Below are 72,089 nucleotides of genomic sequence, written 5' to 3'. Positions count from 1 at the left end.
CAGTATTCAAAAAACAGAATTATTGCCAATCTTAACCCGAAATAAGAAAAAATGTGTCCTATTAGTGTTTATATGAGATCAGTTTGCGCCCTACAGGGCAGATTGTTTGATCTAGAATTACGAGATTTGGCACAAGTATTTTTTGGTGGGCGAGAATGCGTATCTGAGAACAATTTTTAAAATTATTAATTATTTAAAATATAAAATTTAACGTTCTTCGACATTAGTTTCCAAAAATACTATGAAACAAAAATTATTTTCTAGATTTAAGATTTCCAAAAATGTCTTTTCTAATATTAATTTTGCGGTCGGGGAGTTATTTTTTGAGTGGTAAAGAGTTTTGGAAAATAATTTTTTTGTTTGAATTTTCATACTTTTTATTGTCACAATTAAATTTAAAGTTGACATTGCTTTATCAAATAATTAATCGGGTGTTTATTAACCATTATTAAGTGCCAATGAATATTCGACTTCCGGTGTGAAGATATAATCTAACATGAGGAATTACGTAGAAAGTTTCATAATTTAACAATACTGCCAGTTAAATTTCTTTTAGTTTCAGCATTGAATTTTGAAGGTAAAACAGACATATTTGCTGAAATGGATGTCCGAGATTTACAATTTTTAATTATAATATTTTCAAAGATATTCCAAATAAAAATATAAAGCAATTTAATTATTTTCTTATTCTTAAAATCACTTAACAGTACTATGAATGTGGAAAAAAGGAACGTGATGATTCAAAAACACAATAAGTTAGATCAACGAATTTTAGATGCGATTCTTACATCAAAACTGTGGCCTAGTTTCAGATTTTGGAATAAATCAGAAAGGATGCAGCTCCGTTTTGGCTCAATATGAAAGCGGTAAATTCAAAATGCAATGAACTAAAAAGGAAATTCTTATATTATTTTGTCGCTAAAATTGCATATTTACAAGTCAAAATTTGAACCCGGTTTGTGAATGTGAGAGAGAATTATTCCAATCATCCAAAAAATTTTCTTCTTTTTGCGAGGAAGCTAGGCAAATATTGTGGAAGAATAAGAGAAAATCGGAATAAAAGTCCTAACGCTAGTTCATCATGACCGTTGTTACAAGAGATATGAAGAGCCAATTGCTTTTCCAAATATAACACATTTAATCGTCTTATAAGATATTATCTCCTTTCTTAGATACATCAAAACAATGTTATAGGTGGAATGCCAAAATATCATAATACACAAAAGGAGGTGCTATATTTGCACGGAATAGGGATTTTTATGGCACGTGGCACATAGAAATCATTCTTATAGAAGAGGGGTAGTGAACCTTTATGGATCAACGAGCCATTTTTTCTAAAGAAATGTTTAATGAGGTATAGAGGTGCCGTCAAATAATTTTGACTTGTGATTATTGGAAAAAAAATAAAACTAAATACTAACAACTCTTTATTTACTACGAAAAAATACATTTTGCATTGTATTGTAGTAAAGGTTTCAGTTTTACACGTAATTCAAATTAAAGTAGCATTAGCATGACTTCTTTTGTTGCAGATTAGATAACAACTTATAATTTATATTAGGATTGCAAGATGTTACTTTACGCAGAATGCATGCTGAATTTGAGTGCCAAATGGGTTTCTAAGCGAGTATTTAATGTTATTCATCTCTGAAAATAATGACTCCCAGGCATAAGTAGATGAAAATATGGTTGAAATTGCATGCGCCAGCTTCTCCAAACCGTTAAATGCTTCTGGAATCCAATTCCATGTTTCCAAAATTTTATTAATGGCATTTTTGCTTATATTGCTTGTTAATCTGTTTAAAAACTCGAATCTTAATACAGGTCACCCGCATGTTGAAAAAACATAACTTTTGTTTCTTGATTTCTTGTCTTTCAAAACGAGTCGCTTGTTTGGTTATTGTACTGTTTTTTTCTTCATGTTCCTACCATATGTCTTGATGAAGATTTTAAGACCATATCGCATTTTTGCAAACTGTGGGAAAATAAATAGATATTTAATACCCTATTAGGATCCCCAGTCTGGGAACCAGATAGATCCTATTATATATATATATTTTCCTTAGATTTGGATTAATTTGCCCTATTTGAGAAGCCTGAAGATTAAACTTGTGTAAAATGAAAAGTATGGCAATTTTTCATTTTTCTCAAGGAATAAGTGGTTTCCACGGAATCTTGAATTATACTTCAACCGATGAAAACAAATTTTCTTTTCATTTTTGTTACTAAATCATTTTGTTTCTTTTGCTTTTTGTTAATTTGTATCTGTATGGCATTGGATACCTTTAAACTATTGATTTAATTGTTTTATTTAAAAATATTAAGTAATTTATTATTTTTCTTTTACTTATTGAAACATTATTAATTTTTTGCTCATTATGTTTTGCATTGAAATTATAAGAATCTACTTGTTTCTTAGTTAAATAAATTGTGTTGAAAAGCGCTTTCATAAAATACCCTGAAGAAAGGACTTTACCTTAAACAAAAAGCTCTCTTGGTACATAAAGTAGAGGATGTGGGATTTTATAACGATGGCTTACCGAATAGAGGGCTCCCATTGCGGAAATTGCTATCCCCTTCAATGTCCGTGGTAGGGGAAAACTGAAGCAAAGGTATCATTTGTAGTTAAGTAATTTATGAATCATCATTGAGTGAGAAAGCATTTTTTACAATGATGTATGGTATCCGCATCTCCAGTTGTTTTAAATATATTAATGTATTGCAGTATTGTAATATTGCAACAATTTTAAAAGTAAATTATTTTATTTGCACTTTAAAATTTTTGCTTTTGTTCTACGTGATAAAGCAAAAATGAAAATGTTCGAATAAAGCAACTTCAATATAGGCAAAAATGTGCGAATAGTAAATTAGATTAAGCAGTGAAATAGGTTTAACCATTCGACCAAAAAATGTATACAATTTTTATTTGAATTATCTTTGAAAAATTATATGGAAACGAACTTGATATCACTGTAAGGCGAATTTTTTGAATTTTAAGATAATGTAAAAATAATTTTAATGGCTTGATTTGTTCCAAAATTATTGCGGGAAAAGATTATAGTAGAATTTTTTATATGGGAACTTTTTAAAAATCAATTTAATCTTTCTAAGTGTTACGAAACTAATTTGACAAATTTCTTTTCGATTTCGTTTAGGAGTGTGGAATCGTATAAGGTTCAAATAAACAAGCGGACAGGCATTCATTTTTATAAATGCCGATGAAGTAATTGTCGTTTGATATGTTTTGATTATTTGTGCAATTGAAATGTTAACTTTCTAAAAATAATGTAATTATTTATCATTTCCATTATTATTCCTCAAGTCCTATTACTCGAATTATGGCAATGTATTAAATAACAAAGTGGAGTAAGTTAGAATTATAAAGAATGAAGATATTTTGAAAGAAGTTCGAAGCTAAAGTTTTTTAGAACGAAATGGAATAAATTAAAAATGTCTGACAAACCATTGGATTTCCCTTCATTCATGAGATTAGCCATTAAAGTTAATTAAATTTGAAATTTCTTCAAATTTCACGCAAAAAAATTCTTTTTTAAGTCGTCGTACATTATGAGCAAATGTATGACTACCCATCAAAATGCAAAAAAAAAAAAAAAAAAAAAAAAAAAAAAAAAACAGAGTGGGCGAGAGAAAGATAGAGAGAAATTGGAATTGTAAAATGAATGGCTGAAGCCTGTAAAAAGAGATTAACTTATATCTTTTCTAACTGGAAAAACTGCTTTTAAGAGCAGTGAATTATATTTTCTATAGTGGCATTAAAAAGATAATGGCAAATATTCTAATTGTTTTAAGCCACTTTTATGAATATGTTTCTGTATTTACTTCTTTCTTTTGACCTAACACTTCTAAAATAGGCTCTTTATATTATCAAACTGCTTGCAAATAACTCGTCTTTATTCCCTGTCTCACAATTCGAGTTATATTTACTTTTTATTAAGTTTTATATATTTTCTGATCCGACATTCCTCTAATTATCTTATCGAGCTAATTCTTAAAGTTGATTGATATTCTTTTATTTCGAATCATCTTATATTTGAGTTTTATATATTTTCTGATCCGACATTCCTCTAATTATCTTATCGAGCTGATTCTTAAAGTTGATTGATATTCTTTTATTTCGAATCATCTTATATTTGAGTTTTTTTAATGAATTAATTGAAAAAAAATATTTAATTTTTTCCACTTTACATTTACATTACTTTCAATTCGTTCTTCACATGTTTGTTGTTTCCCAGAAACTAATCTCAGCCCTTCTTTAATTAAAATTTTCCTTCAAAGATTCTGATTACTGTCAGAAATCTTTAGAAACAAATTGCAACTTCGACAAATCTCTGTAAAATTTATTTTATTTTTGTCTTTTTGCCCTGGTTTCTTTTAAAGAATAGTTGCTGAGCAAGTTACTATGGCTACTGGTAAATCTGTAGAAGAATAAAAGTAACTTAGTTATGCAGGTAAAATCGCCATTGGGATGAGTAATTAAGACAATTTCTTTTCTTTTTTTTAAAACTAAGATAGCGAGTTTTTTTATTTCTATTTTGTTTTCTTCCAATTTAGTTCTTATTTCCTTTCTAATTTCGTCTGATTCGGGCATTTTTCAAAGTATTTTGCCAGATCTTTTATGCTTATTATTTGAAATCACACAAGTGCAGCTATTATTTTCTCTTAAATGTTTAGAGTAAAAACTATTTTCCTTGCTGATTTTGGAGTTGGATTTAGTATTAATTACTAAGAATAAAGTTCATGAATGTTAATCTACATTTTATTAAAAAGTGATCTTTTTCCAATTGTTTCATATTATAACATTAAAGAAATATATAAGATAAATACTCGCTTTTAGAACGGCGGGATGCACTTTAATGTTCACTAGTCTTATATCATACTAACCGCTTTTGCTAAGCAGCTAAAATTAATAAATTTAAATAAAATTAAACACATACATGTGTTTAATTTAAATTAAATGCTTTCTGCTTAAGCGTATATTTTTAGCATCGAATTCTAACAGGCATTAAAGTCTTTATAATTTAATAGTTTGACTCCTATATTGTTTGTTGTGTATCTTCCCAATAAAATCAAGTCACATGACGTCGTAAGGCCATAAAAATAAGTGTCCACTTGAAATTGCTCCTTGCTTTTAGGGGTAATGCAATAAACAAAATCTTTTTTCCTTATCTTTCACTGTTGAGAGAAAATGACGCGATAAAATATTTGATGAAATAATAAAAATGGTTAAATTTCTATTTCATTGTACAAAAATAAATAGAATAAAATAACTATAAAAATTCTGGTAAAATTCGCAGAATAATTAAATTGGCGCAATTAAAAAACGTTTTTCTGTACAAATCAGTTGAGTGCATATCAAATCCAATAATTCTGTATGATTTGAAAGAAGCCATCCAATGAGAGATACAACACTTTTCACATAATTACATACATGGTGCCTACAAAATTATGCATCACTGAGATCTGGATTATTAATTATCACATTATTCTTAGACGCTATAGCAGGGGTGGCGAACCTTTATGGATCAAAGTGCCATTTTTTCTAAAGAAATGTTTCATAAGGTATAGACGTGCCATCAAATTATTTTGACGTGATTTATTAGGAAAATAATAAATCTAAATGCTAACAACTGAAAACTCTTTTTTTATCACGAAAAAATACATTTTGCACTGTATAGTAGTAAAGGTTTTAGTTGTACATGTAATTCAAATTAAAGTAACATTAGTATGACTTCTATTGTTGCAGTACCCGTACCAGCGGATCAACCAGCAAACATTATTATACATTAGTAAGCCATTATACGTACATTGAGTTGACTTCATCCAACAAAGCCTCAAACTTTCGCTTATTTAAAGCCTCCGACGATATGAGGTTGATTATTTTTGTGACTAACGCCATTACATTATCAAGAGATGTTAAACCAATCTTAGATGTTAAATCACTCTAGAGCACAAGGCTTGTTGGTGAGTAATGCAGCAGAATTCAAGAATGAAATGTTCTACGTCTATTTGAAATAACTAATGAAACCATTTATTTTTTGCCGACCATATTTGAAGCACTATCAGGTACTGAAACAATTATTTTCAAATCAATTTCTTTCTCAGAAAGCGAAATCTGAACAGCGGTACAAATATGCGGGCCCTTTTTTAAATGCGATGGAAACATTTGCGTTTGTTCGTAATAATTCATAGTAACTTTGTTATTTTGAAGTAAAATGCAAACCGTTTTGATCGTTGAAATGTATGAATGTTTGCAGTTGTACAAGTCTGGGTCATGTGATGCCAAATTTTACGAAATCGATGAAATAAAAGAATTCATAAAACAAACATATATACGTTAAGGTAATGAAACAAAGAAATATGTGCTAGTAAGCATGCATCATTTGTGTTATGAAGAAACGAAATGTAATTCTTACAGTATCATCTTCTAATATTATGAGTAAACGGCAAGAACGATAGGCATCATTATCAGAACGCATATTTAAAGCATCAAACTGGCTAATATTGCTAATAGTAGAAGAATAATGAGGATAATAACATTAATTCTCATTATTTGGTAATTTTTCTGATTTTCCCTTGATAATAAGTCGAATATTTCATGAGTATGTTAATCAATAATTGCTTCTTTGATTTTATACTTTTATATAAAAGAAAAATCGACAAAACATTCGATAGAATACTGTCAGATATGATTTCTAAAGGAAATGTAGACCAGAAGTATATCTAGATATAGATAAATAGTTATTAAATGCATACAAACAACATGGGATTTGGAGAGAATATTACGATATATATGAAAATCCTATCTATTCAATAGATGTGAAGCACAACGCTCAGTATTTCATAGTGTTTAAAAATGTTTGTTCGATTTCCAAGATTCGGATGAATATAATCTTATTTTAATGCTATGCAGCAAACATATTAACTATTTTTCTTTTTAAATGTAGTGGGTTTGTTTGTGATGCAGTAAAAATTACTATTTAAATTAAAATTTCTTTATGATGTACAGAATAATCAGATAATGAATCTTGAATAAAATTCTAAATGAGCAAATCCTTACAAATCTGGAGCAGAATTAATATTTTGGAATTCTGTTATTAGAATGTGAATAGCGAGGACTATCCGATGTTAACTTATTGTGATCCGCAATGAAATTCGACATCGTTGTGATCGAGTGTTCATTTGATAGCCACCTAGGTTATCAGACACAACATTAGAAAATTCGTTCTAGTAGGAGCCTCTTGTATCCGGTAGCATATTAATTGATTAAAAAAATTCTGCTAAAAATTAATTTTTTTAAAAATATAAAATTTGATCTTAATGAATATATATTCCAATTTATTTACTATTTTAGGGGTACTTTGTTTATAAATTTCACATAGGAATTGATGAAATAGAAAAGTATGTTATCTTAACTTTCAACGATGGTACAGACGCATTTAATTAAGTACTTGTATAAATAACGTAAACGATTCAAATTTCATTACATCTAAGAAAAAGTATTCTTGAAAATAACATTTAAGATTTTAATCAGTTTTCTTCAATGAAAAATAATTCCTAACAATAACTGATATTTTGTTGAAATTTTCAATTATTTCCTAAAATAAGTGTTTACATCTTATTTTCCTGAGTTAGTAATTGGAATTAGACGGATTAAAAAATTATGGAATTCTGTTTGAGTAATTATTGCAACCGTGTCACGTAAGTCGTATCTTCAGAGGATGATAAGGTACAGAAGCTTTCTCGTACTTGATATTCTCTTTATGTCTCATTCATATTTTCTTTTGATTAATCTGCAATTTCCGGGTTTTATTTCTTTATAATTACTTGCAGAAGGTCTAGACAAAATATTATAAGTCGCTTCTAGAATTCAATTAATTTTTATTTTATAAATAATTAGGCATATATGTTCAATATATCCTTCGGAAATATCATGATATATAACTTTTCTAGCTACCTTTATTTATATAACCAGGAAGTCATACGATTTGACTTTATAATGAAAATAATTTGAAATATAAAATAAATTTTTAAGAGCCATAAAGTCATACGATTTGACTTTATAATGAAAATAATTTAAAATATAAAATAAATTTTTAAGAGCCATAATTTTTCCTCTCAGAGAAAAGATCTATGCATCAGAATATTTTATTAGCTAGAAAATTTTACATATATTATTTGATAAATAATCAAAATAGTGTTTTTATATCTTGAAATAATTACTTGAAGTTAAAAAACAGTGCAATTACGAACATTTTATCTTCACATTTAACAATCGGTACTAATATCAGATGTTGCTTTAATTTAAACAAACAACAATAAGTGATAACCCCCCCCCGCCAATTTCTACAAACGCATGCGCAGTAAGAAAAAAAATGCAATATAGATTCTTGTAGTTGTCCTGTCGAGACAATTACTCGCCATCGACAGAACAGCAATTTTCAGCCTTTCTGCGCATGCGCTATCTACTTGCCGTCTTATAATTGGCCGAGTGTAAACCCGGCAATATATAGCAACGATCATAAAATATTGACAAACGCACTTAAAAATTGACGTACCTAAAAATTTGACAATATCGATAAATCAGTTGTTTATTTAAGAAAATTATCAGCTGCATTATCAGTAGCTGAATTATCGATGCTTATGAAAAATTATTAAATATATCTGATGCTAAGCGATAACATTTACACAGTTATATTAATATTAATAGAATTAACTTTTCTTTCCGTATTAACTAATTTCCATTCGATATTTAAAATTATAATAGTAATTCGTATCTGCTTCTCTCCACTTCATAAAAAAATCGTCTGCGTACTTGATTTTCGCTCATCATTTCCAAAAACTCTTAAACTCTTTCATACTGTGATGGCAACAAAAATATAAGTTAATGTTTTATTTTTGTTAGAATATTCTTCGTATAATTTTTGAATCTTATAAAGTAAGATAAACAATGCAGTTGATTCTGGTGAATAATTTTTCACAAATTTAATACGTGCTTTCAACAAAACAGAAAAATGTGTAAAATAATACAAAAAAATATCAATTTGAGAAACTTTATTCTTGAATGAAACGAAATGTGGGTCTGAAAATTCAATATATTTAAATATTCCTATATTCTTTCTGTTGTTTATACACTAATCATTTTCAAAAGAAAGACTATGAGTATTTCTATTTTCTGCTTTGATTACCCTTTTGCTTCAACTTGATCTAAATTCCCATAATCGATCATAAATAGTTATCAGATATAAAAATTTATATCCGTAGTTTCAGTTATTTAATATTATCTAAAATTTTAATTGCACTTAATTTCAGAATATCATTTATTTAATGTTTTTTAAAATATTCCATCCTTATTAATACATAATTGAAAAGACAGTTTTATCTTAATTTTTTCTCTATAAATGAAGTTAAACAGTGGTGAAAGGTTGGACGAGGATTTACTTGTTTAAAAGTGAAGGAGTTGTCTTATCTTGTAGGAACAGGTTGTGAGTAACGCAACTCATCATCGCAAGTTATTGTGGTTCACACGTAACTAAATATTATAAATAATTATTAATGTTTTGTATTTGTTTAATTGTTATAATTGTTCATGTTTGTTTTTGAAGTAATTGCATCAAAAATATTTTATATATTATTTTTGTGTTAAATGAAATTATTTTTCTGCTGTTGCATCTGGCAACGAGATTGATATTGTAAAAAATAAATAGAACGAGTGAGATGCTCGCCGTTACTTGGACTTGACGTAGTTTGTGTTTTTATTTTAATTTCTTTAAAATACTTTAAATCGTTGGTCGTAATATCCTAAAATAAGAAATGTTTATTTTATGTATCGAGCGTTTACAATCTGCACATTAAAACGCAGAGTCATACGCCGATAAAGTGGTGACCCGGAAACAGAACTGCAATGGCGACCAGCGAAAAACACGAACCGAAACTAAGTGCAACGGAAACTGCAGCTAATGGTGAAGTAGCCAAGGTTAGTATAAAAATACCTCCATTTTGGACAGAAAAGCCAGAAATTTGGTTTTACCAAGTGGAGGCGCAATTTTCCATTAGTGGTATTAAATCGGAGGAAACAAAATTTCATTATTTAATTGCGCAGATGGAACCAAAATTTGTTGAAAATTTATGGGATATAGTCACTGATGCTAATGAAAATAAATATACCGCTGCGAAGGAGAGATTGCTGAATACCTTTAAAGAAAGCGAAAATAGACGTATTCAGCGTTTCGTGTCAGAAATGGAGTTAGGCGATTTACGGCCAACTCAACTACTTCAAAAAATGCGTAGTTTGGCGACAGATGGGATTTCGGATAATGTGTTGAAAACTCTATTTCTTCAAAAAATGCCGGATTCCATCCGAAATATCCTAATCGCCAGCAATGAAGATATCCGGAAACTTGCCGAAATGGCTGACCGTATTGTAGAAATGCATCCGAATCGGGAAATATATGCTACATCTAGAGGTGATATACAGCAGGATAGTGAAATAAATAGTTTACGTTCACAAATTGTTTCTTTGGAGCATAAAATCAACCGCTTACAACTTGAACGCAGTCGTTCAAGGAGCAGAGCTGCTAATAAAAACAATCGGGGACGCAGCGCGTCTCGTAAACGATTTAATCCTGCTGGCAAGTACTGTTTTTTTCATTATAAATTTGGAGCAAAATGTTACCCTGATAAATGTAAACAACCTTGCGAGTGGAAAAATGCAAATTCGGAAAACTAGCATCAGCAGCAGACTTAACGGCGAGTTCTGCTGCGGAAGTAAATGAGGATAGCCGTAAATACCGTCTATTTGTCTTTGACAAAACAACGGGTTTGCGTTTTCTTGTGGACAGTGGAGCTGATGTTAGCATTATTCCCAATACCGCAAAACAAATTTCAACTAGTGATTATAAATTATATGCTGCAAATGGAACTGAAATTGAAACATATGGAACGAAAGTATTAACCCTTGATTTGGGATTACGTCGTGAATTCCAATGGCCTTTTGTCATAGCAAATATCAAACAGCCAATTTTAGGAGCAGATTTCCTAAATCGTTTCCATTTGTTAGTTGACGTTAAGAATAAAAAATTAATTGATGGAATAACTAACCTCTCTACTGAAGGTAAAGTTGCACCTGCCTTAAACGTCAGTGTAAATACAATGTACAGTGCCTGTAAATATTCAGATTTATTGTATTTGTACCCATCTATTACAAAACCTAATTTTTTTATTTCTGATGTAAAGCATACTATAAAACACCACATAGAAACTAGGGGACCACCAGTGTACTCTAAGGCAAGACGATTAGATCCGAAGAAATTAGAAACTGCCAAACAGGAATTTAAGTTTATGCTGGACAATAATATTATTCGTCCATCTAAATCAGAGTGGGCCAGTCCACTGCATATGGTCTCGAAGAAAGATGGATCTTTCCGACCATGCGGGGACTACAGAAGGTTGAATAACCAAACACTCCCAGATAGATATCCAATTCCTAGACTCGAAGATTTTCAGCACATTTTGCCAAACAAAGTCATATTTTCTAAAATTGATCTTTTTAAGGCCTATTTTCATATTCCTGTTGCAGAGGAGGACAAGAAAAAATCAGCTATTATTACTCCGTTTGGACTTTACGAATTTAACAGAATGAGTTTTGGTTTGCGGAATGCTCCGGCAACATTCCAAAGATTTATTCACGAAGTATTTCGAAATTTAGACTTTGTGTTTCCTTATTTAGATGATGTATTGATTGCCTCTTCTAGTCCAGAAGAACATCGTTCACATCTCAAAATAGTTTTTCAACGCTTAAATGATTACGGGCTTCGCATAAATGTCAGCAAATCAGTTTTCGGAGTTGATTCACTAGAATTTTTGGGCTATAAAATTTCGGCTAAAGGATCAAGGCCTCTGCCTGAAAAAGTAAAGGCCATATTAGAGTATCCATTGCCAAATACCCTTCAAAAATTGCGTACATTTTTAGGTATGCTAAACTTCTATCGTCCATACATAAAAAATGCTGCGGCAACTCAAGCCCCTCTTCATGAATTTTTAAAAGGTGCCAAAAAGAAAGATCAGAGAAAAGTGCCTTGGAGTGAGGCAACTGTAAAATTATTTGAAAAATGCAAAATGGATATAGCAGAAGTTGCAATGTTGACATATCCAAATTCCGATTATCCTCTGTCTCTTCACACAGACGCATCGGATTTGGCTATAGGAGCAGTTTTGCAACAACACGAACCTGATGGGTTGAAACCTATCGCATTTTTTTCAAAAAAGTTAAATGAGGCACAAACCAATTATTCGACGTACGATCGTGAACTTTTGGCTATTTATTTGTCCGTAAAACATTTTAAGCATTATTTGGAAGGTAGAGATTTCCAAATCTTCACTGATCATAAACCTTTAGTTTTTGCTTTTAAGCAAAAGAACGACAAAGCGTCGCCAAGACAGTTGAGACATTTACAGTATATTTCTCAATTTACCACAAATATATGTCATGTAAATGGTCAGGAAAATATTGTCGCAGATACATTATCGAGAATTGCTAATGTTAACCTGCCATCTATAGACTATGATCAAATTGCTGATGCCCAAATTGATGATGACGAACTGAAACAACTGCGACTTTACAGTAAATCCTTGAAATTTAAGCAGTGTCAACTTCCATCCGTAAAATCTTTATGGTGCGACACATCTACATCAAAGGTTAGACCTTTTATTCCAAAGCCTTTCCGTATGCGGATGTTTCAACAAATCCATTGTTTATCTCACCCTGGAATTCGTACAACAGTTAAAGAAATGTCATCACGATTCATTTGGTCTTCACTGAAACAGGAAGTTCGTAACTGGACACGAGCATGTCTCCATTGCCAAAAAAATAAAATTTCGCGGCATACAAAATCCGAATTTGGAACTTTTAAACCGCCAGATGATCGTTTTAGTGTAATTCATATTGATTTGATTGGGCCGTATTCTCCATCGGATGGATACATCTATTGTTTGACATGCATCGATAGACACACATCTTGGATGGAAGTGGTTCCTTTACGACAGATCACTGCTGAAGTTGTTGCACAAGCTTTTTACGAATGCTGGATAACACGATTTGGAGCACCTTCTCTCGTGGTTACGGATCGAGGAACTCAGTTTACTTCAGAATTATTCAAAAAATTAGCAATCATTTGTGGTGTAAAATTACGGCATACGACGTCTTATCATCCCCAAAGCAATGGAAAGATAGAACGCCTACATCGCACGCTAAAAGCAGCCATTAGATGCCACAACTGTATTCGATGGACTGAGTCGTTGCCTACGGTTCTCATGGGTTTACGAGCTTCTCTTCGAGACGATTGTAGTTTTACAATAGCCGAAATGGTATTTGGTAAATCTATCAAATTACCTGGTGAGTTTTTTGAAGATTCGAAAACTGTGTCCATTACAGATTCTTTTGTTGATAATCTGCGAAAACAGATGCAGTTAGTAAAACCAAGAATACCCAAGCAAAAATGCAAACAACACATTTTTGTCCCACAAGATTTAAATACAGCTACTCACGTATTTCTTAGGATTGATCGCGTAAAAAACCCTTAGAACCGCCATATGAAGGACCATTTTTAGTATTACAACGAACGCAAAAATTTTTCACGTTATTAATCAAAGGTGAACATGTAAATATTTCTATTGATCGAATTAAACCAGCCTATAAGTTAACACATTTTGACACTTCTGATGCTCCATTGCCATCAACTGTTAACAGTCCTGCATCTTGTGAACCCAAAAGAAGTGGCTCAACTGAAAGGATGCAACATAAGAATGCATTAAGTGATTCAATAAAGGACGAGAAACTGCCTGCTTTAACCACACAAACACGTTGTGGAAGGAAAATAAAACGACCTGTGCGTTTTACAGACGATGCATAAAATGTTGTTCTAGTGCATTCTATTCATATTAAATTTAAATGTCATTTTCAATTTTTTTTCTAATTAACGTAACTTCGTTACTGGCAAGGGAGTGATGTAGGAACAGGTTGTGAGTAACGCAACTCATCATCGCAAGTTATTGTGGTTCACACGTAACTAAATATTATAAATAATTATTAATGTTTTGTATTTGTTTAATTGTTATAATTGTTCATGTTTGTTTTTGAAGTAATTGCATCAAAAATATTTTATATATTATTTTTGTGTTAAATGAAACTATTTTTCTGCTGTTGCATCTGGCAACGAGATTGATATTGTAAAAAATAAATAGAACGAATGAGATGCTCGCCGTTACTTGGATTTGACGTAGTTTGTGTTTTTATTTTAATTTCTTTAAAATACTTTAAATCGTTGGTCGTAATATCCTAAAATAAGAAATGTTTATTTTATGTATCGAGCGTTTACAATCTGCACATTAAAACGTAGAGTCATACGCCGATAATCTCATGACTTAGTTTATGATTGTTTTTAATGACGTAAATGCTTGAGAGCAAAGTTTTGAGAATCAGTTTGATATCAACAGAGAAAACATATCGCTATCGATAGTGCATTGTCTTATAAAATGATTAAATGCAAAGATAACACCAGATATTTTCAAATATCGTATATATAAAGTGAAAGAAAGAGTTGGATTTATATGCCATAGGCTTAAATCATCACAATGAAGTATCTTGCAGGACTTTTACTGGCAGTATGTCTTTTATCCTCGGTTCAAAGCAAATATACACCAGACTGGGAATCATTAGATTCTAGACCATTGCCAGCATGGTTTGACGAAGCTAAAGTTGGCATATTTCTTCACTGGGGAGTTTTTTCTGTACCTAGCTTTGGATCTGAATGGTTTTGGTCGTACTGGAACTCAAAATCCACGGATTATGTGAATTTCATGAAAAAGAATTTTAAACCAGGATTTTCTTATCCCGAATTCGCACCTAAGTTCACAGCTGAGTTTTACAATCCAGAGCAATGGGCGGAAATATTTGAAGCAGCTGGCGCGAAGTAAGTGAAGCTTGCTTTTATAATAAATTCAAAACTTTATTGTCAAGAAAACTTATTATTTACCATTGTTTTTATTAACTTTTATGTTCTAATAAATTTTATATGAATTGTAAGAAAATAATATTTTAGTCTTGTTTCTACAATCTTTATTTTTAGAATTCATTCTTTATATAACGGTGATAACATGCTTCCAAAAAGTGTGTTTAGTATCCTCGCAATGCCCATTTGTATAAATCCAATAATAAAAAAGGAAAAAATGTTGAAATAAAATATATTTAGAAATATTTAAAGAATTATTAAAATAAGGAGAAAATTGTACTGAAATAAAAATGATAAGATTATTTTTGAATTTTTGAAGAGGTGTAAAATGATTTTTGTGAAATAATATGTTTCGAAATTATGGAACAAACACAAGAAAATTTTGATAAATTTTTCATTAAAGTTGTATTTTATATTTCAAAACCCTTTCATAGTGAACACATACTATCCAAGCTGAAATAACATGCCAAATTCGATCACTGTAGGTCCAACCGTTAGTCGTGTAGAACGTGGAATGATTTTTTCATCACACAATTCACAACTAAGTGATAATATGCCAGGTCATAAATATTATCATGATAAAAATCTTTATTTGTCAAGATTTAGTAGATTTAATTTTTTCTGTCTTTTGGATTTATTTATTATGTAGTTGTGAATTTTTCTACAAACTGAAGTTTGATGACGCTTTTCCAAATTTTCAATACAATTTCAGAATTTTATATTATTGCCGATATATGAAGCGAGAAATAAAATAGTAAACAGGTACCAATTTATAAAAGAAGAAGCAAAATACCAATTTGCTGACTTTCTAATGAGATGCAATATTATATAAATCTAAAGCCAAAATAAATTGTTCAGATTTTTCAAAGTTAAAGTAGCAAGCGATATTTTCACCGAAAGACTAAAAAAAGTATCGCCTGACTTTATGTCTTTAGTTTTCGTTGATAAAATAGGAATTATAAATTCAGAGATTTGATTAATAGCTTTTGAATTCGGAAGACACCATTTTAAATGAATCGATATCATAGCTTCTCTTTTCTTTTAGAAGGATGACATAGCATTTTTATCTTGAAATGTTTTAGTAATAAAACAAATAATAAATATAGACTAGTTATTTAATAATTTGATCCAGAAAAAGGTTTCAACGGAATTTAATTATTTTTAACTCAAGGGAAAGTAATGGGACAGACATATTAAGTTATGAAACGAAAAATCTGATTATAAAATGCATATCATCTGAAGTACGAGAAAATAAATTAAATATAATTTTGCGTTTGGATTAAAAAAATGTTTGTTTATGCGCTAGTTTTTAAAAAATAAGAGCAAAGGAAGGAAAGCATTTGAGCTAACGAACGAGAAAAGAAAATTCTATTTTTTAAGTTCTTGTCGGTTGTAATAGCAAACAAAAAGCGCCAAGAAAAAATTTCGCCAATTTGGCGATTTCAATCTTTAAACTATTCCATAGAGCTTATATATAAAGTATCTCAGCTCTATAAACTATTCGCACATTCAAAATTTTTCATAATAAATAATATTGAACTTGGGTATATTTTTAAAATCTGGCGAAAGATTTTCTTGGCGCTTTTTGTTGTTTCTTAAAATCGAACTCTACCATTTTTTATTCTACTAATTTACTTTTTTTTTGGGTACTTTTCCGTTAACTGGGCGCAAATGTCGCCAATTGTGAACCGAACGCGAGCCAAGTCGCCAAACGACCGTAAAAAGTGGCCGTAAGAAATTTGGCGGAATTTTACATTATTTGGCGATTTTCCGCTTGGGCCCGGCTAACGGAAAAGTACCACTTTTTCCTATATTTTCTAGTTTATTTTTAGTTTAAATTCGTAATGTAATGAAGAAAATTGATTGTGCATTTTGGAAAAGTATCTCTTCCTGTTCTCTGTTTAGATCAAATTTTGATACCAATCAATAATTTTTGAGAAAAACATATGCTTAAATCAAACATCTGGAGTTTTGCGTTTTTGAGTTAGCATGTTCACACAGACTTTAATATTCGAAGGATTGAATCCAAAGTGAGATGCATCCACTAATTTAGCAAGAAGGCTGCATACTAAGTTTGACTCGATCAATTATGCACATGAAATATATTAAATTTCATTCAAGCATTTAAATTTTTCAGTGAAGATCGGATCAAAAACAGATAGACATAATTTCGAAATGACCTGGAAAGGTTGAAACGAGGAGACTCATCAAAACTCCGTGATAAAGTTTCTTGATGTTTCTTTCCGCAGCATTTGTTCTTTGTTTACAAAACTTTTTTGAATGTAACGTAGATTTTTTAAAAAAATTTTTACTATGTAAAAAATTGAAAAATTACGGTGCATAAAAAAATTGGATTTATGAGTTACTTATTATTAATGAGTCTATTGTTTAAAAGTAATTGATTTTTAAATTGAAATTTAATGACTTGTTTTGGCATCCCATTTGGATGATATTGGATGAAAAGTTTTAGAATGCAAACTACTGGAAAATTTCATTAAAATTTTGATATTATTTTTATTTGATGATAAGAAATTAAAATAGCTTAAAAAGAATTTAACAATTGTCCATCAATACATGCGTTCTGTTTCACCCTCGATGGATTTTTTTAAAATTGTTTGAAAAGGAAGAAAAATTGTCAGAGATCTACCAAGTTAATAATGAGACACTGCTTCTGTTGACTTAATAAATTGTGATGTAAATATAATTAATATTTACCAACAAATTTATTGATTAGAACACTCGTTGAGGTTTTTTTATTAGTTTAACTTAGTAAATGTTCTTGCACAAAGCATTTAAATTTTCAGAATGTGATTATCATCCAACTCACATCCTTGTTAGGATACTTCGATTGACGAATATAATTATTTTTAGTTGCGGAAGAGCCTATTAATGTTAAATCTTAGACTTCTCTTTGACATGCGGTTAATATATAAATACTATTAAAAGAAATCTTGTTGATGTTACTTCTTGAGTCGATATTCCTCTTTAATTAAAAATTTTTTATGCATTAAAAATATTGCATTAATTTTAAGTGCATTTTAAACTGGAGCAATTTTTTAAACGTCACTAGATAGCTAGCTCCATGTGTCCACTAGTATTTAAATAATTATAATTTGTTATCCTGGCCTTCAGTTCGCTCATATTCAGCCTGACCTTGGTATTTCACTCATCAGTTGTTTTTTTTTGGGGGGGGAGAGTAAGAGTAATGTAAATAAACAGAGCTGGGTTGTGTAATTTTCCACTTGATAGAATCATTTGCGTTTCTGATCTTCGAATTATTTTCTTCTTCTTTTTTTGTTATTATTGTATAACAATAATGAGTTTGTTTGGGTTTTACCATCAGTTTTGTTGTATTTTGCGTAGCTTTCCGATACATTTCGCGCACTTCTCTTTTTATTACGGAAAGCCTTGGTTTTGGTTTATTATAGCAAGAAAACGCTATTTGTCAGAGAAAGGATGTGCTCATATTATGAATGAACTAATAATTTAATAAGGTAGCAAAAATGACGACATAGGACTTGAACTTTATTTTTTGTGATTTTTTTTCGGCTTAGCTACCCAAAACCCCCATCCTGCGGGATCATTCCTTTCGCGCATGCTCCGTCTCGTGCGTGAGTCTAGGATAGAGGCTTCCCGTCTCGAAAGGAGTAATGGTGGGGCCAAATGGTCATTTTTGACGTACTAAGAATCGTAAGTATTAACATAAAATTAAAAAAAAAATGGAAAAAGTCAATCTAGTGGTAAGAGAGGGAGGAAAGGATCCTTAATATTGCTAATGATGAAAACAGTAAAGATAACATAAATAGTAGATATTACGAGTACATTCCTTTGATATGATTTTGAAAAGATTAATTTAATAACTGTTCTATTAAGTCATATTTCTTATTTATTACACAATATTTCGAAAGTGAAACTGGATTTTTCAATTAACCTCGACCCATGACTGAAATGATAATCTTTTCGTCGATATCAGTTATTATTTCTTTCATGGGTTTGCATTACGTAATGCCTTATCTGAAGACCAGTTCTGTGTATTTACTGGAATGAACGAAAATAATCTAAAGGCAAAGGTTTGATAGCAGATTGTTAACTTGGATTGCGATTATCCTTCTACAATGTCACAGCTGATAATTCGTCGTTTATTTATTTGAATTAATTCGAAAACAACCCTTAATTTTCAAGAGAAATTATTTATATAAATTTCAAAAGAAAATAGCTATATTTGTGTGCACTTTCGAAGGACAAACAATGAAAAGCTTTGTAGGTTTTGCAGTGATATTATTTTCGTTATCGTTTGTGAAAAGTAACTACACTCCAGACTGGAAATCTCTAGATTCTAGACCATTACCTTCATGGTATGATGATGTAAAAGTTGGAATTTTTATTCATTGGGGTGTGTTTTCTGTTCCTGGCTTTGGATCTGAATGGTTTTGGAAAGACTGGTCGACAAACGAAACGGGTTTTGTGGATTTTATGGACAATAATTTTAAGCCTAATTTTACGTATCCTGAATTTGCACCTCAATTTACTGCCGAATTTTACGATCCTGAAAAATGGGCGGAAATATTTGAAGCATCTGGCGCCAAGTAAGTAGATAATTTATTAAATGTAACGCAAATATTTTAATTCGGACGTCTTAAAATATTTACTGTAATTATCATGAATTATATGAAGAATTTAAATCTTAAAATGAGATTTGATGATGTTTTTTGTTAGAGTTTCCACCAAGAAATGCAGAAAATAATGTTCAAACAATTTACAAATGAATGCTAAAGCAATATTGATAGATATTAAAGATAATGTTCAACTAATTTACAAATGCATGCTAAAGCAGTATTACTAGATATAAAATTTTATGGTTTAAAAATTTAAAATAATACAATATTCTATAATAACGAATTTAAAGCTGTTAATTTATCAGGTTCAGTTTAAACACTGATATGCAGTTATGCATTGAGTACTGTTATTTGAGCAAAGGTAGCGTAAACAAACAGTGTAGTGGTACTTGACCTTTTTAAAATATAAAGGGGTAGCATTCTCTGTTAGTGCAAATATAGAATGTTGGAAATGAGTGGAACTCAATTATTGACAGAAAATGTAGTTCGTATATAATATGCCTTTTGAAATGTTTTGCAAGCCTTTCTACTTTAATTTTACTTTTAAGGAAAATTTATTTTCTTAATTAGAAATAGCTGTTGTCAAGAAGTATTGAGTTTCTTTAGTTTGAGATTTAGATTCAGTATCCTATCATATTCAAAAAAAGAAAGAAAAAAAAAATGCATTTTAAATATTGTATTTGCAAAAGATTTTTTTCCCATTTCCATCAATTAATATTTGTATACAGTTCCTGGTCCTTTGAATATATATTTGACAAAAGTGTGGAATTTTCCTATATATTTGTTATTCTATCGCATCAATTCAGTTTTATATAAGAATGACATGATGATTGCAATTGCACTTTCAGAAGCAGGGCCAAGATCTAATTTAGTGATTTGCAATAATTTGGGGAAAGCATGGCGTGAAAATAAAATGATATTGGTTCCTTCTATCATATAATTTCGCTAAAATTTGATTATATAACTTGTTTTCGAATAATGTAAAATAATTTTATAAGGGATGCCATTGATTGATTTATTGTCAAGGGATTAAAAAGAAGATATGAAGCAAAAATTATCACGCAAATAAAATTCTCTTAAAGGAATATAATCCAAAAATGGATAAGATTACACGAGAAAGTTAAACTTCACTTATTTAAGATTTCATACAAACATTCAAAGTATAGCTCCTTCAAAAAAATTCTTCATGAATAACTTAACTATTAATGATTACATTTATTATTTAGGGAGGCAATAGAAACAACATCCAGATAGAAATCATTAGCTATATAGATATGTGATGGATAGGCTTTGAAATTTATTCAAACACTGATTATTTCAGAATTTAATTCATATGTGATCATACATACGAATTTCTTTTAAATAATCGATGATTGCAGGTTCTAATATGATAATGTAGCTAAATCGGTATAGTTTCTGTTAATTTTATAAGAAAAATACTGTAGAAACAGAAACAGGATGTAACGTTTTACAAAACAAATTTAGAATAGCCAATAAACCAAAAATTTAGATATTTTACCTTAAGTTTTCATTGGTTTACCAGTAAGTTAAAATGTTATAATCGCATTAAAATCATTTACATATGATTTGAATTTTAGCAATACCAATCTTATTACCATGCAATTTCTATCTTTATTTGCAATAAACTTTAAAAAAAAAAATTAAACTCAGTTTTTAATAATATTAATTTTTGTAATGATTTTCAGACCAATGTTATTATTTAATCAAATTTTTTGATCACATAATTTTTTTACTATTAACTTAACAGATAAATTTCAAAATTTTACCTGAGTTTCAACCGTTTTACCAGATAAATTTCAAAGATGATTTTTCAAGTTTCCTTTTATTAATATGATAAAGTTTCTATGACATAAAAATCATTTTCACATGACTTGATTCCCTTTTTCTGTAAATTGTGTTGAACGGTTGATGAAATAGAGCCAGACGAGAATAAATCTGAAATATTTTCATTCTATTATTTTTCTAACTAAAAGTTGCTTAGTTTGTTTTTCTAATTCCTGAGTTACCTTGAAAATTTGATGAGTCCAATGTCAAAAAGTCATCAATCTTGATTCTATGTGTCAAGACATTTAATAATCTTGTGGTTTCCTTGAAGTAAAACAATAGAATAAAACAGCAAATATAATTAACCTTTAACAGCAATTTCATTTCAATGTCATCTTACGTTCCAAGCATTTACTCAAAAGAAACCAACAGATATTAATATAATTTTATGAGCATAACGATTAAAAATGAAAGAATTTATTTATGTCAAGCAAATATTCAAAGGTAAGAAACTATCTAATGCTTGATAGCTCTTTTGTGCCATTAGATGCATTCATTCCTTTTTGGAATAACTGTGATGAGAATGAATTAGTGTAAATGTTAAATTAAAACTTCTTTATCTTCTATTTCTAATGAATTATAGAAGTTCTATCATTATTAGTGGGTTTTATTATTGTTATAAACCGTTCAAAACCAGGCAGAGAAATCTTCCTTTGATTTCTACGAAAAGTATATTCTCCACAGTATGAAGTTTTGAACGGTTGTTCAAAACTTCATACTGTGGAGACTTCATACTTCATACTGTGGTTCTTGTGATTATCTTTGTAATATATTGTAGAGATTTAAGTATTGGATAAATTCCAATATTTGGATGTGTAATGTAAAGACTTGTATTAAAATTAATAAATTTTGCGATAAACGCATGTTGCAGTTTTCATCTTCCTTTCTATGGTTTTCAGTTGCATAAAAATGAATATATAAACTTCACTTAATACATTTTGGCCAAAAATTTGATATAAAACCACAATTTTGCTATAAAGACTGCATACTGAATCTCATTTATCTAACTCACTCCCTTTTTTGGAGTTATCATTTGCACCGACAGACAAACTAATTCCATAAATTAACTATAAGGACTCGGAGATGTTAAAATTGTAGGGTTGTCATAATTAATGCTAGCGGTTCGCATGGTTCAGTTTTTGGCGATCAAAACATATTTTTACTTATCTATATATGCATAGAAAGACAAATGTTTATATGCCTTTTACACGAATTCACAATTTTTGCCCAACCTTCATGATACTGCTGCTCAAGGTCAATGGTTTCTCCCCAAAATCAAAATTCAATTAAAATATTAGTTAAAAATCTAAGATTTTGGTGTTTGTTAGCTATATCTTTGGAAGGCATTATTTCTAATGATACTAATTTTATATTCGTGTATATTTTCTTTAATTTTAATAATCTTAAAAAATTTTAATTCAGGCAACTTTTAGGGTTTCAATAAACAATTAAATGACTTGATTTTGCCAGTATTAAAATAAAGATGAAAAATTATCTTCTTTGAACAATAATTCCTATGTAAGATTTGCACTTGTTCTGTTATGTTCTTATCAATAATTTTTAATTTGTGCGAGCAATAATATATGATAAACTGATTCTATCAAATTCATAGTTTTCAATTTTATTACATCACATGGTGAAATTTTTAAAATGCATCCCTTATGAAAAGTTTAACAGCCAGGAAAGCCACTTTTACGCATAAAAAATTATCTACAAAAAGGTAATTAGTTACTTGTAAATGGAAAATTAGAAACTGCTCAAAATGTTTAAATTATTACATAGCTAGTTGAGAGAAAGATATATAGCCCTTTTAATTTTCAGGTCAATTAATTTTTCATATTCATTTTATTCTTAATTTAATCTATATTTATATTATATATTATCCTTAAACGTAAGTTCCAAATCAATATTTTAATATTTTTTAGTCCTTAATTTATGAGAAAAAAATGTCAACGTAAGAAATGCAACAAGATTGTTGTTTATAGACGTTGGAAGAAAGCGAAATATATCGGTATTAAACTTGCAAGGTGCTCAGAAATTTAAAAAAAAAATTGAGAAATTTAAATAAAATAATTTTTTTACATTGCATAAAAAATCCCAAAGGATTTATTTAATATTAACTAGTTTATGAACTTCAATAGTTTTTAAAAATTTTTTTCACATAAAAATCTCATATAGAAATTAAGAATGCATGTATGCGTTTATTTTAAGGTGTGTTTCAAATTTTTAGGGACACCATATAAAAACATAAAATTGGAATAATTTTTACCTAATATCTGTAAAAACTTCTTTGAAAAACATGAAAAATTAAATATAATAAAAAATCTAAAATAATTAAATAAATATCAATATTAATAAAAGAAGAAAATAGAAAAATCATGCCAAATTTGTGTTTCAAATTTTTAGGGACAGCTAGATGAGATGGTATATAAATTCAAGTTAAATTTTTATTATTGCTCATTTTCATTTACTACTAGTTGTTTTAATAACTTAAAAAGCTTATATTGAAAACGTCCACGTTAGTACCTTATTTTTTGCCGAAAAAATATGGCTAAAGGTAAATGGTTATCAGATCTTGAAAAAGGCCAAATAAAAGCTTATTACAACGAATAAAGTCTTTGAGAAATATTGCAGCCCTCATAAAACGTTCAAAATGTGCTGTGGAAAATTACGTGAAGCAGTTAAATGGGAAATCAACTGCCATTCAAAAGCGAGGACCTAAGCCAAAGCTCGATTCACGTACCCGCAGGAGAATTATTCAGAAATGTGTAAATGGAAAATCATCAGTACGAAAAGTTACAAAAGAATCGAAACTGGGATGTTCTTACACTACTGTTTGGAGGTCAATAAAGAGCAATAAAAACATGAAATATGCGAAAAAGGCTTGCAAACCCCCACTTGCCAAACAACACAAATTACAACGTTTATCCTGGGCAAAGGAATACTTGCATTTCAAAGATGAGTGGATAGAAGTCATGTTCAGCGATGAGAAGAAGTTTAATCTAGATGGGCCAGACGGTTGGAGATATTACTGGCATGATCTAAGAAAAGAACCAGAGATTTTCTCCAAAAGGCAAATGGGCAGTGGATCTGTTATGATTTGGCGAGCTTTTAGCTTCAATAGTACATGCGAACTGGCATTTGTGAATGGAAGAATGGATTCTGATCGATACCAAGAAATGTTACCAACACATTTACTTAATGCAAGACCTGAAATATGTGGTCCAAATTGGACTTTTCAACAGGATACTGCATCTATCCACAGCTCAAAATCAACAAAAAAGTGGTTTAGAGATAACAATGTGAAAGTTATGGATTGCCCAGCTAGAAGCCCCGATCTAAACCCCATTGAAAATCTATGGGGTCTTTTGGTAAGAACAGTTTATGAATGAGGGCGCCGATTTTATTCGAAAATGCAACTTCAACAAGCAATAATGGATGCTTAGTATTCTCTGGATCCAACACTTCTTCAGAACCTAATATATTCCATGCCAAACAGAATATATGATGTCATCAGAAAAAAAATGGTGCTAATATTGAACGGTAAAAAAGTTTAATTTGAAGATTTGAAGCTTTTAATTCCACTGTCCCTAAAAATTTGAAACACAAAATTTGTGCTACTCTTTTGTTTAGTTATTTCAAAGTTGAAATTTATTTGTTTAATCTTTATTTGTTTAATCTAAATTATCTTACAATATTTATTTTTGTTATTTATCTAACTTGTTTCAGAAATAAATGTCAACTATTTATTATTTACGCTTTTATTTTCATTTTTACTGGTGTCCCTAAAAAATTGAAACACACCTTATGATGCTTGACTCGACTTAAGATGTGAAATAGTTTATTATTAAACTTGAATAAAAATGTGAAGAAACAACAAGGGTTTAAAAGATTATGCAGATTTTGGAAGGAAACTGTCTGAAGATAAAGATGTGGATGTAATTAAGAAGAAAAACAAAATTCTCGAAATAATTTTTGATATATAAAAAATAAGAACAGATTGCTTTTGAAACTAAAGAATGAAGGTTCATTGACGTTTTAATAAAAAAAAAAGGAAGATAGATAAAAATGTGAGATTACGAAGGTCATTATACTTAAGAGAAAGGAGGTATTCAATCTGATCAACCTAATGATATGTTTGAATTTCTTAGATTATTATAAATTTTAATGAATAATTTTTTGCGAATTATAGCTATTTTTCTCAACTTTATTTACAAAATTAGTTATTTTACGATTATGAAATCTAATGTCAGTTGAAGTGGGAAATCTTGTGTCATTACAATACGTGAAAACAAAATTTGTGAATAAAATGCGCGACTAAGTTCGAGATAAACTTTTTGAAAAAGGCTCTAAATGGTCATATTTTAAATTTTTGCTTTAAAACTATTTATGAAGCCAAAATATGCCTGTTAAATGACAAAATTGTTTTAAAAATTGGAAATAAAGCTTTCTTTGGTTGAAAAGAGATACAGAGCACAACTGTTTTAGCTTCGAAGTTTATTAAATTAATTGTTTAACATTTTGTAGAGAGCTTAAGAAATATGTACCTAGTTCCTGAATATAAAATAAGCTGCATTTCTGTCCTTTCTTTAAATACTGGAATTAAATTGAAAGTTTCGATTTTAACATGGAATGTTCAATTTTTTCTTAAAAAATTATAAAATAAATAATTCTAAAAATTCTGCTATAGTTTAGATTTTGAGAAAATAGCATTGATAGATAAGAAATAACTTTGAAATGAACTGCTATGAATATGGGCTTAGTGAGCTTAAATCTGATACCAAGAGCCAAAATGTCCCTCCCAGGTGTATACTTTTGAGAGTAATGTCCCTATTTAGGAATCCTCCTCATCATTTTGTCAAGATCAAAATTAGAGTGGCCTCTCCCAAAATAATATACTAAACTAAAGTAAAAGCCATCTGACAAAGAGATTTCTGCAATCATAGTCTATAAGAAGCAATTTTTTAAAACTTCTCCTTGAATTTTAAAAAATGAAATAATCTGCTTTTTCATAATGTTTTGAGTGCTTTTTTTCGCACATGATGCATATTCTCGCATATTTCAAAATAAGGGTGCTATTTACCTTCTGACTCCTGAATAAAATTTAGACTTTGTTCCAGTCCATGGAAGTCACGAATGCTCTGATTTTTATTTTCAAACACAAGTTGTTTGCTTCAATGTATAGTAAATGAAACCAGTACTTGTGTTTTAACTGCAAACAACTGGTGAATAATATTGTTGACGTATATCTAGCATTTTCAACGAATCTGGCTTGCGTGTGGCAATTAGTCGTTGACATGTGTTTTATACACAAGTATACGGAAATAGAATATGCATTATGGGTGCCTTTTTACCGACTATTTAAAACCAAAATTTCACATAGAAATATGATTGGAGTCAGAGGATCATATTCTAAATTTCATTTCTTTAAGTTACTGCATTTTCAAGTAATCAATCACATTTACATACATGAGAAAGTACAGAATGGCAGACGGACAAGCATTGGATAGATTTAGTTCAAAATTTATTAAGAATTTAAACTTTAGTGTCTTAATTTGTGAACCAAGTTTCCTTTATCTAGCTCTTCAAATTTTTTATTTATCGTGGTCATCTGTACTCGGATGACTGATTGAATAGACTTTTTCTGAATACATTTTATCTAAAATTTGATAGAAGAATACAAATTTGAGGCAAATATAGCAAATTCCCTCCATTTATCTTAAATTGTTTTTCAAGCAATTGCGTTCATACACGGACAGACAGATATAATTCGAAATATGTTTTTCGGAAATCTCACATTTGAATTGTTTGGTTATTATGATATTTTTTCTTCGATATGATATTTTAATGCAATGATATATGATATTTTTAATGTAAATTTTTTATTTTGCTGTATTTGTTTAGCTATCGGAATAAACAATGAAGAATAATGCATGAAAGTAGATAATTTCTTTTGTTTAATATCTCACATGATTTGCTTAGTTTAATCTAATCGAACATTTTTAATCAATGGTTTTTATTTCATTTTGAATGTATATTGTGTTTTGGAGAATTTGATTTGCCTTATTCATGTGAATGAACACAAACAGAAGTTCAGTAAAAATGTTTTTTTTTTTCAAAAGGACAATTTTATTTTAAAAGGATTTTAATTTATTCTACAATAGCCGCCTTCAATGACAACCTCAAATATGCATTTTTCATGCATAAGTTGAAAGTCATGGTTTTTTAACCTTGTATTTTTAAATTTCAAATTGCGATAAACATTTAAAACTTACAATTGTACCTTGCATTTATTCTGTTCATGTATGTTCCTAATAACAGTAAGTTACATCTCTTAGCGTCATCTGGCATCTAATTGCACATTGTGAGTTCGAACTTCACTCTCTTATTCCTTAAGTAAAATATGCATTTGATTCTGGTATTAAAATGTTACAGCGCATTTTACTCCTATTACCCTTTTACTATTACCAATTTTGTAATAAGGAAAAAGATTTGATTACCATTCATTAATAGATTTATTTTGTATTCCTATACATAAGTAATGCTAAAATTTAACTCAATCTCTGTTTTGATAAACCGAGAAAGATATGGCTGCCATATACGATATTCTCATGAAATAATAAAAAGTGCTTGCAATATTTGTGAAATGTTTTAATGAAATATTTAACTTTCAAATTTGCCAGTAAAGCAAAAGGAATTTGCGAATAATTTTATAGACTTACAAAACAGTAATTATTCATATAAGAATTTTTGTAAATTTTGATTCTGGGAAAATTTTTAAAATTGTTTTCCATTACTTTTCGTTTCAAACTGGTTCTTTGCATAATGTATATAAGGAAAACATAATTTAATAAAAAATGAATCTCAAATGCAGCCGTAAATTTCATTTTCAGAAGGTTGAATTAAAAGCTCAAATTATAAAGCCAAAATAATGGATTTTTAATTGTTTTAATTTTATTTGCAGCCGACAAATTCATTTTTAGAAGGTTTAAGTGAAAGTTCCAATTATGAAACGAAAAATAATAGATTTTTAACTTTATTTCCGGAGGGTTGAATGGGAAGTTAAAATACAAAAAATAAATCATGGATTTCTATATAAATAGCAATGCACTTGTAAGATTATCAGACTGAACTCATGATTTATCACCTTACTGAGATTTCATGACTTTACTTAACAAGGTTTTTCATAAAAAATACATGACAGGTTTTATGCCACGAATATTTACATTCTTCAAATAGAATCTGTTTGCATTTTTTTCCTTTTATGTTTCTAAATTTAGGATTTTCACTGTAAAGTAGAAAAGTGTTTATCTTCAATGTAAAGTAGACAAGTGTTATTCAAATTTCAACAAAGAGCTTTACATCTTGTTTTTTCTTGTAAACACAATTTTCTCGCGATGCAATGCTATAAGTCCTTGGAATTTAGTGCAGAATATATATAAAAAGCACTTGGAATGCGACAGCATAAGCGTTAGTGATAGAATTCTGATTGAAACTTTCTTTCTTCTTGAGAAACCTGTTTGGGTTTAAAGACAAAAGAAAAAAGTGTTCAACTGAAATAGAAATCGTTTCTGAAACTAAAATTTTGCATCATATGAAACATACAGTTTAAAAAAGATTTTCAGATAAGAAGAAGAAGGGAAGAAAGTAAACTAAAGAATTTTTTTAAAAGTCTGTTGTAAGAATCATTCAGATTAATTCTGCCTCTATCAATGCACTACACACATTATAGCGAAATTATTGTTAATTCTAAACTGCAAAATATATCAATTTATGACAAAAAGCCCTGTGAAATTTAAGAATAAATTTTTGTCAAAACAATTGTATATTAAATAAGGAAGTTTCTTTAGTAATGGATTTAATCCTTTCCAAAAATTATTAGAATATAATATTTTTGAAAGACAGATAGTGCCTCCAAATTTCGTACAGAATTTAAAATAATTTTACGTTATAAATATATGTGATTGAAAAAATTATGAAAGGGATTCGAAAACTTCACGTTCCTAGAACGCATTATCTTTAGAATATAGCTTAAAAATGTTTCATAATCACTTAATTAAAAGTTAAAGAATATAATTTTCATATGTTGCTAAATAAAAAAACTACTAGTGTTGTTGACAAAAGACTCAGAAATTCATATAAGTTAGATTGATTTTAAAATACAAGCTTCTAATCCCTTACATTGGAATTCCAAAATAAAAGTGAAAATTTAAAAAAAAAAAAAATCAACAAAAGAATTCAACTGACTTTCTCTTTTTTAAGGAAACCAAAGAACAATGTTCATTCTGCAGATTAAATTGTTTCAAAATTTAAATTTCTTTAGATAAATTTCTAAAATCACAAACAACTGAATAACAGGAAAAACAATTATTCAGTAACACTAGATGCATTGTCTTTGCAGTCTTTTTTTACAAAGACAATATTATTGATTTCAAACTGCATGCGAACTTAGTTTTGTATTATTGCTTTAGATATAAAAATATATTTTTAAAAAAGTAGTAGATAGTGAAAATTATTGCGAACTACGTTACCTTATTTCAATTGCAGTGCTTTCATTGCTCATTAATAATACTTATCTTTGTTTTGCTGAAATCAATTTTAAAAAAATATAATAGTCCTACTATCTACGAGAAAGAGTAGAAAGAATGCAAATATTTTTAAGTGGGAAGTAATGAACAGTTTGCTTTTGTTTGAATCGAAACACTTCATTTCGAAACCATTGCAATTGAATACGATTACTTTAAATACATTGCGTTTAATCTAAAAACCGTTTTTATTCAATTAAACTGCGACTTATATATTATTAAATAATATCTAATGCTTAGTTGCATTCTTTTTATATATTTTATATCTACTTTATACTTGATAAAATTTTTTTTATCCATTTATTAAAATATGTTTTTCATGATTTTTTTTTCTCAAAACCGACTTATTTTTTTAAAAATCCTATGTTTGTTTCAAAATATTAGAATTCACATTTTTCAATTTTATAAAATTGTGAAATTTTAACTATGTCAATTTAATATAACAGAATAATTGATTTATTTACCTTAGCCAAATACAATTTTATTAAATTTCCGAATGAATGCCCTGAAATTATCAAAATAATTATCTGCCATCACAATGCCTATTTTTCTTCACAGAAATGTTACAAGAATTAATTCTTCCTTTGTACAGTGGCTGCTGGTCTTCTCAAAAATTAACAGTTTTATAAAAATGCTTATCAAGAATTTAAAGAACTTTTTACTTTAACCATAAATAGCTAAAATTTTTAAATTTAGAAATCAAATCTGAAATTTGTTACTACTTAGCATCACTATTTTTTATATTTCTTAAATGCCTCTCAGTATTTTCGAATTCTTTTCAAGAAAATGATATAAATCCTTAAATCCTTACTCTACCATCAGTCCATGCCCCATTCTCTTCATAAAGTAAATATAAAATACAAAATAATGAATTTTTCATCTCAATTAGAATTAAGATGAAAGAATTAGCAATGAAATTTTCACTCCATCTGGGATTTTAAGTTTAAAGATAATTGAACAATATTTAAAATCCAGCACAGAGTAACTTGTTAATAAATTTCAGCTGAGGATTAGAAAAGATAGTTTTACTAATAAAACATAAAACATATATGCAAGTGAAAGAAATTGTCCGTAATAATACTTAATAACTAATAAATGTATTCTTGGAAACAAAATTTTTAATTCTTATTTCGAAATGAATGCAATAAAGAAGTGGGGAGGTTTTAAAATAATTCACTATTTCCACGGATGCAATTAAAAGAGTTTCACAATTAGCGAAAATTTAGCAGACTAGATGACGACTCTCTTTAAAAATAATAAAAAGGAAAGATCATTGTAATAACAAAAAGAATTAAAATTATTGGTAGTTTCGGATGAAATAGTCGGTCTGAAATAAGGATCAGACGACATTTTTCTGCTATTAGAAAGCTGATTTTGAGGTTTGAGGATTATTTTAATGAACATTATTGTAAAATAATTTAATGAAGAAATTATCCGTCCAATTAATTATTTCAAGAAATTTCTTTGGTTTCATTTATTAATAGAAATTTTTTTTACTTGCATTGTTTTCTTGATCTGTGAAAAGTTGTCTTGATATAATCTCCTAAGAATTTTAAATTTATTGATAAAAATAAGAAATTCATATCCATTTTATTATTTTTTCTTTTCAAATGCTAGTAGTACGTACGTGCACACGCAAGTACACAGCATACACACGTGTAAACTTTTTTTTCTCTGTCCGCTTGAATCAGGTGATGTGGAGTCAATGGTATGATTAAAAAGAAAACAACTACTAAAACTCCACCTGCTATTGGATTTGAGAAAAAAATGATTAAAAGATTCCACAATATATATATATATAATATTGAGTTATGAAATCTGTTAGTCAACAAATGTATAAGCGAATAAAAATAAAACAGCACGTTTTTATTGATGCACTAAAAGTAATTAAAAAAATCTGAGTGTCAAAACAAAGGTATGAAGTCTTGAAGTATTGAAAATGTTATAATAAGTAATCAGAAAGGAGTTCGCAACTTACGCATCTGGGGTACTTTGAATCACCGTTTTCAAACAAGCAGAGATGTGATATCAAAAGATAAAACGCAAAAAAGGCACAACCTACAAAGGTACAACCCAACCCGTAGGAGGTACGCTTCGTATTGGAATGGAGGTAACTGAGCTCTTTATCATTATTTCACCTTTAGGGTATACAGCCTGTTTTCTTATAAATTAACCTCTTATCCTCGAACTCGGGTTTTCTTCATCCCCTCTCATTCTGTGGAGGAATTCAATAAGTAAAGTCAAAATGAAGGTCATAAGAAGGAAAATATCTCAAAATCTATTAAAAATTTAAATGTATAATTCTATTAGTACTACATGATTTTATGATTCTTTTTACCACCGGAGTTTTGATTTTACAATTATTTTCGACTTTTTAATGCAATAATGACTGTGTATTTATAAAATATAATTTTAAAATGTATTTTTATTCAAATTTTGGAGGAATTTATTGTGACCTTACTTCACTTTCTATAGGTGAGAATTCAGAAATTAAAATTGCTATCTAATTTGATGATTAAAGCTCAAAATGCGGCATTTTAAATCTAATAAAAATGAAATGTCTATAATTTGCACAGATGCTGTTATCTCTTTAACATTACATTTTTCAAATAATAATGCATTTATTGTGGCAATTCTTCTACACTAAAGCATCCTTTCAACACTGTTTTAATATAACAGGACCAAAAATGATAATTTCATATTATCAAAAATATCGATAGCCGTTTATCAGTATAGTTTTAATATAATATTTAAAGAATTTATCATGTTACAAGAAGATTAATTGTTGATGCTAAATGATTTTTTATAGCAAATTAGCGCCCAAATTTCTTTTTTAGCATCATAGTAAATAATACTTTTATAACCTTTTATTACTTTTTGCCATTATTATCTAATTTTTTCAATTAAAACTTTGCATTTTTGAAAGTTAAAAAATATAAGGAAAACTTAGTTTTGATGGTACCAGTTTAAAAATGTTTAATCGACGATGTATCTTGAAATAATTTAAAACTAAAAGTAAATAAATTTATGCAAACTTACAACAATTCTTCTATGAGTAAAAAATAAACTACATTTGTGCGTTTCAATATTTTTAAATTAATCCATTATTTACTCCGAACCTCAGTAAAAAGAGTTGAAAGTTGGAATTGTTTAGTAAAGATGTTTACGAAGAGAAAACTGATACATTCATTTCTCACAAGGCAAAACTGTCCAAATGATATACGGCTTGTGGGTGAATGTCAGTGCTACGTGTTTTGCTCTGCATGTAAAATCAGCAAACCTTATTACTTATTTGTATTCCAATATTTTATATGTTGGAGTTTTTTAAAGTTGCTGTTTGCTGCAAGAAAAGTTTGCTAAGGCTGCTTGTTTTTGACTTATCTTTATTAATTTTGAGGGACTTGGTAGATGAGAAATAACACCGAAATATTTTTTAAAACGTAACTTTTAAATAATAACGTAAATAACTTTTAAAACGTATCTGCACTTTGTTTTTTAAATTGTATTTGGCTGTTTATCATGTTGTTTCTGTCTTTTTTCCCATTATTTAAATCATTGCTTTCGTTTTCATATATTACTTAGATTTTAAGCCAATAATTTATTGTTAGTTAATTACATTTGAAAAACTTATACATTAATCGTTGTTTTCATCGAGTTTTATTTTTATCATGATTTTCATGCTTTGTTACTTTTAATACGTGTGTTTTCATAATTATCTTTCACCTTTTGCTTGGTGCAGTATAGCCAAATATGGTCGTAAACCCCAAAATCAACCTAAGAAGCCCCCTAGTTTATATAAATAAATAAATATATATATATATATAAGATCCAGGATGATAATTGATTATTTATTAAGCGTTTAATTTGTCATATTAGAGCAATTAAATACTGCTTTGCTTCCAAATTGTGATCTATGACTAAAAGTATCGGCACTTTAATTTTTTATGCTCAACAATATACAAAGAAGGTCCTAGCTACTCACAGTACTTTTTAAATATTTTTTTTGTAGCATAAATCCATTTTGACCTCAGGTACTTAACTTTAGTAATTATTATATTTCTTCTGCACTTCTTTCTCAGAAGTTCACAATATTGCCTGACTGTGTAAACGAAGACGGAATATTTTCCCTTGCTTCCGCAGAAATTCAATAAAAATTGTAAATTTTTTTTTATAGAAGCTGTTAATTAAAAAAAAATCAAAAAGAGAAATTACTTTGGCAATTCACGGTTGAAAATAGAAATGCAACAATAATAACCTAAAAGAATCGGAAAAAGATTATGTCGGAATTTTAGTTTTAGTTCTTAACATTTTTCGAGAAACAGATTATCCTTAAAAAAATTCCCAAAATGCAGAAAATTACATTAGAACTTTTAAACAAATTCCATTAGAATGATGCAATGGTGAATAGCAGCTCATTAGTTGGTCAATTAGTTAATGCATTAGCTGCGTTTTTAGATTTTTCATTGGCATTAGCTCGGCGATTGCGTAAACACAATTAATACTTAAGGGAAGATGCACAAGAGTTCTTTTAATATTTGGCGCGGATTTGGCGAAAATCTTTTACGTAACACTTAAATCTTATCACTTAATAGCATTAAATACGAAATAAAATGTTCTAGATTAAATTTTAAAATTCGGTCTTCGGGTTGCATTGAAACACCATGAACGTTTACTGTGAGCCAAATTTCAAAGATGTAAGTCCGATAGATTAATATAGACTGCTGACTCAGAAATATTTCTTTTTATAAATTTATATTTTTCTATATCATTTTTATTTTCTCGGAAACGAAGTATACAAGGAGAAAACATTATAATCGTTAAAACTGTTGCCTGGTGATTTGACGAATCTCCACGTTTCAGTCTTTGCTGAATCAAAAATACACATTTTTGAAATTAAGTTTATCTGTTACTTTGTTTTTCTGTCCGAGAACGCTATAACTGTAAAACGCTTTGAACTACAGAAGAAAAAAAAATTGACTTATACTTTTTGCACAAAATGTGTGGATTTCTATGAAATTTTGAATGAAATCTCTCTGTCCGGCTGTCCAAGTAAACACGAGAACTGAAAATGTAAAGAGATAGATAGATAACATTTAGGATACAGGTTTATAGTTTAAAACATGAATTCATATTAAGTGTCTAACCAACTTGGCCGAAGTTGTTAAATGTCTGTCGGTCTCTACTTTCACATGCATGTAAGCATAATGATATATAAAATGAAATTTCATATGTAATCTTTTGAATATTATGTAATATTATGGTTCAAATCAGGCGGAAACCAGCGGAAGTGGTTCCCCAAAATTTTCTCGCATAATAAAGCTGAATTTGTGTTTTGGACGGGTGTTTTCCCAAGCGACTGAAGCCAAACTTTGATACTGCTTTTCTAACTACAAATGCAGTTAGAACCACATTTGATATTTAAATCGTTTACATGATTCTGAAAACACAGACCGACAGACATTCAACTCATAGATGAATTTGGCTCAAAATTTAATAGATATCTACAATATAGATGTTAAATTTGCACGCCAGATTTTATTTCTCTAGATCTCTTTGTTTTGTAGTTATCGTGTTAACGTATATTTCAACAATTGGACACAGATTTCCTCTAAATAGTTTTACTCAAAAGGTGATTGAAATCTTGAAATTTGGTGTAAAAACCGTAATATTATTACAAAAAATCCTCCCCGTAGATGTAGGGTGAGAAGTTCAACTAACCCGAATATGAATAACGAAGCCTTATTTCACAAAGTAACAGGGGGCCTAGGCAGCAATGTGCAGCCAAAGCGAACATAGAAGTACCACTTGTAGAAATCAATAATGCAAACGCAAATAAAATGAAACCAATAGCACATTAATAAATAGCAATAACGGCACAGTAAAGCCTTTAGCTTGTTTGAAATCTGAAAGTGAATTCACATTCATGTACATGCTTTCACTTATATAGTCATTGTACAGATTTCTTCGGATATAATATCTGCATCATAATTCTTCTATTTTCGAGAATCTAAATTTTCATCACCAAATGATAGCCAGTGTCAACCATCATTGACACAGCATCCATTAAAATATTTGTAAATCTATTTTCTTTTACTATGGAAATAATTACGCAAGGAATAATATTTACAGTTTTGCCACAATATTGTGAAACCCAATTGAAATTACATTTGAAACTAAACTCAGTTTTAGTGGAATGTTTACATTCTAGTAACAAAAGGATATTAATGAGAAAAAATTGTAGGTATTTATTTTGGATCTTGACGCATTTATAAAATTATAAACCATGTAAAACTTCGAATAAATTATTATTACACAAATTTACCATTATTTTGTTGTCAACCTATGTTACGGAATTATTCTCAAAATGCAATTTCCATCCATGAAAAACAAATGTCAATTTTTTTTATTATATTTCTATTTTTGTCTGAAAATTATTCTTAGTAGCTAAAAATATAATTCTAAATAAATCATTGAGTGGGAGTGATTCATCAGATTAATATTCAGAGCAGATATTTTGCATATGAAACTCATCGGCTTTTCAGTAATTGAACTATTTTAATATTTTGAATTTAACAAAAGCAAGATAATAATTTCTATGAAGAGCGAATTTGCATTGAACAGAATATTTGATAAATATAACTTAACTTGGTTTGAGACATAATTTTTAAAAGATTTTTTTTTTTAAATTTCCGAGAATTTCTTTTTATTAAGAGGTTTTTTTAATTCATGTTTTCCGTTCAAACATCATTTTAGATTAAATTGCTAATTTTTCATTTATTACCTAAATTTTTCACTCAGATTTTGTAGATTTTTATAAATGAGAACAGAACAAATATTAAGTATTTATCGGAGAATAATTTGTAAAATGTAAAATTCTCAGATTTCATTATTATTTTATAAATATGTCTAGTGGTTACTATCATGCAATGTATGCATTGAATTAATATTGAAAAGCTTTATACTAAATATACATTCTAAATTGAATTTTAATCTTTGTTTTCAGCAACATAATTGTCAGCATAAGTTACTTATTTTTCGTATTATATTTGATCAGCTATTGATAGAATTTTTTAGTTAGATAACTTTTGAATTCATTGAGTCAATTTATGAGTTGTGAAAATTTTCTTATTACGTTAATTTAATCTATTGTTTTGAATACAGGGTAGTTTTTCGTAAGTGGTAAAAGAAAGTTCTTTATATTTCTGCGATATGGAATAGAATTTGAATTCGTCATTACTTACTTATAATCATCTACATTCCTTATTAACTGCCTTTGGCGACCTGCTGGTTTGCTAGATATATTGATAACGAAAAGTTTCAGTTGAATCTTTTGTAAATATTCTAAGCTTAATAACATCCTCAGCAAAGTAATTTTTAGATTTTTTTATAGTCATGTAACTAGCACTATTTTAGGAACATCATAGCACTATGTGACTCCTTAATTTTCTGCCATTTCGGACAAAATTTTATTTTGATGTTGATAAAAAGTGATTAAGCTTCATGTACCCTGTAATAAGCTAATGTAAAACGCCAAAAAGTGTTTAGCTTCTAATTAATTAAAAAAATTAATAAGAAAAAATAGCTTTGAGGTGCCACTTTTCATATTCTAAAGTTTTAGTATCAAATCCGGTAGCTCTGGATCTAATGATCTGGATAAACATACACAATCCTTTTTATTATTATAAATGTCTTTATTCGAATTATTTGAACAGTTAATGAATATATGAGACTCTCAATAAGAAAGAGAGATTTCAAAATGCCTACCATATAATTTAAGTTGTCAATATTTAGGAAATAATTTATTAATTTCTTTTTTTTTCTTCTTTTCAGATATGTGGTTCTGACAAGCAAGCATCACGAAGGATTCACCCTTTGGCCTTCAAAAGTGTCATGGAACTGGAATGCAAAAGATATCGGACCAAAGAGGGATCTCTTAGGTTATTTAATTCAAATAATTTATTAATTATAACTGAAAATCTAAATAATAACAAAAAACATAAATAATCAATAAATCTAGAATATTAAAATAATTAACATTACCTGATCCTATCTGATATATAAATGTGAATATCAAAAATTAAATTATATTATCAAACAGAATAAAACTGCTCAATGCAAATAAACAAAATTAAAATAAATAACGCTTTGTCCCTGTTTTCTTATGAAATCAACGAATGAATAATTTTGACTGAATTTGTGAGTCAAGTGAAATTTGTTGGTAGGATGAACATTTTTGCCATTCGTAGATGAACCATTAAGATTAAAGAGAAGGGATACGTTATACGGTTTTTATATATATATGTCTGCGTTTATGTTACAGGCCACTGACGATAGTAAAGAGAAGCGAAATCAAAAATGAAATATTGATACATTACTATAAACAATTTTCTCAATTATTTTTTATTTATATGAACTGGAATGAATATAAATGAATTGATATACATGTAATGAAAAGAAATCTGTATCAAAACCAAAGAGCGAGAGAAATTATTTATTGGCATTTGCGTTCGGTACTTAAACAAGTATCGTATTCTCAACGACTATAATTGAATAATGTTTGTGGCGAATTGTGATGAGCGAGGATAGAACCTTGGACCTTATGGATCGCAGCCGAGTAACATGACCACAATATAAAAGCAATTGCTCGTGTGGTGTAGCTGTTAACTGGCTTATAAGCTATCACTACATGTTCTAGGACCCTTTATTTATTAGGGAATCGTACTGTTTTACTCAGTTTAAAAGTTTCTCACTTTTTAAAAATATTCAACATGCTACCTCTGAACTGTATTATTGATTATAAGGAGAATTGCTTTACAATTTTTGCATTTTAAGTCCTATATGATATTAAAAATAATTTATATAGTATTGTACGATTTTAAATACTAATGATATAATTATGCTATTTACTTAATTTATTATTTTTAAAGCTATAAAAATATTTTATCATAGTGATAATTTTTCATAATTACATTTTTAATATTACTCAATGTTACTTATTAATTTTGAATTAATTACTATCTTATATTTATTTACTATTTTATATCTCAAACCGTGAAACGCTTATAAAAGGCCCGAGAAGAAAAAATTATTTAACAAAATATATTTTATTAGTATAATAAATATATTTATTTAAATTGAAGTAGTTATTAAATCTTTTAAACATTAATTATATTACTGTTTATTACAATTTTTCATATTAAAAAGAATTTTTAGCGCCAAATTTATTTTAAAAATTGTCATTTTCTTTAGTAGATATAGTTTCCTTCATATTCAATTTTTGGATAAATCGTACTTCTGCTGTTTCCTTTCATTTGAATGAGTCGAATTACACTGTATGACTAAGAAAATAATCTTCATTAAACATTCATTAACTGAAAATTAATATTAATGCCTTATTTTCTTATTTATTGTACATTCATTCACCTTAATTAAATTTACATGACATGAAAAAGATAGAAAATTATTATTAATGCTTTATTTTCTTATTTATTGTACAATTTTTAGTGTTACAATAAGCATTACTAGATGACAAATTTTGCTCTTAAAAAGGCTTAGAATAATAATAAAAAAAACCTTTAAAAATTTAAATTTTTTTTTAATTACTGGTTGGAATTATTTTTTATACTTGATAGAAATGTGGATTTTCTTCTAATTAAAGCATGCTTATATTACTGCAAATATCTTTGATTTCTAGTTTCATTAGAAATTTAAATCATTTTATTTCTTAAATTATTATAATTTAATTCATTAAAAAAGTAATAGCCCTTCCGAGTGGGTTTATTTCCATTAAAATCACCAAGATAGTACTTGAGTGCCCATTTTGTCGATGTCTGAGTGGAATTGCTGTAACTATTTTACGGTAATTTCACAAAAACCAGACAAACATGAGAAGTCTCAAATAAATTTTGAGACTGAATGTCAACATTAAGGAGAAACAATTAATCCACGAATGAGACAGCACTTTAGTGCAGTGACAGAGTTTTCCCAAAATAAAACAGACATCTGAATGTTTACTTTCTGATTGTCGCGCCAAAACTATTATTGATGAGTCGATAACTAGTATTTCAATTTCGAAATTAATGGTTCACTTTATGAAACCTAGACTTATCCAGATAAACTTGTTTTCAGTTACATGTTTGAAACTATCTTCCGAAAATATTTTGAGTCATCAAGCATTTGCAATCAATATTTATAATAGTTTTTTAAAAAAAATTTTACTGAACAGATACTCTAAGTTTAATTCTTTTATCATAGTATACATTAAAATCAAAAGAAATGGAAAAATGCCACATCATTTGGTTTTACAATTGAAAATATGCTTTAAATGACTTGAACACATATTTGATGATATTTGAATCAATACATGTAATTTCTAGGATACAAGATTTTATATAGCCTTCCAGACTTACGTTTAACAGCCACATTAATATTTTAAGCAAAAAATTGTTATCATCTCTTCTACGGTTAAAGCTAAATCAATTATGAACCTTTGATTGCCATTATTTTAGATGATTTCAGACCATTTCAACGGTTTTTTCAAAGAAACTCCACGAAAAAATCCATCTCGCTTCCTAAAGACAGCTGTTGATTGACTTAAAATGATAAAATTCGAAACTTCACAAAATGTGGATTTTTGTTTTGTTTCATATGTTATTGTTCCATAAGTATTTCATTAAATATTGTAACAAAACTTGTTCTAACTGGGTGCGGATTGAATGGCTCAGTCGTGGAATACTAAGGACTGAAAGCGGCAATTCGCAAGTCCGTATCTGACTGCAGGCAAACTGCCTAAAAATTGTTTTGTTATTAATTTACTTTCTGTTATTTCTCGTTTGTTCTAGAATGCTCTTATAATTTCTGTATCTTTTTAAATCTGGAAGATTAGAGTCTTTTCGTCTTATGGATAAAAACAGATGTAAGATGAATGAATAAAGACTCGAGTTGAGATTAGCGAGTGTTATCTTTGACTTCAGTAAATACACGGTTCATCTATGCGTCAATATGAATAATATATTCCCTGGAAACAGTAAAAAAATTTTGATTTCGTAAATATTTTCAGCAGTACATTTATTGACTAAAACAACTTAAAAAATAATACTGTTTACGACATTTAGATCACATTTCCAGATGAAAATTTATGGTTATATCTAACTGTTTATAAATTAGCTATAGTGTTATGATTAGAAAATGACATCTTATATGTATATGTGAACTTTGAGATAAATGTTATTTACGACAAGAATCAAATAAAACGTACGAATTACTTTTATCTCTCTAGACTCTTTTTCTCATGTTTACCAAATATTACTGGATTTTGAAATTATTTACGACATCGATTTATTTAAGTTGCAGTCATTTCTAATTAACATTTGTCTTTTTAGTGCAGAGAATATTGAATAAAAATAATTAAAAAGGAGAGCAAAATTATCAACATATAAAAAAAGTAAAAATAAGTTTTATTTAAACTCTAGACTACAAAACCTAAGTTACAAAGGCCTGAGACTCTGACTGATGAGTTTTGATTAAGTTAGAATCGTTATCCGATTCATAATATTTCATCTGCAATGATTGTAAAATAATTGTTAGTGTTAAGCTATGTTATTCTCTTGGGTTTTTTAAGCTTTAAAGGTTTAAGTTTTCCTGATCGATTACAAATGAGTTGTCTGAATTTATGAATTTTTTATTAATTTTCCTTTTTTTAATTAATTTTGAATAAAGTATTGTTATCTATTCAACAATATGTGGTAGAGCCATTTGTTTTCATATATTTGTGCAACTAGCTTTATGTCACAAACCCATAAGTAAATGGGCTATTTTGTGTATATTTTTAAAATTACGCCATTCTGTTTCCAGTGAACTCAGTTTTTTGGGTTAAAAATCTTTTTGTGGAGAAAAGAATAAAGAAGTTTCTTGCATAGTATGTCAAAGAAGACGGAATTTTTGGATATTATAGAGCACCGTCTAGCTACAGATTGTTTTTGATGTACTATCATTGCATAATATATTAAGCATCTATTGGTGAAAATTGTTTCTTATTAGTATACTCGAAGACATGTCTGTATAGACAGGTTGCTATCTTGTTAACAACATCTCGGATCTGATTGAATGTCAATTGGCATTGTCTCTACTTACGTCGCAAGATTCTTTCTCTCGTTAGCCTTTGTTTACAATGAAGATTTTCTCTGTACATAATGTTCAGCAATACTGAAATCAAAACTAATCACAAAAATCAAATTAAAACAAGTGGTTATCGACAAACAGAAAAAAAAATGGATTTCCAAATAAAAATTAAAAGAAACACCGCAGGAAAATATTAACAGTAACTTCTAACTGGACTTGAAATGGGAACTTAATGAATCAGCATAAATCACATACAGACTTTAGATGATTGATTCTTGCTAATGTTAGGCTTAAAAATGAATGGGTAGTGTACTATTTCATAAAATTTGTTTATTCAAGCTTAGAATTATTCGCACATTATCTATAGTCATTTTAACAATAGAAAAACATCTCCGATTTTCTTGACACTAAAACACAAATTTTTTGATCTGCTATTTCGATAATGACGCAGAAAAAATGAGAGGGGTCATTTTTTTTCAGCATTACTGATAATTATATATACTGAAATCTCCTCTAAGGATTTCAGTGCGCTGTCATTGAGTATTGTATAGTCAGTGATAGTCCAGTTTTTTTAGCCTGTTTAAATATGCCCACAAATTAGTAATCCTTCAGTACCATTTTACTTTTAACTTTTCTCTATGGCAAGTATCTGCATACTAAAGACTAAAAGATGATTAAAATAAAAAAAAATATTTCTATAAAAGAAGATGATTTATTATATTTAATTTGTGTTTTATATTAATCATATGACATTCATTTTCAATATAGCTATATAATGAAGATACCCTACCAACAGAACAATTCTGAGAAGGTATCAATAAAACCTAAGAGAAGTAGGATAAGAAATTACTGATAGCGAAAAATTTGCTGATAGTGTTGATAAAGTTGCACAGTATTTTTTAAAATGGTTTTTGGAATCATGTTAAATAAAATGCTCTAAAAACATTAATCAAAGATTTATGATTTAAGAAGTCAAGAAAGATTTTTAAGTATTACCACTTTCGAGGCATAAGATTGTATTGACTTTAAATTTCATATTTAATATTAATGAAAATAAATTAAATTTAAACATATAATAATAGTGATACGAAATTCTATATGTTTATGTCTTAATGTTAGAAAAGTGTTTATATAATATTTTTTGAAGGATTATATCTCAGTTCTTATAAAAACTAGATATTTATTCTACCTTGCATAGTTTCATTTAGTTAAAATTTATACTTATACCTGTGAAGACAAATTCCTGTGTTTGAATTTTTAGGAGACCTGGCAAAAGCTATAAGGAGTAAAACAGATTTGCATTTTGGAGTTTATCATTCAATGTTTGATTGGTTTCACCCATTGTATCTTTTGGATAAGCAGAATAAATACTCAACTCAGTATTTTGTCGACGTGAGTAAATTTTTTATTGTTCAGTTTTAGGTCTTATGATTATTTCTTCTTATTTCAGAGTTCTGTTATCGTTTTATATGTCATTGTGAAATAAATAATAGATAATGGCTCAGATAAATTCACAGAAGCAGCAGAAGTGTCGAATAAACAAAAACTTGTTAAAAGTTTCCATGGAGATAATAACATTTTAAGAAATCTTCAGTATCGCAATATTTGCTGAATTTGTTTTGGAAACTTATTTCCAATATTACTATCAATATTGGAAATTATTATAAATTCAATATGAAATCTGATAAGGAAAGAAAGCACAAAAATAAGCCGGAATCCCATATGAATGTGTGCTTGGAAAGTCTCTTGGAGGGGTTAAGGATATGAGGTTGAGGATCACTTGAGTTTGAGGATATACGAAGATGAAGAGTTAATAAGCCTTTAATGAGAGAAAACGTTTTTATTTGATGATATTTTAAACTTTTATATACAATATGACCACTAAGGTCCTATTACTCCTCCTTAACTTGAGAATGGCGACAACTGTTGCTACCAACTTGGTGTCTAGATACAGTACAAACGCCATGCACTACGATATCAAGTAGAGCGCCAACTTGTGCCATACAGTGTCCATCAGGGACTCACCTACTCTAGGTGAGTATGGTGTCCCAGTTCTGAGATAATCAGGGATGTTTTCTTCTTTTGGATAGTATTTGAACAGGAGCCATCTACTCACGTGAATTTAAGCCCCGTAATTGATTGGGGAAAGACTTTCGACTTCCACTATAGTGGAACGTTATTTTTGGTTGTGGATTCAGCAATTTGTTATTTTTAGTTGTGGATGCAGAAAATTCAGCATTTTGCTGTGGAAATAGCGAGAGGGTGGTGACTGCCGGTGTGAATTTAGAGTTCTTCATAAGGTTGAATTAGTGATTTTCGGACTGCTCGTGCAGTGTATGATGTTTGGTAGTCTGATATGATATTAGGTGACTTTTTGCAATTTATCGCACTGGTTTAGCAGAACAAGATAACTTTATATACAGAATATCCAGACTGGGATTCTGGATTAGCGTGTCACTGAACGACAAATCAATTAGTAATTGTTTCTGAGCTTGCTACTCAGGTAGGAATAGAGATTGTAACATCTAGGAAAATAGGATTTGTAGATGAATAGTCAGGCATGTGTGTCTGAAAATGGTGATTATAGTGGTGGTGTATGAAGCTTTGTTAGTAAAGTGAGATACCTAGATGATTGTATGTAGTCAACTGCAACAACAGAACGCAGACTACTTTTAGTAAGATACAGAACATCCAGAATGGAGACCGGATTAGTATGTTTCTGAATGATAGTTCAATTCATATTTTTTTCCACAGTTTGTCGCTCAGATAAGAGATTATAACATTTGAAAAATTGGTATTCTGTAGAAAAGAATTTGGTGAATTTGATCAGTAAGCATCACAATTTTAGAGGGAGGGGAAGGGAAAACGTCTTTATTAAAGAGTATACGAGAAAGTTTCATGGAGACCACTCTCTCTGGTTTAAAATTATATTTTTGCAATTTGTACATTATTAAAAACGTTTATATAATTTTTTTAAATTCATATTTTTTATAGACGCATTTCTGTTTTTAAAGATTATTCAATCTCTTTGTTTCCTCACTTACAGTTGTGACGCCATTTCTAAATTTTATATACTTGTATGTTCTAGATTACGCAACGCATAAAGATCACTTGACCATACGGATAAATGTATGTCCGTAACGACGTATCATTATTTTAACATTTGCAAAACTTACTTTTCAATCAATTAATTAAATTTTAAATCTGTAGAAATGGCGGCATCAGGTAGCAAGCTTCAGAAAAATAATTATTCTAAAAAGTAAAAGTAGAAAATAATTATAATATTAAACAATTTAAACTCTTCAAAACATGAATAAAAGTTTGCTTTAGAAACTGATTTTAATTAAATTTATTGTAGCTAATAATAGGTAACACGACGATATTCATTAGGATATGAATACTCTAAGCGAATTTTTATAAGCGCAGTGTTAACGAAAACTGTAGAGGATTTCTTTTTCCTTTCGAAATTCTCGCATGTTACCGAACAATATTTTATTTATTTAACTATGCATTTATAATGATTAATTGTGCAATAATGTAACTGACTACAATATACGAAAATTAAATTATGCTTATATAATTTGTGACTGAAAAATATGCTTTATAGTCTAATTGCTACGTTTTGAAAGTAAAAGACTTGGTAATTAAGTTAATTTAATATAATTTGTATTCTATATGAACTCATTTAATTATGTAGAGAATTAACAGAAGTAGCAATTTGCACATATATAAATAAAATGACTAAAAATCTAAATATCCTTTTTGATGTAAGAATTAATGAGTTGACTATTGAAAAATAAAATCACTTCAAACAAATATTTAAAGCATATTTATTAATATTAGATGAAATAATTTTTTAAAGAAATTTAATAGTTCTCATCTTTTTAGTCTATTTTTTAATTCAATATTATACATATTGGAGAATTTTAAAAACATTATTTTCAAATTCATGACTTTTGTATGTGACGTGTTCTATTTTTTGAAATTTAATAAAATTCACGAATTAATGGAGAGCTAAAATATGATAATATTAAAATATTGTCTACTCATCTAGGAAACAAACAGTCTATAGTCTACAAACACCTACAGTCGGAAATATTGCAGACCACCAAAAGCATATTTTGAACATTTTTGAAAATTTTCAGATTTAGAACTATTTGCGTAGTAATTTGGACAAATTTTTTTAAATAAATACCAATTGCTCTTGTTCAGTTTCTATACAAAATGCCCTAAAACTTTTAAAATAGTCTCATTAGTCAATATAGGTCAATTGATTCAGTGCTTGGTTAAAGGCTGCAGCGATGACATTTCTAACCTACAGAATTTAAATTATTTGATAAATTTGTGAAAATTCAATCGACAGCTTACTCAATTGAGTTATATTCTCTTGTTGCGTGAACTAATCCATTGGAAAAACTGTCGTTAATTACTGAATAATTAGCATTTCTGTCAGAATTAACATTAAGTAATGAATAATTGTTATGTCAGTAAAATCATATTTTGAGAATGAATTAATACAAGTAGAAAAATTTAAAATGTTCAGAAAAAAATTCTTCATTTACGTATAATTCTCTCACAAAAAACAGAATGTTGAACCGCAATACTTGCATCACTCTCTAGTCTCTTCGTTTTTAAGTTTCTTTGCATACAGTGTAAAACACACACACACACACACATTTTAAAGTGAAAAATTTCAGCTGATGGTTTATTTTCAGAACAAAGCATTACCTGAACTGTTTGAACTTGTGAATAATTATCGACCAGAAGTAATATGGTCTGATGGAGACTGGGAAGCTTCAGATACATACTGGAAAAGTAAAGAATTCTTGGCATGGTTGTACAATGAAAGGTGTGTGTTTTTATGCATCAGAATATTTCTTTTTATTACATGCAATTGCATTGCGAAATAATAAAACACTGATTTCAAATAAACCAATCTTTGAATCGATTTTAACGTCTTATAAATTATTTGATTTTCTAGAAAGTGAGAAATAAAAGATTAAAACATGCAGGGTTGTATTGAATTCTAACTATCCGAAGGAATTATTGCTTTCAAAATTAAATTAAAAGAGAAAAAGATAATTTTCTATTGTGCATTTACATATTATATGATCAGTCTTTAAATAATACACACACGAATGCACATACAAAACAATTATATAAAGTAATGTTCACCCCCTTGATTACCTTCAAAATGATTACAGCTATAGTAGCAAGAGAGTGATACATATGTATATTAAAAGTGACTATGTGCGATGTGATGGGATCGTTTGCGAGTTCTACCTTGAAGTTAAATTTAGATTTAGCTTTTCTTATTATAAAAGGCGTAAGATATGGGAAAATTTCCGTGTCTACAAAATGGAAGAGCATCATTAAGTTAATATCAATACAGCATTCGACTATGTTATTAAGAACAAAATGCACAAAACATGCCTGTTTCTTTCATATTTCGAGCATTATGACGTCCTTCCTATACACAGAAGAATGTAGCATTTACTTATTATTTGGCTCATGCATTATTTTTTTGGACGCAATGAACTTTAAAAATCTCTGTACATGTATGTGGTAAGTGACAACTTGGCTCAAGCATCAGTCACATGGAATCGTAGATATTGCATTTTGATGCAAGTGTCGCATGCATTCTGTCTGAGATACCTGCTCAGGAAAAAGTCAAAGGATACCAGATAAGATAAACGTAGAGACAACTTTCTATAACCGCTTTTTCAATAACTTGTCACTGGAATGTCTGGAACAAATACTATTTTACATTTTGTTGGATGTGGGGAAAGACAACGTCTTTCGAATGTGGGAAAAGCAACGCCTTGAAACCATATTCTTTTGAACTGGAGCAGCCACAGGTCCTTAACACAATTGACTATTACATTTTGAATGAACCCCAAGTATCATCCTTTTAATAACTTACTTTCTTAAAATACTAGACTTTTGTACTGCAAATTCCCTCCCAAACGTTAATTGACTATCATAATACTGAATATCATCCGCATGCCTAGTATATTTTTCAATGACTATTAATTGCACGTACTTTTCATTACATGAAAAGCATACCAAATGACTGACTTAGGTATTTCGCACCCTTAGGCATAGCACATTATGAAGATCCTACTTTAGTAAGATGTTCCATTTGATTTCACAATCCAGAGCATTTTTAATATGTTAATGTTTTATTTTATTTTAACATTTTTTTTATTTCTTGAATTGTATATGACCTTGATTTTATTTATTTATTATGACTCCAGGCTACCCAGTATCCCGATTCGTGCATAATATTGTTGAAACAGATGTTCGGTTTTATAAATATTTTAAAAATTAAGTAAATGCAAGGAAACATATAGGAACTGAACCAATACATTATAAACTATTAATATTATTTTAATATCTTAGAATTCCTAGAATTATCTTTTTAAAAACATTTATAATATATGGGAGATAAGGGACTATAACGGCAATAAGGGAAATAAAGTTCCTTAACCAACCCTTCACACTAAAAGCCTTATGCTTCTACTTTGTCTGCCTAGTTGGAAATTCGTCCATTCATGCCGGTTAAGAACACAATCTCTAAAATTCATGATAAAACTGTAATATAAGCCATTTCTCCCAGTATACAAGGTCGATATTACTTGCAAATGTATTAGTCGAAATGGATGAAAATATTTTTCTCCATTTTCTGAATGTGTATTACTCGTGATGTGATGTCGAAACATTGTACTCAGCTACTCGTCTATGCAGTTAAAATAGATTAAAGCACATGTGTGTCACAACAGCAACAAATAAATCGAAAATACAGCGAATAAAGAAGGCACAGCAGCACAAGTGAAAGAAATATTTATCAAATCAACCTCAAAGTTTTCCTTAACCCAGCACTATGGAACAGGCAAGGTATAATCTCTGTAAACAGTCCTGGTCCATTCCCTTCATGCTTCAAGATATTCCATATAAAAGAATCTGACCACTGTGGCTGCCAGGAAATATGGCATCCACTTCATTATATCACTAACTGTCCTCTCACCAAGTCTTTTAACCTTAGCAAATCCTCCTACGAACTTGAACAATTCTTGTGGAACAACATGATGATAAACAAAATTTCCAGAATCAAAACCAGGAATCTTGTGCAGTTTCTTCAGGATAACGCAGATCTGACTTTCCCAGACACAATCCCGGAATAATCTGTTTCATCGATTTCCTCAATCACACCTACTTCAATTTTGAATTTTCAACAAAATCCAAGAACTCATAAAACATTGCATTTTTTCATAGTTGTATTGTATTGCATATATTTATTGTAATGTTAATTTGTGTACAGTATGGAAATTTGAACATGTTTTTTTTTAACTTAATAAATCTTTCGAAGTATATACTTTAAACGTCAGAGAATCCAAGAGATTCCAAGTTTGGAGGTATTCTATGGTGAAAAGAAATTTGAGAAATTTCAAGCAAACAAAAGCTTATTTTATTAGTTCTTTATATTATACTTATAGTGCATAAGTATTAAGTCATATTCAATCAATGACGCTTTACAACTTTTTGCATGGCAATTCAACACATTTGATACCATTTCTGGGATAAGTCCGAATTTTATTTCTAGGTAACACTTCAAACAATGTCCTTGTTTTGTAAAAAGTCACTTCCCTATGTATAGACAATATCTAGATGCCTTTTTTGGTATTATAATTATCATTCTTACGAATTTAAGAGGTTCTTAGCAATTAAGAAAGCGGCTTGTATATTTGCATTTTAATTGATTGCTTATATTGATAGCATCATCTCAACATAAAAATTGTCTGTTACAATTATGGATTTATATCTCCCCTTTTCATTTAAATTGCTAGAAAAATTTCATTTAAATTAGAAAATTTTTTTCATAATTTTTTGTATAATTTTAGTCCTGTCAAAGACGTTGTTGCAGTAAATGACAGATGGGGAGCCAACATTCCTTGTAAACATGGAGGATACTATACGTGCTCAGATCGTTACAATCCAAGTGAGTAGAGCTTGCTACAGCATAAATTTAGAAGTTGTTTATATGAACTCTTTAGATTGTTTTATCTATTACTCCCTCTAGCCATACGTATGGCATCTATTAATTTGAAAAAGATTGAAGTTTAATGTATAAAATAAATATTTTAGAAATCAAATGACTTTGTTTATATCTAGCACTAGATTAATAACACATGATGATAAATAAAAGTTTTGATTCAATTAATTTAGTAATTAATTTAATTTGGATTAATTTAGTATGGAATTACATTTTCGAATAACAAAATAGCACACTATTTAAGAAAAGGATAATTTCGCAAAAAATAATCCTGCTTTGCAAAGAAAGAGTTTAAAAAAATTCCAAGCAATTAAATGAAAAATATATGTTGCTTTATTTAACAATAAGGCAAAACTTTAGCATGAGCGATAGCTTCCAGCGAATTTAATTTATTATTAAAGTGCTTGGCAGATTCCAATTAAACTAGCCATTGAAATATTTTCCTTAATTATTTTATTACATCCAACTCTATATTTCTTAACTTCACCAAATACGTGGAGAAAGTACATTGGTATTTTTATAATAAATTCAGTAGATGTTTCAATTTCTTGCAAGAATAAACAGTGTAGGAAATGAAATACAGTTTTTAAGCTATTTACAATTTTGTCATATTTGTGCCATATATTTTATGCATTATCCTCATGATTGAATCTTTTTGAAGGCAAATTTTATTTTTCTAAAATGAATGAAGTAGAAGGCTAAATGTGTTTTTTACAGATTTTGGTTTTCAAATGAAATTAGTTTTCCTCTTTTCTGTAAACTTCTTTTCATGACTTCAACTTTTAACACGAAGAAATTTATTTGCATTTCTGAACAATATTAAAATAAGAGTTTTATGTACAATATTTATCTAAAGAAACATAGCCGATGCATTGCATCATATTAATAATTTTATCAAATGAAAAGACAATTAATTCAGTTATATACATTTTAACAAAAGGGATAAAATGTAATTACTTTAAATATTTATATAGTACCCATAATCTAATTTTGGAACAAAATTTTTTCATCATATTCATTGCAGTGCCATGAGACCTCTTTTGTATTTTTTCTTTACCATAATTCGATAAAGTATAAAATAGTGCAATATTGATCTCACTGGCTAAATTTCTTGATTTAAAACTAAGGTTTCCGAAGTCACAGTGGATATCTTAAAAGCTGAAAAATGTAAAGATAGCGAAGAATTTGATGAAAAATGATAGATATATTGTAATATGTCTCATTTTGTATTAATAAATTTAATTGTTAAATAAATATTAAATTCCTCTATTAATAAAAAATATTTTAATTTTTCAGAAACCCTACAGGCCCACAAATGGGAAAATGCAATGACATTAGACAAGGGATCTTGGGGTTTCCGAAGAAATGTTGAATTGAGTGACTACCTGACTATTGAGGAACTTGTCACAACTCTTGCAGAAACTGTCAGGTAAGTAACAGAAAGCTTTAGATCTGTAAATTTCATTTCACTGAGGAATAATTATTGTTTGCATGAGCAATTTTCAATCTTATATAATATAAAAACCACTTGTTCACAGAGACTTTGTCTTTCCTAATGACTTAGAATTATAACTAAAACTTTGCATCTACTATATTGAATATTGGAAATTTGAGTAATAAATATTTAAAACGATTGTTCTGCTATGCATGCATTAATGATGTAACGTGTCTCGAAATATACAGGAAGTGTCTGAAACCAGTAAAACGTAATGTATCTAGCAGTAACGCCGAATTAAAAATGAAAATATGCAGTTATTTTGTGATTTATGGAATTATTAACTTATTTCAAAGTCTAATTTCTGTTTTACAATAAAAAATATTCAAAGTATTGTATATTAATGAATCGCTAACAAAATATTAAAATGCCAATTTATAATATATTCATTTAGTATCTTTGTGCGAATAGAATGATTCTTTAATATTTTTCCTATGAAGTAGACATAAAGAAAATATCGTAATCATCATCAACAACAACAACAAAAATTCAGCTGCCTCATGATTTTTGATGAACTTTCCTATTTCCAACACATTTGAATCTAAATAAAAAATATTTTTTTTTCGAGATGGAGGGGATGGTTTTTTGATTGTTTGTTAACATGATAATTAGAACAGAACGATTAATTAAATTAAGTATGGAGGGGGTAATAAAGGTGGAACATCTGTAATAAATTTGTAATACTTGATATGGAATTGCAAGCAAATATATTGACTTAAAAATTCAATGACTCAGCTAAATGAAAATTATTATACGGTTTTATCACTAAAACCATCAATTTGTACGCTTGTGTTTTGCCTATAAAACGGTTTAGTAAATGTATATGCAAACAGATAATGTAAAGGTGATCTGTTGATTCGAATCGTGTGAAGATCCCGATAACTGAGAATCGGAAAAAGATAAATAAGATTTGATATATGGCCTCATCAAAATTATAGATCAGAGTTAAATTTCAGAAGTTAACAGTCGAGAACTAATTTTAATCTCTACACTACGAAATTCTACTTAAAATGTATCATATTGCAAACATACTAGTCAATAGGTGAAGACACCCGCTGGTTTAGAGTAGTTTCAACAAACACTAGTTTTAATAGTTCAATGCTTTCAGGGAACAAAAAAATTTAAATTCTTGTATTACATAGGACCTAAATGTTTTCTGAAAAAAATATTTAATATTCAAAGTACCTAAAATAAACATTCAAGAACAAAGTTATTTAAAATTTTGTTTATATTAACATCACCTCATCCGGTAACACCACGGTGGTGTCATTCGAAGTTTATCCAACAAACGCCGACTACATCACATTAGTGTTACGCAAATTTGTATTTAATTTACGAATTTATCTTATCTTAATTATTTTGAATTAATTATTATTTATATTGTTAAAATTATTATTTTTAAAATTATTGAATTATTTATTTTATGAAATTAAAAATTATGATAGTCCAAAAATCTAGAAAAACTGCCAGTGACAAAAATCCTATCAGCACCAAAAAAAAAAAAAAAATTCCGTTCAGACGTTCGGACGGCAAAAAGTTGATTTGCAGCCTTAGAAATCAATCATAAATAATTATTTCGATGTTTCTTATACTTCATATTAAAGATCTTCTTCACGCAATGAATGTTAAGATACTTTAAGCGATTTTGAAAGATTTACCATTGTTTAAAACAATAGTTGACTCTTTATTTAGTTTTACTAATAAATTCTTGAATTTTTAGATTTATTTGCAAAGGGAAATGAAATTCTCAGTATTTTAACTTCGAGCATAGTTGAAAAGTGCTTCTGAGTCTTAACAATAAATGAATTAGACAGTAGTGATTCAGAGAAATCTAAATGTATGGCGAATGGGAATACACATAAGTTATTTACTCCTCAGACTAATCTGATTTTGAACACAACTTCAGAAGGAGGCTGATTATAGAAATAATTACCTTGAGCTCGTATTAGTTTAAAACTGTTATTTTAAGACTGAGTAGGATGCTCATAAATATGTCCCCTTCATTCTGATTTCAGTTGTGGCGGAAACCTTTTAATCAATGTAGGACCAACCCACGATGGTCGAATCATTCCTATTTTTGAAGAAAGACTTCGTCAGTTCGGAAACTGGATGAAGATAAATGGTGAGGCAATCTATGGAACTACACCATGGAAAGCTCAAAATGATACACTCACTCCAGGAGTTTGGTAAGATATTGATTCTTTTTCCCCTGGGTCTTTTTAGAAAAGCTGTCGACATTTAATTCAGCTTGTTTTGAATAAGATCTGATCTTTCATGGGGAATTTTTCTACATTTCTTCAATGATTCGAATCTTTGGTTGAGTAGGTCGTAAGACGGATTCCAACCGACACAATTTACAAAATCGTAAACAAAGTGCACTTTGTAGACGATTCGAAGAAAAAATAGAATTAAAAAATGTAGACTTGTTACATGCCAAAGATTTCACATTCTTGAGTTTGAAATAAAAAATGACAATTCAAGACTCTCAAAATCTTAATACACTTTTAAAAAAATGCCAGTGGGAGATAAAAAATTGCCAGCTAATTGTTAATAAAATTATTATTTATTAATAACTAGCAGTACCCGCACAGTGTTGCACGTGGCATAACATCCAAGAGGAAAAATGAGCTTTAAACTTAAGTCTAGCCTCCACCCGATACGTCACGCAACGTCAAACCAAGATAGGTTAAACAAACATAAAAAATATATTTAGAAATCATCAAAAATAGCTACAAAACAAGTTTTGGCTAAACTTTGATATACAGTCATTTGGCGCCTTGTGAGGTTGACAATTTTTCGATGGCGTTTTTGCTACCGTTACGCTTATACTGCCGTTCGCGACACATTTCTCCATTTCGCTAAAATTTGGCGAAAAACTATTTTTTTGACGAAAATGACTGTGTTCCCAATTTTTTATAACACACATTCTGAAACATTTAGACTGTTAAAAAGGTAAAAATGACATGCTCATAGTCAAAAAAATTCACTAAAAATATACAATAGAAAAGCTGTTTTAAAATTTCAGAATATACAAATAACTCATTGTACTCACTGTTCCACACTTGCTTATCAACTCTATAATATGATATGAAAATAAAATTCAGCTTGCTTCATAATATTTCTTTGTAAATTATATTGGATGTTTTTTTCCTGGTGCTAAGACAAAAAGATTTTGTTTGGATGTAACTCTAGAAAGTAATTGTCCATGGACTTCAATATACTAAAATGTTCCCCAATAAATGCCCAACAAAATGGTAGAAATATCTCCAATATCAGTTAATTTTTGGGGGCATAATGAGTTTGGAATCGCTGTTTAAAATCAGACGTAAACAACGAAATCGCATATGCATACCACAGCTCTTGCTATTTGCGCATGTGTGGAAAAATGCAACGCACAGACACTGCAGTTTTACGCATGCGTGAATCTTAGTAAGAAATTAATTAAAATCGTAATTATAAAACTCTGTTTTTTTATTTTGATATGACTTTAATATACTAAAATCTTCTCCAATAAATGCCTTACAAAATGGTACAAGTATCTCCAGTATCAGTTAAGTATTTCTCGAGTTTTTCTCTTTCAAACAAACAGACTATTTCAGTATAGATTTTTCACAGTCATGAATCATCTGTTTACAGAAATAGGTACAGAGTGAAAAACAATACTACTGTTAGGAGTTTCGATCCAGACATCTAGCGCTTTTGTAAAGCAAAACTTGCGGGATACATAACACACATTTAAATTTTACAAACATTTATTCTTTTTTCGGTATCACAAATTAGTGATATTAAAGTAAAATCCTAGTCATGAAATAAATGATGAAAATGGAATGAATTGGCGTTGGAACTAAAATAGATCACGATCCATTGTTAATGGATCCAATGATTATAACTGGAAACGAAAAATTTTTCAGCGTTCTTTATAGTTATCTTTTTCTTAAGATGGCAAGACATCTTTAATAGCCGGTATAGTCACAACAAATTTTTAAGCTGGACGAGATTTGGTCATTATTAAATAAGTCATGCAAAAATGCTTCATAGATTTGACTAATTGAGTTGGGCAAAGTTATTAATTTTGATTTCCTACTCTTGCGATGCATGTGAAGTAACCATAAACCACAGATTAGAGCAGACAATTCCAGTTTTTTATTTTGTTCTAACTAAAAAAATATTCAAATTGTCTCCTTAGATTTGAGGAGACAATTCCATTTTTTGATTTTGTTAGGACTAAAAAAATATCCGAATTGAAATTAAATATCATTCATGGTATAAATTCTTACTCATTAATGTATTGTTCATATTAAAAAGATTTGCCGAAAAAAAAAAGATCTAAGTCATTACATAAGTTTTATTTCTAGAAGTGACCAATTGTATCCCTTATTAGCTTAATTAATCCTAAAATATAATTAGTTATAAAATTAAATAAGTTAAAAATATAATTATTTAAAATCTTATTTTAATATATTTAATATATTGACCACGAAATAAATCCAGATGGTAATGCTTTAAAAGATCACTATGAATGGAGGGATATGAATATAAATTAAAGTATATTTATTATAATATACTAAATGATGCAAAATTCACTTGTAAACAATGTATATCTAACTTAAAAATGAGTGAAGCATGTTTCTATATTTTAAACGCCTTATTAGTTTCCTAACAGTCTTATAAGAATTCTGAATATTTCTATAATAGTCTCTTTTCAAAATTTCACCATATATAAATCTGGAATCAAATTCAGTGTGCAAACTTTTAAAGGGAGTAGGCACCAAAAAAACAAAAAAGAATTGCATAAAACAAAGGGTGATCATTAACATTTTTCATAAGAATTGGAGAGTTCAAGAAAACAAAGAATCCAATGAAGAGTAAAAACTCTATATTTGGCGAGTTAACATTTGTATAATGCTTTCAGTCTTACAAATCCCAATGCATTTGATTATATATGGCGCTCTTTTGTTTGGACATCGTTGAGCATGCAGTTCTTGCCACCAACTCCTCCTCATCACCACCTTTTCAACATTAGTAAGCCGCTGAATGCTCTCCATATGCAATTAAACTGTAAATAACAAGTTGAGAAGTATGTCCATCGAGTAACATCTATGCACTTCATTTCGCTGGAGATACAGGAAATTTTTCTTAATGAAATTTCGGCTTGCCAGTTTGTTGTTTCATTAACAGTTAATACGTAGAATTTTCATTCTTTTTGCATAAGAATAAGCCATATTCGAGAGCAAAAATAGCTCCTTAGACAATTTTAATGGTCGCTGTTCCGCTTGTTTATAGAATGGGGAGATTTTAAGTCAATTTTTATTTACATAAGTGGCAGTATTTATAAAGAATTGAAACTAAGAGAGACGCGGCCATAATTGTATTATTACATTTTAACCATCCCTGTTTTTAAATTTTTAGTTAGTATATAATTATGGAGAACAAGTACCCTGATTACATGATTAAGATACTTGTAGATTAAATAATTTCATTAAAAACTATGTGAGATTTTGATATTAATTTAACGATAACTTTCATAAATAGTGTAGTACAAAACAAGATATTTTTTCATCTCTCATAATTTAAAATTTGCTATTTTAATGATTCAATTTATTACAATTATTCACAAATTACTCTTTATTCTTTAGCAAATTTTCAAATTTTTTTTTGAATAATTCTCTATAATACATTTCATTTTTGCAATAAATTCAAACCTTTTCCGTTGTCTCTTCAAATGTTAAATTGAGCGATTTTCTTCATTGTGGAAAGCCAAGGAAGTGATTTTCTGTCTGCTATTTGCGTAGTTCATATGAAAAATGAGAAAGCGAAGCTTCAGTATTGCTAAATATAAAGTATAATTAGAAGACAAACTGTCTGGATAGTGAAGTTTTTCATGTCACGGAATTAACTATATTAGGAAAATTATCATTATTGTTCTGTACAATAAACTGAGCAGTTGTCTAGAATGTGAAATTGGGCTATTAAAATAATCAATGCCTGTAATATCTATCATAATTTGACGTTTAAAAATACTTCATTGAGAGAATCATGAGCATTAGCTTATGAATAAGCAATTTATTTCAAATATTCAGCCAATATTACCTAGTAATCTAGATATTCGCCGAAGGACCTAATTCTAAATAATCCACGATCACGGTGAAGCTTCAAGATATGAACGAGATGCTGTAGAATGAATTTAATTAGGGCTCTAATTAGTGAAGAATTCTTATAATAGCTGGCTGATTGTCAAATTATTTTAAGGCGTCGAGAAGATTTGAAACTCTCTCTATCAATTAATCCTTTGTTTACTTGGAATTAGTTTAATAGCAGCACGTGTGGCTATTTTTAATTTTTTAGATGTTTACAATTCTTCTGATGAATAATTCCCATTTTTTACATCAGCATTTAGATTTTTTTAACATTATATTTAACTGTTTGATGATTGGAATGAATATATTAAAGCAACAAATAAGCGGTTAAAAATACCTTATGCGTGCAATTCGTGGAATTGCTATTTTCTTCTTGTATATTTCCTATGCTATCTATTTAAAATAATCAACAAATCTCTATTTACTCTTCAATCGAGTCTTTATAAAAAATGAAAATTATGTTGCACTTAATTATATTTTCGAAAATTTAATTAAATATATACATTTTGCTTTTTTTTTTCTAAAAGTTAAATAAATATCTGGTAAATTACATTCCTGAAATTACGAATTATCTATCAGTGATAAACTACAAAAATGGAAATATTTTTGAATCCTTTTTAAAAAAATGTAAACCCTGCAACATTTTTTCTTCATTAAATCTTAATTGTCATTATAAAAAACATTGCGTTATTTTAAGCAATACCAGAACTAAGCCTTTAATTCTTATATAATAAATAAAGGAGATTAGAGGTAATTAAGTAGAGTTTTACTCAAAATCGGACCAGAAAAATTGAATATAATTGAACTTGAATACAATTGATCAAACAAAAAACATCACATAAGATTATTAATATATAAGAATAGAGAAATAATTAGTATGTATAATTTTCCGTTGCAGTCTGTATCGTTAAAAGTTAAAAATACCACCGCATTTTCTATCTGAACACATTCGAATGCGAATTCCTATTTTTGACGTTTAATGATTGAGGCATTTTTTTATTGTTTAAAATGACTGATTTATCAGTGTATTAATGAAGCTAAACATGAATAAAAATTAGTTATGAGATCGAAAAGATCACCTTTTAATGTTTTTTTATGATGTATTGTAGCAAGGGTTAATGAGTTGAAGTCTACAATTTTTATGATTTTAATCCTTTTGCTGTTAGTGGATCACTATCAACTCCAAACAGTTTTTAATTAGTTTTCATTAGATTACTCGTAATTTTTATGGATCTAAAAAATCCCATTTCTAGGAAGCAAAACTTTTGATGCTACTATATATTTAAATTTAAAGTATATTATAAATAATTATTTTGTTTAATTCCTGAGCACTCTGGAAAATGTATGGGATTTTCTACTACAAATTTCATTAGTTAATTTGTGGCAATCATATCCAAGATATTTTTAGGGTTTAACAGCACGTCAAGATGGTCCAATTTTCTAGGTGTTTTTTTTTTACATAAGATGTGATATTGATTTTGAAACAGTTGGAATTCCAGATTGTTTTATTTCCTCAGATTATTATTTTGGGATTCTATAATTAAACCTTCATTCAGGAAATAAATAAGTTCAACTATACATTCACTTATATTATAATGAAATAAAAGTTATTGATATTGATTACTTACTGGTTAAAGTATTTAGGCTAAGAGGAAGTGAAAAGAAATAATTTAGTACCGATTAAACTTCGAACTTTTTTGCAACATGTTTCCATGAACGGATTTTTTGGTGCTTTTTTATTTAGGTAGAAAATAATTCATTGAAATAAATTATAAATTAAATCAGCGGGAGTGGTCTCTTCAAACTTTCTCGCTTGTTATCACCTCAATCATAAAAATACGAATCTTAGGCAAAGCCATAACTGTCACAAGGTGTCACATTTTTATTTTCGGAGTTGTGTGCTTCGAAATATGGTAAAGGAAGTCGGTACTTATGTCGAGCAATAGTTATAGAATATCAAAATTTTCAGTTTGGTGTGAATCTAATGTTTTCATTGAAACTAGCTAGCTATCTGATATGATTAATCATTAGCCAGCGGTTAATACACAAATATCTGAAAATCGAATTTTTATTTTTAATCATCTTTTCCCGATCGATTGAAATCAACATTTGGTTACGATTAAGTCATAACATTACATATCAATTTTTATTTAAGTTATTACGCTTTTGAGTTATCAATCATTTGATATATCTAGTTAAAAAATTATTACGAATCTGCACTTCATGTGAACAAAATTTTGCTTACCTAGATTGTTATGCGTTTGAGTTATTATGTTTACCTGCGTACTAAAGTACAAATTAATGGGCATTCAATCTCTTGACGAATCGAGTTCCAAATCTCACGCAAATCTGAACTCAAAAGGCTAAACCTGTGTATTAAATTTTATACATCTGCCTTTTTACATTTAATAATTAACATGTTCACTTGCACTTGTACAATCAGACGGAAAGATTTCTCCTGAACGGAATTCGTTTAACAATTTATTTACCGGCGCATTAAAGTAACATTTAAATCCGGCTGATATCTTGACAATATGACTATTTTTCTAACAGTGTTTGAAAGAACACAAAGAGCTTAAATTAAAAAGAGCATTAAAAATCTTTTATTACTTATTTAATTAATTAAATTAATTTGATTATTTAAAAAAGTTTTTTTCTTCTTTTTCCTGTGTTCATTCTGTACCAAAACTTAATCAATTGTTCATAAAATAAATTTGATAAATTGATGGTAAAATGACTCGGTAAATAAAGATGTTAAAGTTCACAGATTAAATTTCTTCAGTCGAGCTGAAAGCATTTTTGAATTGTTGTGTATCACAAACAAACATAATTACAAAAATGCGTTTTTAGAATTCTAAGTAGTTTGAAAAATGAATTGTCCAAATTTCATTGTAAATTTTTTGACTGGTTTGCAATATTTTCTATTCCCTTCTCTTGAAATGGGTGACAGTAAAAGAAAAAGGGACTCAAAGCGAATGAGAGCTGTTGACAAATATTAATGAGAGTATGCATAAAGGAAGATGACAAAAATCTTGTGGAGTATCGATAAATATATTTCAGCCCAAAGGCACAATTTGTATGCATTGATTGAAGGCTCAAAATATTTTTTTGTGTGAAAAGAAATTCATTATATTTTTATTTTCGATCAACCGCACAAAGGACTTTATCATTCGTGCATATTTATCAGTTCTTGAAAGTGACAAAATTTTAGTCTCGAAACCCGCGTTCTGTTATCTTTCATTGGATAACTTGGGGGTAGAGACCCAACAAAGACTGAATTTTTTCATGCATAAATTACAATGCATTTGAGAGCTGTTAATTATTTTCATGCTTAACTTAATAATGATTTATTATTGGTCCCGGTTTATAACGCTACAATATTCTTTATTTATCCAGTAAAAATGATTATTTACAAATCCGCATTCATTTAAATATAAATAACGTATTCAACATTTTTTATTCTCTGCTTTGTTCATGGTGTCACTCAGATGAGTGGTAATGTGTGTATAAATATATCAGGGAAATGTTTTGAATTTTTAAAATTATGCTGGATTTTACTTCGTTTAATTCTTCGTTAACAAGGTGCATTTAGAAAAAATGTTGTAATCGCCAAAATATTAGAATTCGAGATTCTGACCAATTTCCTCGTTGCGTTTCAGCCCTCTCTGAGTCTGGAAAATACATTGCTGCAATTATTTGTGTCTGTAAGCCTAATGGCTACAAAATGCTTTGAACTACTTGGATGAAACTTGGTATGTGGCATCAACTCCGAATTTATAGACTACAACAAATTTTGAACGACATCCATTCAGGGGAAGTCTGTCCGGCTATCCGAATATAGGATAGCACTATAATTATAAATTGAAGATGGTTAACCTGTTAATTGGATATGATGAAATATTTCAATGCAAAAGGAATTGAATGTAAGTTAGGGTTAATTCTAGAGACGGGTGCCGCCAAGTTTGGCGCCAAATTTTAAAGCTAAAGTCGCCAATATGACAACTCCTCTACGCTTCCAATGTATGGCAACCCTGTTAAGAGAATGCGATATCGGGGGTGATATCGGGGGTGTAATTTTTAACCAATCAGGTTTGAATTGACTTTGAATTTCAACCAATTAGGTCTAAAAAATTTCTGCTGCTCTTCAAGTCTTGTACCGTATTTTTTCATTTCTCTCTTCGATTTCTCTTGTGGTGGCAGCTTTTCGCGGGAAATCTTTCCGAAGATTGGATTTATTCTGATTTCTTCTGCTTGTAAAGTATTTTTTTTTCTTACTTTCGTTGATTTTTCTTGTGGTGTAAAATGGCTGGTGTGAATGTGACAAATGAGGAATCCCTTAAATTTAGGGGGGTTTTCGATTTAGAACGTTTGGTAGCGAAAGCGTGTGTTGAATGGTGCATGAAAATGGATTTAATTGCTGATGGAAGTATGGTGAATGCGGGCAGGATATGGTATTTACAGAAAGGAAAGGTTTGTAGAAGAGAAGGGCATTATTGTAAATTAACGAAATTCACATCGTTAAATCGGGTGAGTTCAAAAAAATTTGTATTGTTATTTTTTGCATTTTTTTTAAATTTAGCATTGTTCAAATTGAGCTATTTTTAATTATTTCTTATATAATTATTCTTATTTTATTATTATAATATTCTAAATTCTATAATATTCTAAATATAATATTATAATATTCTATTAAATATAATTATTCTTATTTTTGTATACTTCATGCCAAATTTTTCTCCTGCCATCGCCCCAAGGACGCTGTAATCTTCAGAAAAGAATCTCTAGAAAATAGTCATAATATTGAGAAATACAATTCTGAAGATTACAGCGGCCGCGGGGCTTGGCGAGAAAAATTTGGCGGGTAATCGCCAAATGGTACCCGTCTCGAGAACTGTCCCGTAAGTTAATTACCCGGTTAACAAGTTAAAGAGATAAAATTTGGTACACAAATTTAGCATCTAAAGTATATATATGTTTCAAATTTACAACCAAATACGTCAGAAGATTAACTGTTTGTTAGCGTGTACTTTCACAAGCTTGTAAATGCGATAATTAAAAAAAAAAACCGATGACTTAAATATGTGAAATTTTGTATGTAGTTTTGTAACTACAATTTTAGTTCTGTGTCAGGTTTTGACTTCAATCCTTCTGAAAAAAGATTTCAAATGCACATTCGACTTTCTGTTGCTTGTGTATTCCCAGAGATTAATAGCCAAAAGTAGCTTGTTAATAGGCTATTCAGAACTTTTTTACGCCACTGGCCAGCGAATAATAAAGCAAAGGTACTTTTATTAGAGAATATGCGAAAATGTTTAGAGGAAATCAATTGCCGCTGATTTAAATTAGGATAGAAATTATTCAAGTTAAGCATGCTTGAGAGTTAATCTAGGATTATGCCTTCTTTACGTTGATGGATCCTATTCGAAATTTGATCAATTCAACTCAATTGATCTGCAACTCAATTTATATTTCAATGTATCCTTAACATTTCCAAATTTGTAAATATTACATGTTTATTTCCTTTAATATTCGATTTCAACTCTTTATCCGATCTGGTTTCTTAGAAATTTTTTTTATCTATTTTAACATGTTTAGTTTGAATATGTTATTGAGCTGTTAGTGACTGTTTGACTTTGTTGAAATATAAATATAGCAATAACGTTTTTTGTAAAGAATTTGAAAGGCTTGGCATTCTTACTTTAAGCAAAATCAGAAATTGCTTCTCAGTTATTTCATACAGTTTGGCAGTTTTCGCTAAGCCAGCTTTGAATATAAATATTGGATGGGATGCAAATATTGAATATATTTGCATTTGTCAAAGCTCTTGTGGAGGATATTGATTTTTGTAAAATTTCATTGCTAAATATTTCAATGAACTGTTTATTAACTGTAGACAAACAAAACTGTTGAACTTGAAAAAGTCAACAATATTTGAAAATATAATTTCTTTATGTAAAATGAAGAGGTGAGAAACGTGGAATACTAAAATTCGTTAATATAAATGATGAAAACAGAGCAGGAATGTAATAAAATAAATATTTTATTAATAGAAAAAAATATACATAATATATTTGATGAATAATGTCTTGAAAAAAAATTAATACTTAAATAATAGTCTACAGAATATACACAAACATTAAAGAATGGGCACTAGCTTTCACAAAAATTGGACACATACTTAGAGTAAATCAGCATATTCCGTGTTAGCCCATTCTGCACATAATAAACATTGAATCTACATTTCTGTTACTGTGTTTTCAATAAAATTTCTATTACAGAATATTTAATCTGTATTTTTGCTTTAGAGAGGCTCAGTGTGGCAGATTAATCATAAATACTGAATAAGCCTTCGTAATCCTCATTTGCTTCTTGGAAATTCTTTTTCGTCATCGGTTTTCAGGTGTCTCTCTCAGTGTGACAAATATTCTATTCTATTCCATATTGCCACCTTGTTAATATACTGTATTTATTGCCTACTGGTTATTTGTTTTATTAAATATAAATATTTATTCAGGAATTGAAACTTGGATTAGTTATAGACAAAAATAAACCACTAATTGTTTTCTACGTGCCCATATAACTGTCAAGGAGTAATTAAGTAGGATGTGGAAATAATACAAGGAAGACAACTCGGCAAAAATTTACATTTAAAAAATGAGCAAAAATGATGTTTATAAAAACGTGGAGAGATGGTGATAACTATCACACTACAGATAACCCTAAGCAATGGCCATTTCTAAAGGAAACGTCTGAGTTTTTTTACTGAGAAGGGACTCTTTGCACTTCCTTACTTCTTTATTGAAGCTTTTAATAAAGGATAAACCAAATTACTCCATTTTATATCTGTGAACCATATTTATATTTCATCCTCTATCAAATCAACCAAGCCCACCAGTTTTTATAGGAACGTTTTTAAAAAAATGTCACACGTTTGGAGGACATGACCTTGGAAGAAGATTAAAAAAAACTTCTCTACAGTTTTCTTCTTATTTCTTTTTTTTATGTAAATTTAGCAATCATTTAAAAAATAAAGCTTTTACTTCTAAAAATAAAATAATTCAATATTTGTATATAGAATGTATCGTGGAATCTTGGTTATTAAGTCTAATAAAAATCGTGTATTAAGTATATAATCATGGGCATCTTAAATAATTTTAAAACTATATAAAAAATGAAATTAAAATAAAAAAAATGAAAAATGAAATTTAGATATTTTTAAAGTTTCTGATACTGCGTCGGTTTCAAAAGATTCATATAAGAAACAGCAACCAAACACACTATGTTATCTGATGATTTCCGGAATAATGCTAGGTAACCGCTGCCATTTCATAATTACAAGTACGCAAATCACATAAATAATGATATCGTATGACTCTGACGTGAATTAATTTTTCAAATTCTAACCTTATTTTAGCTATAAGATGCAATCTTCTTGATTAAGAGAAACAGGAGCTTTGTAGAAAATATTTTAGCGAAAGACATAAACACATCAATAGGCGGTTGAAGGATTGCATTAATTTTATATAAAAACTACCAAAATTCGTATTTTTCTCCCATATGTAAAATGAATTTAGAGATAAAACAAATCTAGACAAAAACACAGCAAGGAATAAACTGAATTTTGTTATATAATCTTGATTCCTCAGCGAAAAATCAGATATAAAACAAATGCCCTGAATTTTGACCTCATTTGTAAATGGGTGTGAAAACTATTTAAGTTTAGTAACTTAACTAAGTAATAATCAAATATGTGCTAATCAGTTATGTAGAATTCAAATTATCAGTTTATGCAATTATAAAAATTAGATTATTACATAAAATTTTGCATTAAAGAGATTCTGAAGAACCTCTCCACGTTTTGCTTATATTTTCTTGAAATATGCTTAACATATAAAGATTATTTCAAAATGGTAAGAAATATTTTTTATCCTATCTTTTTGCTTTAAAAATAAAGAAGATAAAATGCGGATTAAAAGAATATTTAACATAATAAAAACAAGAAATTTTTTTGTTCTTTTATTTTTTTTCTTTATTTTATTTATGTGTAATGATTTAAAGATAAAGGCGTAATGTTTTAAACTTCAATTTCATGAAACAATAAAGATTTTTAGTGATTATAAAAGAGAATTATTTTAATCAAAGCCATTTCTGACTATATCTTTCATAAAGCATGTTTTAGACTTCATATTCAGAATTCATGAAAGATTTCTAATTATTCGTCAATTTCTAACAAGCATTATTTGTTCTTAAAAAAGTTCACAAATATTGTAAATAAAGAGATATTTCAAAAACATTTACATTAATAAGCTGCCTTTACTATTTTATGTATAGACTTTGGTAAGTATTTAATTTCAGAACCTTTGACAAATATGTTATTATAATTTAATTCAAATAAAAGACTATATGTGTGTATATATATATATTGTTATTGAAATTCACCGGATTTTTTCCGCTGATTTGTTGGTCGATGAAATAAACAGTTCTTTAGCAACAAACGACAACCATTTTTTAACACGAAATCACGGATATACAACCGAGACGAACACAGGCAACACACAGCAGCACACTGCAACAAACAGTAGCCCACAAGTAGTAATCGGTAGCTTCCAGATAGAATTCAGAAGGAGGGAATCTACGTAGCTTCACTCTATGGTTTCTCTAAACGTTTAGCTGTATCCAACTACCGATTCGCTATTGCACAACTGGCTACTCCGCACACGACTCGATGCTGCTTCCATAATAAACACCAGGACTCGGCACACAGCTAAATTCAGTAATTGTTTGAGCTCCACACAACGCTTCGCCGGACTGATCCAACTATTCGCAGTAGACGATTCTACGATTACGACTCATTTCCCGACCTAATACACAACTGACTGCAGCTTGAGACTGCTGGTTTTTTATAGTTCCCGAGAGGTGGACAAAGAAAGTTCTGGAGAGTTCTTCGTATCATCTCGGTTCCTAATGGTTCAATCGCTAAAATTCTGGAAGTTTCCATTACTATCTATTTTGTCTCCAAAGTCGCGAAATTCGTCGCCAAGTCTCTAAATTATCTCCAAGTTTGTCACCAAGCTCTGAGATCACCGTGCTGGGATGTAACATTATAGATTTGTAGCAATATATATGTGTATGTGCGTGTATGTGTTCGTGTGTATGTATGACGTTTAATGTGATTAATCAGTTATAATTAAAAATAGCCTATTTGTCATATTAACCGTAATATGAGAAAGATATCCAAAAACTAAATTCTTTCAAGCAACTGAAAAAAGGAAAAAACTTATGAAGACACTTTATTGGATAATTCAATTCAATACTTAGGCTAACTTTTCAACATAATTGGCACCATTATTGATGCATTTGTCTTAACGGTGTAGAAATTAAGATGTCTTCATCGTAGAAGGATGCTGCCTACAGTGACGAAGAATTTAACTTCTATTTCATAGAAAAATGCTTTTGCAGTATTATAATTGTGCAGACACCACCGCCCGCTTAATCCTTTGTTAACATTTTAATCTCCTTCATCGAAATTTCGAATCCACTTTCTTACCATAGGAATCTTTTATAGTATTTTATCTATGAATTTCACAAATTTTACCGTGGATTTCATTTAGTTTAGTGTCCCTACAATTAAGAAAGCCGATGACCAAAAGTAAGATGCAAGTGGAGGGATGTTCTATTTTTCAAAGCAGTTTAAACACCCAACATGCACCCGACACAATAATCAGCGATGTATTTATGATTTCTATTGTCAGCCAATGAGTGGACGCTCATCCTGAAAACACGATTGCAGCATTTCCGCTGCAAAGTTTCTGGTTACTCATCTTGTATACACTAACGTATTTTTAAAATGCTAATTTATTGCTGAAACACAAATATCTATAAGTTGGAACAGTACTGAATAAATTTATTTTAATTTCAGGTACACTTCTAAAGGTGACGATATCTATGCCATAGTTTTAAGCTGGCCGAAAAATAACGTTCTTCAACTGGGAGCACTACAAACCTTACCTGGTGATAAGATATATATGCTTGGAGTCGACGATCCTCTCGAATATTCGCAAGCAAAGAAAGTCGCTAAAATAATTTTCCCTGTTTTGCCTCCGAATGAATTACCAAGCACTTACGCCTGGGTGTTGAAAGTTACGCAATGATTTATACAAATTTTGTTTCTTTTAATGCTTATCATAAAGAGAGAATAACATATTCTTTTCTTTATTAGAGACAAATCTTACATTTGAATATTACGTAATGAATAGTATTGTGTGTGTTTTATATCAGTTGTATTTTTCATTGCTTGTTAAAAAGAAATGCCTGTGTGTTTCTTAATAGAAATGTTCTTGTACGACATCTTTTAAATAAATATTTATCAAATACATTTTTGTCATTCTGTTCTATAAAAGGCTTCCCATCAAATTTCGATATTTTAAAGAATAGTTAGCTTTTATTAAGGGATAAAAAGAAAGTTAAATTTTCTATTTTTTTCTGTCATTTAATAGCAGTTTTATTTGAAGTAGCAAAAAAATTGAAATTAAAATGACTATCACTGAAGCAAAAAGTGTTATGCCCAAATTAAGGTAATATAACTTTTATTAAATAATTCATGTTTGACTAAATTATAAAACCAATAACTTATCTTTTATATTGGAGTAATTATTGATTAGATTGTCACGCCAACCCAGCAAGCCGAGACAAAATAATTTGACTTACAAAATTGTCCAGTAATTATCTCAATGTAAATGTAGCCTGGTGCTTCATGCACAAGAGAAATTGTATGATACATTTTATCCTAGAAATTATTGCACAGAAATTTCTTTTAGTAAAGATTGAAATTCGCATTCATTTTTATATGAAATAATATGTCAGAAAGTAATGTAGAAAACTTTTTTTTTTCAAAACTTTTTGTGTAGGGAAAAATTTCCACAGTGATTCTATAAATTTCGAAAAAAAAATTAACAATCAATACTTTCCAACACTAGAAAAATCTGAAAAAAATTGAATTTTCTCCGCATACAACTCAGTTTGATGCAGATTGAATTTAAATTTTATAACCAAAGCTACTATATGCATTCAATTCAATGTATATATCTGTATCCTCCAATACATTTTATGCATACAATATGTGCATGGATTAAAAAAAAAGTCAACAACATAATTTCCTTAAGAGAAACGTGGAGAACGAATGGCAAAGAATTAATAGAAATGTAATCCATCTCCAATAACTTTTAATCATGATTAATTTTAGGTTTTTTTTTTCTCCTATGTTTGATAATATCAGTAGAAAAATAGAAAAGCAACATATGTCTTTACTACTCATGTGTTGACAAAACTAGCAAATTTAGAGCATATTATCTCTACTAATAATGAAGAACAATGTGCATCTGTTCTTTGTGTGTGTTTGTTGGCTGTCCACATATTAATATAAATGTAATATATGGTCTTTGCACCAAACTAGTAGATTTTAATTAAATTTGGAAAAAAAATCCAATTTAAGGAAGTGTGTAGATCTGGGAGTCCTAATGCAAATTTACAAGATAATTAACTGGAGAATGAACGGACCTAAATAAATAAAACATGATAATACACTTAACATTTAAAATGTAAATATTTAAAAATAGTAAAAATCAGCATTAGAACAATATCGATCATGAGATCTGTTTATCTATACTTGCACATGTAATAACGCATAATTAAAATAAATGTAGACTGAAATAAATATAATTTAGTATGTGATTTTGTGACCAATTCATGTAGTTATTGGTTTATAGTTGTAATTTTATGCCAATCAGTCGTAAAATGGACTCCCAAAATATGTATTTGATTTCCAGGTATTTGTGTATTAACCGCATCCCAGCGAATAAAAGAAAAAAAATCGTCAAAGATCGTAGACTTAATAGATTCTTTTATAAGTATTGTTTTACATAAGCATGCGGTTAATAACAAATAAGTACCGATTTTCTTTTTGCTCTACAAACACACAACTCCATTGAGCGGGACTCTAAAAATTCTGAGCCTTCTCTTTACTCACGGTTTGGCTGAATGACCGCAACTTTGAGATGGGCAAAAGCAGATAATACAAGTTAAACCTCGCATAAGGATTCGCACAGCAAGCCAAACAAAATGTAAATGTGCCACACTTAACTAAGTAAAGAGGAAACGCCATGACGCCACATGCTGGATTTATTAATCAGTGATTGATCCTGCTGGATTGATCGATCATTGCTGAATGCTTGTTTGATGAGAGTGCTTATATCTACATGGAAGAAACTTAGGCCGAATAAGGTTATCGAATGCGATTCCGAAAGGTTTGAGTAAATGCCTATGGAACCTTAATCGACGAAATTGTGTTCCTTGCCAAAGTTAAAAGTGAATAGCAACGACATCGTTGAACTAAAGGAAGAAAATAGCCAGAAACACCGAAGAACTGTATACTGTGTCTCACCAAAAGAGATTTGGTCAGGAGGGAAAGAAATAGTATACTCAACCGAGCAACAATGTTCCGGTAAAATAAAGGAAAATCTGATGGCATGAGAAATTATTGCATTGTATGGTGAGAAGCATCATCACGATAAGGAGCTGCAAATTCATTTAACGATAATAATGTGTCTCATTTATGCCAAATTTTGAAGCATTTCCAAAGACAAATATCATCAGATAATTTTCTTGTAAAAAAGCATGCATTATAAAACATAAATTACATATTTATAAATTTGTTTGAGTATTGACTTTGAGTATGTTTTATAAATTAGTTTGAGGAAATTATTCGCATTGTCCTCTTACGCATGGATTCCGAGTTAATTTTTTTTTCTCGCTTAGCTAGTATTTCACATCAAGAGTAAGATTTGGCGACAAATTATGCTCGTGTAGCCAGATTTTACTGTATCATTTTTTCGAGATTTTGTAACAAAGTTCCGGATGGATCACTCCTTCAGGTTCATTTCAAAAAGTGGAAACATTCATTTGAATAAAGAAATATTATTGCATTTCTAAAAGGAAAAAGAAAATTTGACTCATTGGACGGGGCGATTGTATAAAAATTTAAATTTCGTAATCTTTTTCAGCATTGCATTTGCTGACTGAAACGAAACAAAATAAGTTTGTTTATGCCATTTAAAGTCTTTTTTCCTTTCTATGCATATCTGTAATGGTTTAAAAATGAACTGATTGGGTCACAATTAGAACAGAGATCTTTTGTCTCGATTTTTTTACTTTCTCGTACACATAGTACAGAGAAAGTGTAGTAATCGTCCAAAAATTGGAATTCTAGATTTTGATGAATCTTCGCGGTTTAGAACTCCCTCAGTTCGATAAGCACACTTTTTGGAAAATGTCCGTCAGTCTGTGAAGAAGATAACTAAAAAACGGCTTTGATCTAGACAGATGAAATTTGGTATTTAGACCAGATTTGTAGATTTCTATCAAATTTTGAGCAACATCTATCCAAAGAAATTCTGTCTGTTTCGGCTGTTACATTAATTCGGCTGTTCGAACATAAGTTAATATATTTACTACAAAATGAAGAGAATTAAATGGTGTATAGTATAGATACTTAAAAATTTTATGCCATATTCAACGTGGAGTAGGCAATCTGTCCGTCTATACTTACAGTGCAGTTTAGTATCCATTTTTGTTTCATTATGTTAGGAAATATGCGTTTGAAACACAAATTCGTTTTACGGATATTATTAACCACAAATCAGAGATTAATAGCCAAAAAAATTTGCCAAGGATCTCACGATGCTTTAAATAAAAAAGCTAAATTCACGCCAAAGTTTGATATTTCGTAACTATTGAATGCGATTACCATGCAAGGCATTTAATGGGATAACACTTATATTAGAGAATATGCGAGAAAGTTTAAAGGATATCATTTCCATTGGTTTTATTGATTAAATTTATGCATTGTCTAATCAAAAGTTTGGATAGTGCAATCTCATTAATCCATGTTTATAAATAAGGGTTTTTTAGTTTAGTTTAATTTAGTTTAGTTATATAATATCCCGTTTAAAGTAACACTAAGGCTGTTTTGGGACGGACCTCGTAATTTTGAAACTCGATCAGGTGACGAGAACGACACCTGAGCTGGCACCCTTTCTCTACACCACACCATCGGGAGGACGTTTGACCCTGACGGATTTATAGTGCAACAGACCCCCTTACACGCCGGTTTTTTGGTGGAATGGGGTCTCGAACCTGAAACCCTGGTGCTCACAAG

General features: G+C 29.2%; 1 protein-coding gene across 2 annotated transcripts; it reads left to right on the top strand.

The window, feature by feature from the left end:
- The first annotated feature begins 14,563 nt into the window (after window positions 1–14,563).
- On the top strand, window positions 14,564–68,250 carry LOC129991590 (alpha-L-fucosidase-like). Of its 2 annotated transcripts, none has more exons than XM_056098243.1 (8): window positions 14,564–14,987; window positions 37,903–38,009; window positions 43,454–43,584; window positions 46,908–47,041; window positions 50,094–50,191; window positions 51,542–51,674; window positions 53,756–53,926; window positions 67,797–68,250. In XM_056098243.1, exons 1-8 carry the CDS (start codon window positions 14,650–14,652, stop codon window positions 68,026–68,028), a joined length of 1,344 nt encoding a protein of 447 aa, XP_055954218.1. In that variant the 5' UTR covers window positions 14,564–14,649; the 3' UTR covers window positions 68,029–68,250. The 2 variants fall into 2 exon arrangements, with proteins under 2 accessions (XP_055954218.1, XP_055954219.1); XM_056098244.1 differs by lacking the exon at window positions 14,564–14,987 and adding an exon at window positions 19,093–19,612.
- Window positions 68,251–72,089: the final 3,839 nt, after the last annotated feature.

Source organism: Argiope bruennichi, chromosome 2 (genome assembly GCF_947563725.1).
Source record: "Argiope bruennichi chromosome 2, qqArgBrue1.1, whole genome shotgun sequence".
Classification (NCBI taxonomy): Eukaryota; Metazoa; Arthropoda; class Arachnida; order Araneae; family Araneidae; genus Argiope; species Argiope bruennichi.
The sequence above is the reverse complement of the archived record's forward strand: the minus strand, read 5'-3'. Positions and strand labels throughout refer to the sequence as shown.

Excerpts from the sequence above, each read along its gene's own strand:
- LOC129991590 (XM_056098243.1), top strand. The coding sequence starts at position 14,650 with ATGAAGTATCTTGCAGGACTTTTACTGGCAGTATGTCTTTTATCCTCG. Across the intron at positions 38,010-43,453 it reads ACCAAAGAGGGATCTCTTAG|GAGACCTGGCAAAAGCTATA; the intron begins GTTATTTAATTC and ends TTGAATTTTTAG. Across the intron at positions 53,927-67,796 it reads ACACTCACTCCAGGAGTTTG|GTACACTTCTAAAGGTGACG; the intron begins GTAAGATATTGA and ends TTTTAATTTCAG.